General features: G+C 47.4%; 8 protein-coding genes and 1 pseudogene across 15 annotated transcripts; 5 read left to right on the top strand and 4 right to left on the bottom strand.

Moving 5' to 3' along the window:
- Positions 1-8014: 8014 nt before the first annotated feature.
- On the bottom strand, positions 8015-17030 carry LOC112884514 (protein RRC1-like). 8 transcript variants are annotated; one of them, XR_003227133.1, is made up of 19 exons: positions 16877-17026; positions 16319-16442; positions 16075-16207; positions 15878-15923; positions 14426-14477; positions 14194-14343; positions 13782-13901; positions 13530-13695; positions 13292-13404; positions 13063-13134; positions 12109-12330; positions 11633-11691; positions 11439-11523; positions 11166-11303; positions 10266-10490; positions 9392-10173; positions 9128-9303; positions 8472-8933; positions 8015-8339 (listed from the first exon to the last, which is right to left on the bottom strand). XR_003227133.1 is itself a non-coding variant. In XM_025950066.1 (18 exons), the coding sequence occupies exons 2-18, from the start codon at positions 16376-16378 to the stop codon at positions 8674-8676; spliced, it is 2859 nt and encodes a 952-aa protein (XP_025805851.1). In that variant the 5' UTR covers positions 16379-16388; positions 16877-17030; the 3' UTR covers positions 8357-8673. The 8 variants fall into 8 exon arrangements, 6 of the variants coding, with proteins under 6 accessions (XP_025805851.1, XP_025805737.1, XP_025805928.1 ...); XR_003227163.1 differs by having other exon boundaries at positions 8613-8933; XM_025950066.1 differs by lacking the exon at positions 8015-8339 and having other exon boundaries at positions 8357-8933; positions 16319-16388; positions 16877-17030.
- A 2846-nt stretch (positions 17031-19876) lies between these two features.
- LOC112885741 (autophagy-related protein 11) lies at positions 19877-25266 on the top strand. The gene is made up of 5 exons (XM_025951381.1): positions 19877-21555; positions 22030-23674; positions 23775-23992; positions 24119-24332; positions 24608-25266. Exons 1-5 carry the CDS (start codon positions 20585-20587, stop codon positions 24962-24964), a joined length of 3405 nt encoding a protein of 1134 aa, XP_025807166.1. The 5' UTR covers positions 19877-20584; the 3' UTR covers positions 24965-25266.
- Positions 25267-25980: 714 nt separating this feature from the next.
- LOC112902550 lies at positions 25981-28297 on the top strand. Its single transcript, XM_025971675.1, has one exon. It carries the CDS (start codon positions 26144-26146, stop codon positions 28121-28123), a length of 1980 nt encoding a protein of 659 aa, XP_025827460.1. The 5' UTR covers positions 25981-26143; the 3' UTR covers positions 28124-28297.
- A 1274-nt stretch (positions 28298-29571) lies between these two features.
- LOC112879862 (heptahelical transmembrane protein ADIPOR2-like) lies at positions 29572-33921 on the bottom strand. Its single transcript, XM_025944281.1, has 4 exons — positions 33416-33921; positions 33175-33264; positions 31882-31927; positions 29572-30474 (listed from the first exon to the last, which is right to left on the bottom strand). The coding sequence occupies exons 1-4, from the start codon at positions 33664-33666 to the stop codon at positions 29812-29814; spliced, it is 1050 nt and encodes a 349-aa protein (XP_025800066.1). The 5' UTR covers positions 33667-33921; the 3' UTR covers positions 29572-29811.
- An 8372-nt stretch (positions 33922-42293) lies between these two features.
- Positions 42294-44654, top strand: LOC112878851 (tubby-like protein 4). Its single transcript, XM_025943085.1, has 9 exons — positions 42294-42917; positions 43026-43137; positions 43232-43411; positions 43521-43576; positions 43666-43768; positions 43854-43943; positions 44023-44118; positions 44236-44303; positions 44395-44654. Exons 1-9 carry the CDS (start codon positions 42487-42489, stop codon positions 44468-44470), a joined length of 1212 nt encoding a protein of 403 aa, XP_025798870.1. The 5' UTR covers positions 42294-42486; the 3' UTR covers positions 44471-44654.
- Positions 44655-44839: 185 nt separating this feature from the next.
- LOC112878852 (ubiquitin receptor RAD23b-like) lies at positions 44840-49612 on the bottom strand. Its single transcript, XM_025943086.1, has 13 exons — positions 49377-49612; positions 48243-48404; positions 47674-47712; positions 47532-47599; positions 47381-47425; positions 46632-46809; positions 46409-46540; positions 46269-46334; positions 45834-45881; positions 45642-45751; positions 45370-45451; positions 45142-45275; positions 44840-45043 (listed from the first exon to the last, which is right to left on the bottom strand). The coding sequence occupies exons 1-12, from the start codon at positions 49440-49442 to the stop codon at positions 45162-45164; spliced, it is 1110 nt and encodes a 369-aa protein (XP_025798871.1). The 5' UTR covers positions 49443-49612; the 3' UTR covers positions 44840-45043; positions 45142-45161.
- A 2776-nt stretch (positions 49613-52388) lies between these two features.
- Positions 52389-53618, top strand: LOC112902340 (gamma-glutamyl peptidase 3-like). The gene has a single exon (XM_025971368.1). It carries the CDS (start codon positions 52543-52545, stop codon positions 53482-53484), a length of 942 nt encoding a protein of 313 aa, XP_025827153.1. The 5' UTR covers positions 52389-52542; the 3' UTR covers positions 53485-53618.
- A 1709-nt stretch (positions 53619-55327) lies between these two features.
- Positions 55328-56692, top strand: LOC112872898 (gamma-glutamyl peptidase 3-like). The gene is made up of 2 exons (XM_025935934.1): positions 55328-55787; positions 55900-56692. Exons 1-2 carry the CDS (start codon positions 55425-55427, stop codon positions 56497-56499), a joined length of 963 nt encoding a protein of 320 aa, XP_025791719.1. The 5' UTR covers positions 55328-55424; the 3' UTR covers positions 56500-56692.
- Positions 56693-63218: 6526 nt separating this feature from the next.
- On the bottom strand, positions 63219-64914 carry LOC112878752 (annotated as a pseudogene).
- Positions 64915-68493: the final 3579 nt, after the last annotated feature.

Below are 68493 nucleotides of genomic sequence, written 5' to 3'. Positions count from 1 at the left end.
AAAATCTTCAAATCTAAACTCATAATATAATATAATTTCTTTTAAGATAACCATCTTGAATTATCTTAAGCAAAAATTTGCTAAGTATACCTTTTAAACTTTAATCAATTAAATCTCTTAATCATGAATTATAAAGTAATCTATTTGTTTTAAATATTCAAAATCTTATAACATTCTTTACTCAAAAAGTTTAAATTCAAATCTAAATTTGAATTTAATTCTAATTGATGTTTTAATAATTATCTTGGATTAATTCAATTTATTTATAATACAATCAACTAAATCTTCCCAGTAAAGCTTATCTAATTAAATCTTTTGGTCAAAATCTTTAAATATGTAATTGATCTATATTTAATTTTCAAAACTTTATGACCCTAATTATCTAGAGTTCACATTCAATTTGAATAAAATTTAAACTTGAATGCTTAATTTTTATCTTCAATTAAACTAATGTTTTAATCATGAGTCAATGCTTATGATTCAAAACTTAGGTTTCTTATACCATAAGTGCTTGAGTGTTAGCGTTTGGATTGCAACTTTACCATGAATTAAGATGAAAGCGTGTGCATCCATTGAACTTCATCTTGCATATCATGTAGACTCATCTCTCCCGCCGACGGAAATTATCAACTAATCCCGGAACCAGAAGGAGGTTATTCTGAAGATCCCGAGAACTTCGTCAGGGAATTCTCTGAAGGCCCGAACCAAAGTTCGGACGTTATTAACTTGACTAACCCCAGCCTCACCAGTAAAGGCAAGCCCCGGACATATCCCACTATTTAATTTACACTGCAATCTATATCTATCCATATTATATCTTGCATTAAGTCTAGGAATTGGAGTGAAACCCTAGATGCATGAATTCTAGGAACCCAATGTAATGCTCCCGAGTCCTTAACGGATAGATGCTCCGCTAATAGGGCCGGTAAAAGTCGGGTGATTTCCTGTCACTCGCGCGATATAGGAGTTGTAATGTTTACATTCCTGTTACCACTATAAGGATGCCGGACGGGAGTTTTGTGCGGTATCATGGTTGAGATGATACCCCGTCTGTGTTGATGAATCTGATAAGGTCGCAGTGTGTGGAAGTGCGGGTTAAGTGTTTGAAAGTACTAGCCACATACCGTGAGTTATGGGTAAGCGGTAAGCCTAGTAGCCAATCGGCCCGAGGAGTGGACATACCTCCCACCACATGTATTTGGTTCTTTTGGTTACTTGGTTCGACTGGGGAAATACGTGTTGCAAGGGCAACCAGGAATACGGGTTTTGTAGTCGCGCTACAGACGTATGTCCTGCACACATTGGGTGTGCGTATGTTCCTGCAGTCGCTTGTGGTGGATCTGATCCATGAGTCGGAATGAAAGGCAAACGGTTGCTTCGGAACTGTTGTTGGATGTTCCAAGCGTGTGAGTTAGGTTTACCTTGCAAGGTTAAATTCGATTCGAATCGTCCGCTTCTCACGAAGATTGAGACTGCTTGATCCCTTTTCCACATAGAGTAACAAGAGCAATATTATGGTTATCAAAGATGATGTTTGACCAAGGATTATACCATGCTTGCTTAGTTATAGGTGCTTACCTAGAATGGATAATTAACTAGAATCTGAAAGCTAAAACTTGAAGTTAAGGATCTACTCTTTGTTGCTTTTCAGCTGAAACTAAACCCAGAACCATTATAAGCTCTCATAAGTCTAGTTATGGGCTAAGTATACCCAATCCCGGGTAAGCCTTGCTGAGTATTAGTATACTCAGCCTTGCTAGTTATATGTTTTGCAGATGATGTCTTGAAGACCCTACTCTTCCCTTGCCTTGGCCCTGTGCTCTCGCAGAAGGTTGGTCCGTGGAATGGGACCCGTCCCCGGCCAGCACTGGTGATATCGAGCGATGTCGTGCTCGGGCTTAGCATGACATTCGTCTTAACATCGTATGGTAATCATCACGTATGTTTTCCGCTGCTAACAACCATAGTTTTTAACAATTTGTAATCTTTTCTCTGAAATTAAATTATCGTACCTCTTTTGTAAACCCTTGTAATGTAATTCCCTGTGATGTAAAATGTGATGGTGAATGTATCTCTGGACTCACCTTCGTGTGAGGTAGCCTTATTTGATCCTGTGTATCGGTGGTTTATCGGGACGTTACCCGACAGGCCAAGGGATTATACCGTTTGAAGCACGTTGGAGCCCTTAGGATTGGACTCGCGTACTTGAGCCGGTATAATTCAGGTTGGTTCTGCCACAGCTGGTATCAGAGCTATAAGGTTACCCTGGAGATGCATTTTACCTTAAAAATGCTTTCAGTATAAAAATTTGACCAACAAAATGTTTGGCAAAGTCGCGTTGGATTCGTTAAGGATCGTGCTTAGTACGTAAAGCCCTAGGGTAATGCTTATGAGGGATTTAGAGGTGGCTATATATGTATATATGTATAATTCTAACTACCAGCATTACTTTTCTGTCAAAACTTAAATTCATGCACAACCCAACCTTAATTTCTGTAACGACACCTTCGATCGTGAGGTAAGAAGGTAAGGATCCTCAGCCAACTGAGGGAGCTTGGCCTTCCCGTCGGTGATGCGAACCGAACGCTGTTTCTCAAGCAGTGGCCTACTTGAGATGCTGCCAATGTACCAACTTCGGTTGACTACATTGGGAGTATATAGTTAGGTAAGGGGGTATGGACAGCAACATCCCCGCATTTTGCGGTACCCTCGTGAATACGTTATCTCGATAACGTATGCTAACGTTGTCTGTACGGCGGTAATTGTACAGATGCTGTTTCTATAGTGAACAGTAATGAATGGGAACGCTTTCATGACATGCTGGCATGAAAGGTTCATTGGTTATATATTGTGGTTTTCTGCAGGTACACTAACCACGAATACGAAACTAGGACGGATAGGGTTTATCGACTAGTTAATAGTGAGAGACGTATGTATTATGCCACCGAAACTAACCACGTAAGTCCGAAGATATTCGGCAGTTGTTTTTGGTTTGTGAGGACGTGTAGAACGTGCATGCATCATAACATCTTGAATTGACCTGATTGCCTTGTTTGTTACATTGATGTACTGAAACATATGCTTGTATCTGAATGCTTGTTTGACTTTGTGTTGTAGGAGTAAATGTAATCTGCTGGGTTATTTTAGAGTTAAGAAAATCTTTTGTAAATCAGGTGAATTGGATTATGTCCGAACCCTATCACCGATCTTAGCTGGACAGTCAAATCAAATCTTTGATCTTGCTTTGAATCTGTTTCGGCAGAATCATTAAACTTCTCCTTTGATGGTTAAACCTTGATGAATACCATCAAACCCCTCAATCCATCATCTAGTGATCTATCTATCCTCTCTTGGTGTTGTACCTTATATCGTTGGCTATTCTGGTTACAACATCTGAGAACTGCATCTTCAATTTTTGCTCAGATGATTTTGAGTAAAATAAAAAGAATTATATGCATCATAACATATACCATTTTGATCAATGCATGGTGTTACACCATCATCACAATCATACATCCCAACAGTGCATTCCAATCATGGTTACATATCGAGCATTGCACTTTAAATTGGAGCATTTATTCACTATTTCTTGATTGCATCAATATAAATAGGCATGTTTTACAATCAACATCCCCTAAATCATTTAAGTAATAAACTCTGAGCAAGAATACTTCAAACATCACTTTGTCAAACCCTTGTACCATCCTTATTTGTTATCCAGGAATTTTGTGATGAATGTCACCGACATCTGTCGTCCTCATGTACAATCTCTTATCTTGTCAAAATCACCTATGTACAATCTCTTCATACTCTCGTTATACTCATCTCGCCATGCTCTCGTCATCAACTTCAATTTTCTCTAGTGCGATTGCTACTTGCCATTTTTTTAATGGGTAATTTGCTTCTCTTCCCTTCAGAGCCTTACGACCGAATCTCGGGACGAGATTCTTTTTAGGGGGGAAGGCTGTGACAGTTCATGTATCTGTAAGCTAGGCTTATAATTTGATAGTGTGAAGTGTACGCTTGTTAGTATAAAACTTTTGTGTGTTTGTGTGAAACTGTTGAAAATTTAAACACAAGTAAAAAGGGTATTTTTGTAATTACAGAAAAACATAGGGTTGTTTTTGCAAAATGTATTTGGATTAGGGTAATTTCAAAATAAGTGAAAGTGGTTTTGTAAACATGTTTTCCTTGTTTTAACCCTTGTAAAGATATATTTATCCAAAAGTTTCATTGGAAATGTGTTTGTTGAAGTGTGTAAAAATTTTAGGTAAAGTGGTAAAAACAAGGATATTTATGTAATTTTATAAAAGTATAAGTCCTTATGCGCAAATATTTGAGTTACAAAAGTAATTTTCAAAAAGTTACTAGGGGCCAAATTATAAGAATGCAAGTCATCATGACTTATTTGAAAACTTGCATTTAGGCCCAAGTTGTGTGTAAAATATGTAACAAGGACAAATCTTTATAAAACTTAAAATTTGTCCAAAGTTTCAAAATAAAGATGCATACTTTGAGTTTTTGAATTCAAACCCTAAAGTAAAGTTATAGAGCTTGAAAAGTTGTACAACTTTCATTTTGGTCATTTCTCCATTAGAGCCCTGTATCAGTGGGAAATCTAGTTTTACTTTCAGGCCCTTGAAGTTTTTGCAAATTGCAAACAAGTCCCTGGCGCTCTCCTATTCCTCTTCCTCCTCTGGCTGTTCCCCTCTGCTTCCTCTGTTTTTACTGCTCCTGCGCCGCTGCCGCAATTCTGCGAAATCAGGCCGCAGCAGTGCGCCCCCCCTTGCCTTCTCATCCTCATGCGTCTCCCCTACCCCTGCTCGCCACTCTAGCCTGCCATCGTGGCCCCTTTCCTGCTCCGCCACGTGCGTACGCCGGCCGCCTGAGCGCCGCCCGCACTGCCTCTTCACGCCGCCGTGGACCATCGGCCTAGCGCCCCTCCCTTATCTTCTCCTCCCTATAAGTAGCTGCCCTGAGGTCTCCTGATGCTAATCCCCCACTCCATTGCGCCTCTCCCTCGCCGGAGCGCTGCTCCCAGCACCACCACACCGCCGCCCCTACTGCTCACGCCGGCGACCCCCTTCCCGGCCTCCCCGAGCCCGGCTAAGTCCTCAAACGAGTATGTCTCGGTATCCTCTCACTCCCCACCCCCTTCCCCGTGCCATCCAAGCTCTCCCTTCGCCGGATTTGGCCCTAGACCGAGCTTGCCCCGGCCGGCAATGGCAGAGGGACCAATCTGCGAAAAGTCAGTTCCTTCCGAGGGCCTGTATGAGAGTTTTTAATCCTTTCTCCCTTTTCAATGTACTGAACTTTGAAAATCCCTAGAAAATCGTATAAAATTCACAAAATTATGAAACCAGTTGCATGTGACTCTTCATTTCAAATCCTATCACTTTTGTTTTATGACCATGCTGTAAAAATGGATGGTTTGTACTGTATTTAGAATAGAAGTGAATGGATGCTCGTTATTTCATGTGAGTGATATTTTCGGCTTGTAAATTCAATAGAAAATTGTAGGAAATTCCAAAAATTTCAAAACCAGTTTTGTTGGAAACTAGGTTTTGAACTCTATAATTTCTATTAAGTGAGTTTGATTTGAAACAAAATATTTTTGAATCTATATTGAATTTAAGACATGAAAATGTAATGTCTTACCCGTAATTCCAATCTTTACCCTATAAGGTTAACTTTGTGATCATAATTTTTGATATACAAATTTCTATAGGACATATAAAGGGATATAAAATCTTCAAATCTAAACTCATAATATAATATAATTTCTTTTAAGATAACCATCTTGAATTATCTTAAGCAAAAATTTGCTAAGTATACCTTTTAAACTTTAATCAATTAAATCTCTTAATCATGAATTATAAAGTAATCTATTTGTTTTAAATATTCAAAATCTTATAACATTCTTTACTCAAAAAGTTTAAATTCAAATCTAAATTTGAATTTAATTCTAATTGATGTTTTAATAATTATCTTGGATTAATTCAATTTATTTATAATACAATCAACTAAATCTTCCCAGTAAAGCTTATCTAATTAAATCTTTTGGTCAAAATCTTTAAATATGTAATTGATCTATATTTAATTTTCAAAACTTTATGACCCTAATTATCTAGAGTTCACATTCAATTTGAATAAAATTTAAACTTGAATGCTTAATTTTTATCTTCAATTAAACTAATGTTTTAATCATGAGTCAATGCTTATGATTCAAAACTTAGGTTTCTTATACCATAAGTGCTTGAGTGTTAGCGTTTGGATTGCAACTTTACCATGAATTAAGATGAAAGCGTGTGCATCCATTGAACTTCATCTTGCATATCATGTAGACTCATCTCTCCCGCCGACGGAAATTATCAACTAATCCCGGAACCAGAAGGAGGTTATTCTGAAGATCCCGAGAACTTCGTCAGGGAATTCTCTGAAGGCCCGAACCAAAGTTCGGACGTTATTAACTTGACTAACCCCAGCCTCACCAGTAAAGGCAAGCCCCGGACATATCCCACTATTTAATTTACACTGCAATCTATATCTATCCATATTATATCTTGCATTAAGTCTAGGAATTGGAGTGAAACCCTAGATGCATGAATTCTAGGAACCCAATGTAATGCTCCCGAGTCCTTAACGGATAGATGCTCCGCTAATAGGGCCGGTAAAAGTCGGGTGATTTCCTGTCACTCGCGCGATATAGGAGTTGTAATGTTTACATTCCTGTTACCACTATAAGGATGCCGGACGGGAGTTTTGTGCGGTATCATGGTTGAGATGATACCCCGTCTGTGTTGATGAATCTGATAAGGTCGCAGTGTGTGGAAGTGCGGGTTAAGTGTTTGAAAGTACTAGCCACATACCGTGAGTTATGGGTAAGCGGTAAGCCTAGTAGCCAATCGGCCCGAGGAGTGGACATACCTCCCACCACATGTATTTGGTTCTTTTGGTTACTTGGTTCGACTGGGGAAATACGTGTTGCAAGGGCAACCAGGAATACGGGTTTTGTAGTCGCGCTACAGACGTATGTCCTGCACACATTGGGTGTGCGTATGTTCCTGCAGTCGCTTGTGGTGGATCTGATCCATGAGTCGGAATGAAAGGCAAACGGTTGCTTCGGAACTGTTGTTGGATGTTCCAAGCGTGTGAGTTAGGTTTACCTTGCAAGGTTAAATTCGATTCGAATCGTCCGCTTCTCACGAAGATTGAGACTGCTTGATCCCTTTTCCACATAGAGTAACAAGAGCAATATTATGGTTATCAAAGATGATGTTTGACCAAGGATTATACCATGCTTGCTTAGTTATAGGTGCTTACCTAGAATGGATAATTAACTAGAATCTGAAAGCTAAAACTTGAAGTTAAGGATCTACTCTTTGTTGCTTTTCAGCTGAAACTAAACCCAGAACCATTATAAGCTCTCATAAGTCTAGTTATGGGCTAAGTATACCCAATCCCGGGTAAGCCTTGCTGAGTATTAGTATACTCAGCCTTGCTAGTTATATGTTTTGCAGATGATGTCTTGAAGACCCTACTCTTCCCTTGCCTTGGCCCTGTGCTCTCGCAGAAGGTTGGTCCGTGGAATGGGACCCGTCCCCGGCCAGCACTGGTGATATCGAGCGATGTCGTGCTCGGGCTTAGCATGACATTCGTCTTAACATCGTATGGTAATCATCACGTATGTTTTCCGCTGCTAACAACCATAGTTTTTAACAATTTGTAATCTTTTCTCTGAAATTAAATTATCGTACCTCTTTTGTAAACCCTTGTAATGTAATTCCCTGTGATGTAAAATGTGATGGTGAATGTATCTCTGGACTCACCTTCGTGTGAGGTAGCCTTATTTGATCCTGTGTATCGGTGGTTTATCGGGACGTTACCCGACAGGCCAAGGGATTATACCGTTTGAAGCACGTTGGAGCCCTTAGGATTGGACTCGCGTACTTGAGCCGGTATAATTCAGGTTGGTTCTGCCACAGAATTCTCCCTAGCTCCGTGCAACAAGATGTTCAAAAATTTATGTTGCAATATTGCCCAACTTTGTTGAATTATTACTCTCTGTTTTAAAATATACGACAACAAAGTTTCGTGCTTTACTAATGTTCCGACAGTAGAGTCACCGTTTAAGCATGTGTCAAAAGCGTGCGTAGACAGGTAGCATACCTGCACAACACATTAGTAAAGCACATGCTCACATGCTCGGGCATAATGGGCAACACATTCTCCTTCAGCGACGTGCAGGAATTCGAGTGCGCACGTGAGCACCTTGGCCTCCATTGTCAGTGAACGGGCCGACATTCACCAATGGTGCCGTGCAAGATCTACGTATCAGCCTACATATAAATGTAGGTTAGAAAAATATCAATCTATGTCAAGGATGTCCAGTGGTGATAATTCTTGGTGTACTAAACATTGGCTTTTGGGATAAAACTACACATCGACTTCATCTTAATCCGCAAAATTACCTGTTACAAACAGATCATCTCTACAAAAACATGACCTTAGTCCTCAGAACTCCGATTACAGACAGATTCTCAAGGGCTCGGAGCAGGCCAGGAAACCTGCCGTGGTGCAGCAGATGTTAACTGATGTAGCTCGAATATTACCTTGCTCCAGGGACCTTGCACGCATGCAAATGATGAATTGTGACAGGGATTTTGGGTATCGTCACCTTCCCTTTCTCCTGTCCTTCTCCCTGTCTCGGCTTCTGTCATAGTGGTCATCACGCCCACGGCTCGTGCTTTTATCACGTACCCTGTCCCTCCCAACATCATTGCCATGAGATCGGTCTCTGCTGCGGTTGTGGTCTCGGTCCCTCTCCTGTGACTTCCTTGGAGGGCTGCGGCTTCTACTCTGGCTCCGGCGCCGTTTCCTAGCATAATCATGTGCATTGTCGTGTTTCTCTTTCCGCTCCAGTGATGTTCTTTCTGCAAAATTAGATATCATTCATATAAGATACGTAACAAAGGAGACGGGGGAGGACAAACACTGAAAGAAAGGTACAACATGGATCATTGTTACCACATGAACTAATAATTACAGTGTAAAACTCTCAGTAAGACAAAATATATGTGCCGATGCAACATAAATGCCATAGTTAAAAAAGCAGGATGAATCATACCAGAAGACCGCCTGCTGTTTGCACCATCAGTTGAAGTGGATAAACCATATTCAGACTGAAGGTGTCTCCGATGGCTGGCAACCTTCCTCTCGATCTCATCCATGTTGCGGATACCCTGCTCCTCAAGAGATTCACGGTACTGCATGACAGAAATTTCAATCTGCCTCAACTTCTGCCTGCATATCAGGTAAAAAATCGTGCTTGAATAACACTCATATAAGAAATAACAAGGAAATGGTAAGAAGACTGAACATGAAGTGGTACCTATGTTCTTCATCAACAATCGTATCTTGATGATGACTTGTGTGATCAGTACTAACTTCTGATGTATCGGCCTTTCCCAGATCACCAGCATCGCTTCCAGATGAATAGCTTAATCCCAAGCCTCTACCACCTTTTCTATCTTCATCATCGCTGATGTCATCCTCTCGACTCCATTTAGAAGCTGGTAAAACAGGATCATATTTCGGCTTCTTGCTTGGAAATGATTCAAGTTCAGCAGAAGCAGACTCTCTAGTGCGTCCTTTGGCAGTTCCCATATTATTCCTAGAGACATCTAGTCCATCACCATTAGGAGTTTCTCCAAATCGTGATGCACTAGGAGCATTCAAACCACTGTCCTCTCTTCCAGTTTTATGCTGTTCCCCTTGCGCATATTTCACTTCAACATCTTTCTCATATACGCGTTCCTTCTCAGCCTCTTCCAAGTTAAGCAACCTGGCAACCATCATCTCTTTACCACCACATAGTGAGAGGCCATTATGTCTACAACGGCGCTCAAGTTCAGCTAGTGGAAGCCCTAATAGCTCCTTTGTTGCTGCTGCCTTTCCTGTAGCCAAGGCACCATCTTCATTAAGCTTAAATCCACCATTGCCATCCTCAGAGCTACCTTTCTTTTCAATTTCAGGTGCATCACCACATAGCGAGTGAAATGGAACAACACCAGAGTTGCCTGATCTAAGAAAAGTAGCCCTCAGCCCATTCAGAAATGCATCAGAAAACAAGAACCAGTCTGCCCAAACTTGTAGAACTTTCATAACCCTCTCCTGCAGAACGGTAATAAATTCAAGCAATCATGTAAGAACATCAAGGACAAATGCAAACTCAAGTATTCAAGAAATGGCACAATATAAATCACCTTCAGAGCTTCAGCAGTAATCCTTCCAGTGATACTGCGGTACAAGTCATTGAAGCTCTCCATGACATCTGGCAAAGAAGCTTCAAACTTCGTTCGGAATGCAGAGGCGTTCTTCACAGGAGCACTACTGTTATGAAGGATGTCGGACACTAGCATAAGCCGAGCAACCTTGGTTGGAATAGAGGTCTCCTTGAGTGTCAAGGATTCTGTGAGAACCTCAACAATCTGAAAATGCAACAATGACTAATGAGTATTCATGCAATTAGAACTACACAAGAGACATCATTTGGATAAAAGAAGTCTAGAAGACCATAATACAGTAGATTTGCTGAATTATAAGATTATAACAACTGAGCAATACCCAATCCACAACAATTAAACTGAACAATACAAAGATTTTTTTTTTGAAGGAATTAAACAATACAACGATAAAAATCTACAATGGAAACCAGGTCCCAATAGTTAACATGATCCCCTAAACCATGCCCATGTAACAAAACAGTGTCCAAAATAAATAGCAGATACATTAGTGAAGGACAAAGATAGCATTTCATCAATCACTGAACATTTTACATGTTGCCATTTGATACCATTTCAGCCATCAGTGTATAAGTATACTATACATGCCACCAATTTTTACCCATTTCTGTTCTTACAAAGATAAATCAGATATTATCAGTCATCAAAAGGGCTGTCCATCAAATAGACAGTCAAAGTGACCGCATAAATCTGTTAAATACATAAACTCATCAGGGTGTTGACACATTCACACATAACTAGCTACTAACTGATCTTTCTGTGGGTGCACAGATAAAAAAGTGGTGGTACTACTTAAGCAATGAAAAAAAAAAAGAGAAAAGAAAATATGCTTATCAGATCAAATTAGAAGGTAGGCTGTACCTCCCCAGCTGCATCAGCATTATCCAAGGCAAATCCCATGGCCTCTTTTATTTGACTCCTCTCTAATGTCAACGCTCGTAGCATGTCCTCAAACTCATCACGCTGCGAGTCAGTCAATGTCCGCTCCACTTCAACACGCTGAAGAAGGGAACGGCAAATTAGCCTTGTAACAGAACTATTTATTTTTATTTTATTGATTATTGGCATCAATAGAACAACTATTTATGCTATATCAAAAGGTGCAAAGAAAAAAAAATGTTCTGACTAACGAACATTTACCCTGCTTCTACCAGCAGCAAATGTAGATTCCTTTTCACGTTCAGGGCTTCTGTTGGATGACAAGGGAGGTGGAACCCATCTAAAATAGCACATTGCATATTACAATTTGTCAGAAGAAAGTCAGTAAGCACAGATTCCATACATATTGGTCCTATTAAAATACCATTATTACTGCAAAAAGATATTACCTTCCACTTCCTGTGATCATAATGTATGGTTCTGTTCTCCATCGTTGTAAAGTATCACCCTATGTTACAACTCACAAGCTGTTAGCATTCTATCAGGACAATCATCTGTTCCTAGTTACTTGAATTTTTTGGATGTAACAAATTGTGATTTGATTCTCAAAAATGTGTTCCAGCCATGATATGGTGATAGATGAAAAGTTCTGGGGAGCAAGGAAAAACATATACTCAAACATTCAAAGAAACTAAATAACTAATGTTTATTTGACAATTTAACAAGTTCTTGTGCAACATATACAATGGGCGACATAGCCATGCTTTGCTATTATATTTGGTAGAAAAACTCAAGCTTATGTTTTGATTGTCTGACTTCCAACTATGAACAGCAAATACGAATGAATAAAACGGACAGCACTATTCTATCATCAGAGCATTGAGATGTCAATTTAGAATTTTGAACTATAGACAGCAACCAGTACCTGAGCAAAGGAGTATAACCTCCAAACATAGTATGTGTGCTCTTTAGATTTAAGATCAAATAAGAAATCAAACAAAGGATTCCCTCGCCCTCTCTCCATTACAGCTTGTTCAAAAGCACATCCACCATCAAGTACGTGCAGAGCCATTGTGTCAATCACATGCCGAAGACGTCCATCATCCGGTGGCGCCACCACAATATCAGGAACATTTGGTGTAAGGACCTATCAAGTCAGATGAATCCACAATGTGAATTGAAGCTACCAAATCTTTCGCTCATATAAAGATAATCATGATTTTAATATAATGCAAGATCACAGAATATGCAAATGCCAAATGGTCAACTGCCAATATCCCTTCTAGAAAATCAAGTACTGGATCTGCCTACATGAGAAGTAACCAACATCATGGCCAGAAATTATATCTGCACTTGTAAGACATTAGAACAGCATGTAAGCCCACCTTACATTGAAGGCAGTTGGGTACAATAAGGACATTGGAACTGCGTGCGGAATGAGGACACTTAAAAATTGATATTAAGTTGTTCACAACAATATAAGTATTGAAATTTCTCTGGCCTACACAATTCAAGCAACCAAGTATTTTCTAAGAGCCACATTCCACATTATGAAGTATGAAATATCCATCCTTCACATTCTAACTCAAAGCAAAACAAAAGAGAGCTTTCAACGGTAATTCTTTTACAGTGACAGGATGACCTAGATAGCAAGATCACTGCACACGCAAAAACTAAAGGAAAAAGAAGAAAGACAATACAAAATCGCTAGAAAGAACAAGTGCATATAGTACTACTGCAGGATTAAAAAAATGGCAGAAAGATAACACAAAATCACTAGGAAGACAACGTGCATATAGTACTACTGCAGGATAAAAATAATGCATCCTAGAATCAATAACAGATGAATTAATAAGGTATTATGCACAACTTCCCCTACCAGCTCTGAGGTTTGTGGTGTAACAGATGCAACAGCAGGGCCGCCAGGACCAGAAAGTATGACTGTACCACCCTGTATACAGCAAAGAAAAAAGATCAACAATGGCAATTCATGTGTGCAATACCAAAAAGATCCCATTCTATTAAAACTTGCAGACGTATCATGAGAAAAAAAAGTCAGATGAATACAGAATTTAATACGGCATGGAAGGACAAAAAAAAAAGGCAACCTCTTTATTTCTGATTGCCATGTGTCCTGGAGGAGGAGCAGGTAATGCCTGTGATGGTAGAGCAACAGATTTTCCCCATCCAATCTTCAGTTCATAGTCATATACAATAACACCTGAAATAAACATTAAAATAAGCTGAAATTAAGAATAGCAGCCAAAAAATAGCATTTCAAGTTCCCATAAACAACAAACAAACATGATCCCTATGGACTACCACCACATGAATGTGCACACTAACCTTGCATTTCATCCTTTGCTGCCTGCCCGTCTGCTCTATTCATAAAGGCAACAAAACCGCAATTTCTTTGCCTCCTGCGTTCCTCTTCTGTTCTAGGCCACATAATCTTGACACTAGCAATAGGTCCAAACCGACCAAAGGTCCTTAAAAGAAAATTCTCATCAACCTGAAATCATAGCATGTAATGCACCAGGGTAGCTAACTAGTTAATGCATATAAGTTTGCCAGAAAATGTGAAGTGGAGAAATCAACCTTTGGAGATAGATTGCCAACATATAAGTTTGTGGTTTGAGGATCGCCATCATCAAATGATCCTGGAAATCTTCCAGTCGGATCAAATTCATCTGGTAGTTCATCAAACCGGCTAGAGGGCTGCACGAAACAATTTCAAGAATCAATGCAACAAACATAAGGACAAACTAATAATATTTATAGAGAAGCTGCAAATTAATCACATAAATTTCTCATAAGCTGGAAAACAGATTAAGAACATTCCGAATAAGCGGCAAAGGAGTAGAATATATTGATATTCTACACCCTAGTAATTTGACAAATAATATTCAACAAACCAAACAAAATATGGATTACTCCATACAGTCCTCTAGTGGAAGTGTGGAATGAAACAAAAGGACCATTTTACAAATATAACTATATAAGCACCTACCATGGAGCTATCACTGTGACGATCACGCCGGTGGTCTCGATCCTGACTACGCTTTTCTCGTTGCTCTTGCTCAAACTTAAGTTCCTCCATGAACTTATCTATTACGCGTGGCTTTCCTTTTTCCTTTTCCTTTGGCCTTTCTTCTTCCTTCTGCAAGTCAAGATAAATCTTCAACAAAGAAACTACACAGATTGACTGAAGTAAATCATAAGAATAGTGGAAGTGTCCTAACCTTCTTCTCAGGCTCTTTTGCAAATGATGGTGGCAAGAAGGACGGAACATACCTGGAGAAAAGTACGCTATGTATAAGGTATCTATGAGGCTCACAAGTTAGATCGTTGTGCTATGTATAAGGTATTTATGACTAACATGCTCACAAGTTAGACCATATGCATATCATACATAAATAGAAGTGATATGGGGTTACGAGAAAAACAGAGGCAAGGAGTTGCGGCATTGCAGGTATGATAGTATTTCAGGTATTCTCACTTCAACTAATGAAATTTCAACCTCCACTGCTAAGTTATCAAAAAAAAAACTCCATTCCTTTGGTCTATTATATATTCAAAATTCTATTAATGCAATGATGCACACAATTGAATTTTGGATTCCCAGCAAGCTTGAAGAAATCATACTTTGTATTGAAAAGTATAATTGATCCTAAAGCTTATGCTATCAGGCCACGAGAATTTAATCTCGAGCACATAAAATTTTCAATGCAATCTAGCCTGGCACTGTGAAGGCCTGAAGGGTGCAAAAAGGTACATGAGTAGACATGTAAATTAGAAGGTTCTAAGTGGCTGAAAACTCTGGAACTAAAATTGGCATTGTTGACGTGTGGGACTAGCTACTACTATAAAGGTACAAGAAATTTCAAAGTTCTCTAAAGAACACCTCCAAATATACAGAAACCATCATTACCTATCCAAAGATAATGCCGCGTAGCTAATTACACTTGCCTTGATCTAACATGGGTATTCTCACCATACTCAACCCAATATCCTAATACCATCCAAAAGGACATTTGTACATAGATATGGTAACCGAAACAATTATCGAGCCCAAAGAGAGCAATGGACAACCACCAAACACACACAAATGCAGATCTGTAGTATCCCCAGTTTGGATAACTCATTGAGTTAGGTTACAAGTATATATTCATCGCTAGACATTATAGTCCACTGTTCCATGAGCCATAAGGCACCTAGTCTGCAGACCTAGAACCCCTCGAAGGATGATGCATTGTGATCGCTAGACATGCTAATATCATAAACAAACATGACTGTAGAACAAAGACAAGACATGAGCTAGTATGATGTCATCACAAACTTAAGTAGCAAGAATAAATTGCTCCATCAGGTAACTATAGTTGAAACTACAGTGTAAATGCAAACACAGCCATGAAATAAGTTGGTGTGGCCAAGTAAGGCTAGCCAAACTATTTTCTTCTTCACACTACCCTTATCATTGTTTTCAACTCCGTTCAGTACTTGGTAAAAATTTTGAAGTTATTACAAGAAGCATAATTGTAAAAAAGAGAAAGCTATGTGCCAGAGCATCATAAGGCAATCAGAACTAGGTCGTGTCTCTGAAGTCTGGTTATATTGGTTGCATGCCATCTAAAGATGTAGCAGTGGTACCACAGGATACCATCTTCTAGAAATCAAGTATTTTTGCCGTTTACCTACTGCCCTTCTTTGGAACAGACCCCCCATCTTTGGATTTTCCACCTGCCATTGCCGAATGCATAAAAAGGCTGATCTCTTGATCAATTGGAGCAATAAAGAAACAATGCATATATCCATCTTGGAAGGTAGTGAAACTACAAACCGGAAAGGTACCAATAAGAAAATAAACTAAATTGGAACCGATATCACTAACCTTCAGGGCCAATCTTCAGCTTTGCATTGGGGTCGATCACACCACCTCGGACAAACTTAGCCCCAGATGAGCTATCACCCTTGAATGACTCGACAAATTCCGCATATACACGTGCTGCTTCATCTTCCTCCCTCTTCACATACCAATGCAGTCAAAATAAAACATGAATGAACACACTTACAAGGGCAAAAAGGTAAAACTGTAGTGTCACATGAAAAGGTTAAAAAAGGATTTGAACCCTGACCTTCTTCCTCGCCTCCTCAGCCTCCCGATGCTTGTGGTAAGGAACCTTCTTCGAACTCATCTGGACGCTACTACACAATCATCACAAAGTGTCAAAACCCGCACTCCTCAAACGTTTCTACCACCTACATATCATCAAAACAGAACACATCTTACGACAACACATAATAAATGATAACCACGCGAAACATGAGCACATAGGGCATCGCCAGCACTCAAACGCTAAGAACCACACACATCAGAAGTTGCTACCTACACCATAACCCCGTCGCAAAACCCTAAGAGCGCCCCAAGCAACCCTATCCCTACTCCCCTCGAATATTTCGAAATCGCAGTGCACCAGCACCTGGGAAGGTTGATCGGGCGCGCTAATCAGACCACGGGGAGGGGCGGACCCAGCATAGGACATGGGTGTACAAGTGTACACCCGGTAATTTTCGCGAGCGAAATCGAAGTTAGTAGGCATACTGTAACTGGGTCAGATCCGCATACACCTTACATTAGGGTTTGGGGAGCTCCGTTTAGCACAGCAGGAGGGGAAGAGAAGGGGCGGGCATACCTGGTGGGTGCTCGTCGCCGGCAACAGGGCCCGGCGAAGAAGTGGTGGATGACGCCGCCGCTCGTCCAGTCGGCGCCGCCAGGAAAGTGAGTCCCGACCAAGAGAGGAGACAGGCAGAGAGAAGGGAACGGGGGAAAAAAAAGATGACGGGGAAAGGCCGGTTCATCGGGTGACCGACTCGAGCTCGATCAGCCCAGGAGTCCAAAACAAGTGGACCGAAATGAGTGCGCACAAGCCCAAAATCAAAGAAAAATTGACCTAGAACATTGTAGATTGTTTCCGAACATTCTACGCTGAGATTGTACTCCCTCCGTCCCATGATAAATATATTTTTAGACTTCAAAAGTTGTCTAAAAATAGAACCACCTAACTTTAATTGTTGTTTTCTACTTTCTCTCCTCCCAAAGTGCAATAGTTACATTTTGCAAAGATACATATATAATTTCTCACTCACATTAATCTCTTCATCCAAACTCTAGAAGTGCACTTATTTTGGGACTGAGAGTACATAATTTTGATTAAAAAAAGAGAGATTGTACATAACTAGGTTGAAAATAATTAGGCTGAAAGACCACCTAAGCAACCATCATCAGCAGCAAAGTCAGGAAAATCTCATCCCTTATACATAGAAGTGGTAAAATCCTATAAAAATATTGCATAACTTTTATCATGACACCATAAGTTTCGATCTTTAATTTCCACATCCGTCGTAACCACAATCTTGATCTCTTATGAAAAAACGAACAAAACACAGATGCAAAATTCTCGATAGCAACCTCTCTCTCTTTCACACACGCGCTCTGAAGCGTCACATACGCATTGAAAACTTCCATGGCCGTGTCCTGTGCGGCTACGTGGCTACTGCAACTCACGAGCAGTGCAGGGGGTGGTCGTCCATTGCAGCCCGCCCGGTTTGGGCGAGTGGGTGGATTGGATTCGGAGAGCTGGACAGGGACCAGAGCTAGCTAGGCGATAGATCCATGTGAAGGCTGCCGCTTCCGTGTTCGGTGAAGTGTGACATGGTGTTGATGGTAACAACGGTAAGCACCTGCACTTCACTGTCAGCTGCTAGCTCCATCCATTCATTGGCTTGCTTGCTCTTGTAGCAGCAGAGAGAGACTCACCCCACCGCCCGACTGGTCCTCCATAGAAGATCCATCTATCTATCCTTGCTCTTGCTTGCTGAACTGGTGAAAGGGAGGAGCTGCTGGTTTTAACGTGGACGCTGTCTAGAAATGGAATGATTCCCTCGGCATGCTGATCTGCACGTCGTTGTTTATCCTAGCTAGGAGTCAATTAGGGATTATTTAGTTTTAAGAACTAAAGTTTAGTCCTTCTCATATTGAATCTTTGTATTCTAATTAGGAGGATTAAACATAAGATACTTATAAAACTAATTATATAGATGGAGGCTAATTCGCAAGACGAATCTATTAAACCTAATTAATCCATCATCAGCATATGTTTACTTTAGTACCATATTATCAAATCATGAACTAATTAGATTTAATAGATTTATCTCGCAAATTAGTCTTCATCTGGACAATCAGTTTTGTAATTAGTCTATATTTAATAAATCAAATATTCTATCATACGACAGGGACTAAAATTTACTTGGTGGAACCAAACACCCCCTAGATTAGCAAACAAGCGTCAATGATCACAGCTAATTTATTACTTGCTTTGGCAACAACTTCTATATTCACCATGGTTGTCCACTGAAAAGTTGTGCTTTTGATGTGATTCAATTTTAACCAATTTTTTTTATGTTAATGTGTGCCGTAAACCAATCAAAATTGCAGAAATACGGCGTAGTTTGTATACAATTCGGAGCAAGGTCCCTAAGATTAGAACAAACAGACAAACTAAACTCGACCTACAAACAAAAAAATTCATTTTCATAAGCTCTCTGGAGAGAGCAGCAGGTTCACGAATGCTCTTCTTCTCCTTGAGATGCCCCAATGTCCCTTTATGGGGACTTCTGATCTTCTTTCTGATGATACCTGTGCTTTCTTTAGGACCCCTCTAGTGCAGCGGTTGCGTGTCATGCACATGGACCTAGTGTGACTGCTTCTTGAGCAGTTGTACTAGCACCGTCGGATCAGGTTTCAACGGTCAGGATCTGCACAGGCAGTAGCAGCCGTACCGCAGCAGTAATATTTTCCCCGTGCAGAGTGCAGACCATCTTCATCTACTGCTCGTACTAGGTAAAACTTGTGCATCCATCGGTGAGATGGACTTCTACGTGGTACGCGTTCATTAATTGTTGATGATTAGATTCATTATTCCAATTTTGGTTACTCGCTTGACTATTCCAAACATTGTGGGTTTGATGTTTGACCCAGAAATTGGAAAGATGCAAGCAGTTGGGGTAACTTTTGTCCAACTTCAAGTATGCACGGGGCAAACGTTTTCGGTTTCCCCCGAATGCTTACCAATGTCCGTTTTTCCTCGTAGAAAGCAACCTGCTATGTATGTGAAAAAATATTGTAAAGTCATGCACTTCTTGACGATAGTTGACATGGACACTGTAGTGCAAATGAAATTAAAAACATTGTTCGTAATGAGCATCACCTATTTGGCAATTGACAGGAATTTATAAATGTTTAAGGTCGCTATATGTGATATCATTTTGGATTAGAAGGTGGAGTATTCTCTATTACAATTATTCGAACTTACCAAGTGATTTAAATTAGTCAAACTTAACTACCATATATCAATTTGTATCATACGACAAATCATTTTATACTCCTGAGAATTCGTGTTTCACGCACCAACCTCGTCCAAAAAAAAGATAATCCTGCGGATGAACAAAGCCATGGTTGTGCAGCTTGGTACATCCTACAGGCCTACACGGCTACACCGCCACTCTTCCGGAGGAAGCAAACCCAACCCTTCTCCAATAATTCACGCACACGTCAATTCCGGAATCTAGAAGGACCATTATGAAAAATTCTCGCAATAATAGTATTATTATACTCCATCTCCGGAGTCCAGAGTCCAGACGGTGGCTTGGTCCACTTTTCTATTCGCCCCCTTTATTTTCCTTTTTGTTCTTTCTCCCCTCGCCGTCCTCGTCTTCCTCTCCCTCATCTTCCCGTCTCCCTGATGCTAACGCTACTGCTCGTCAATCTCCCCTCCCACACGGAGTAGTAGATAAATCCCATCCCGGTTCCTTGATTTCCGCTCCATCCTCTCCGCGATCGAATCAAACCCAGACGCGATCGGAGGAGAGTTCGGTTGCTCCCCGAAGGTCGCTTCCGTCTGTTAATCAAGAAATCCCAAACTTCTCCTCGCCCGAATCCGTGCGGGCGCGGTGAACCGGGGTGAATTGGGCCAGGAGGCGTCGGTCCCGTCCTCGGAGTCCCCGTCCCTCGCCGGAATCCCAAGAAATCCGCCGCCTTCCGGCCGCTGCTGTTGGGGAGATAAGGATTGGGCGCGTCTGATCGGAGGCGTGGGAGGAAAGGCCGCAGCTTCCTGCGATTGGGCGGGCGGGCGGGCGTTGGCTCGTGTTCTTCTTGGACGGGCGGAGGCTGTCCTGCCGGAGAGGTTAAAGAGTTTGGTGTTTCGTGTTGAACTGTGCGCGTCCGGTTGTTGCTTCGTTTGGTGGTATATACGGTGGGACTGTAGATTTAATCTGAACTGCGTGAAGCAAAACAAGGAAGGGAACAAGAAAGGTCAAATTGTTGGAGTTGAATTGCGGGGAAGATGAGCTCCGGGTCGGCGGTGACGGGCGGCGGCGCGGAGGAGGCGGCAGCGGCGGTGCCGCTGGGGCAGAAGCTGCTGGTGCACGTGGCGGAGAACGGCCACACCTTGGAGATCGAGTGCTTCGGCGACACGCTCGTCGAGACCATCCAGAAGTGCATCGAGAAATACTGCGGCATCCCGTTCGGTGACCAACGCCTCGTCTGCGGCAACAGCTCCCTCGACAGCGCCCACCCTCTCGCCTACTACAGGCTCCCGCGCGACGACCGCGAGGTCTTCCTCTACAACAAGGTTCGCCTCCTGGCCGACTCCCGGCCTCCGCCTCCCGAGTCCGTTGACATCCCGGAGCCGAAAATTCCGCCGCCGCCTCGGCCACAGGACTCCCCGCCGGTGGAGGTGTCTGCGGACCCTGCGCTGAAGGCGCTGGTGTCTTACGAAATCAGGTTCAGGTACCACTTTCAGGTTGCCAATGCGGTGTACCGATGTAGTGATGAGAAGTTTGAGCGCTGCAAGCGGCTGCTGCGGGAGCAGCAGGTCCAGGAGCGAGCACTGGACACAGCCCGGAGCAGCCTGGAGCACACATTCAGGAAGGTCTCACAGCGGTATTCAGAGTTTGTGCGGTGCTTCTCGCAGCAGCACCGTGCACATATGGAGTTGCTCACCAATTTTGAGAGAGATTTGCAGAGGCTGCACGCTGTTAGGCTGCACCCAGCTCTGCAATGCGAGGGGAGGCAGTGCTTGCTGGACCTTCTCAAGGAGAATGACATGAGGAAATTGGCGGATGGGTGCTTCAGCTCACAGAAGCATTTTGAGATGAAGGTGTCACAGCTGAAGGCAAACTTCTTGGAGCTAAAGAAGAGGGTGGATAACTTATTCAATGTTATGAGCTCAAGTGGATGCAAGGATCTTGAGAAGCTGATAAAAGAGCATCAGGGAGTCATTGGTGAGCAGAAGAGCATCATGCAATCTCTAAGGTTAGGCTTAGCCTTTGTTTATGTTGCTGTTATCTGAGAACCACTAGGAACTGTTCATTTCTACTGTGAGAGATTTGGCCTGAATCATCCAAATGACTTCTTACCATTTTTTAAAAAAATGGGGAATGGGTTAGATTGGATGAATGATTAGTCATTATCATTGAGATAACAGGTTGGCTTATAACTATCAGCACCATCCTGATTTTTTTTATACTTTGGTTTAGTGATAGCAATTTAACAAATTCATATGAACTTAATGTTCTGTGTTACAAGATGGTTACAAATTATGAGGATATGCTAGCGATTCTTTATGGCTTACTGCTGTTGCTACAAATAGCTTATCAAAGGGCTTGCTTCTTTCTTAATTACCCATTTGGAATTGAAATGTGCATGTTGGTACCAACCATTTCTTCAGCCATTCCCCATGATTATGGTTAGATCACACTGTATGCTGAAAACTCTTTTGTCTTGCAGCAAAGATGTTGATACTTCAAAGAAGCTTGTTGATGATTGTTCAAGCTGCCAGCTATCTGCTTCTCTCCGTCCTCATGACGCAGTCTCAGCAGTTGGTCGCATCTATGAAGTACATGAAAAGGATAACTTGCCCAGAATACGGAATTTTGATCACATGCTTACAAAATTACTTGAGAAATGCATAGACAAAAAGAATGAAATGATTACATTGGTCCATGTTTCCATGCAAAGAGTAAAATCTACTCAGGTGAATATCAGAGATATTATGAATGAGCTCATTGCATTTCAGGAGGGGATGAGTCATCAAGATGATTTCGCTAACCTGAAAATAGTCAGTGGCTTGGGTCATGCATATAGAGCTTGCCTTGCTGAGGTAGCACGTAGGAAATCTTATTTTAAGCTGTATACTGGATTGGCTGGAACATATGCCGAAAAGTTGGCAACAGAGTGTGAGACTGAGAAAGCAAGACGCGAGGATTTCTATAGGACATGGGTCAAGTACATTCCAGATGATATCATGGGTTCCATGGGACTCTTTGATTCTCCAAGCCAGTGTGACATAAAAGTCACTCCTTTTGATCGTGGTCTACTTCCCATTGATGTTGATGATGTCGAAAAGCTTGCTCCCCAGTCTCTAGTGGGGTCTTTTCTGAAATCTGAGAGATCACAGTTACCCAAGTCCTCACCGAGCAATTCTAGTACTAGTGGAAATTTGAATAAATCTGAGCAAAATCCTCTGAGTGCTGATGATAAGATGGATTTCCAAGATTTTCTGGGGGACTATGACACTATCGATATTGCAGGAACTAGTAAGTTAGAAGTGGAGAATGCCAGGTTAAAAGCAGAGCTTGCTTCTGCAATTGCAACTCTCTGCAATCTTGGTGTTGAATATGGGTATGAATCCGTTGATGAAGGGCAGATTGATTCTGTACTGAAAAAAGCAAGGGAAAAAACCGCTGAGGCACTTGCTGCAAAGGATGAGTTTGCTAACCAGCTTAAGTCATTGCTCACTGCAAATAAGGAAAAATGCTTGTCATATGAGAAGCGAATCCAGGATCTTGAGGAACGGCTAGCTAACCAGTACATGCAAGGCCACATGGTTTCAGGAAGCAAAGACACGTCTGATTCCCTTCTTTCTGCATTTAAAAGTAATGACTGCAACCTGGATGTGTCTGGAGGTAGGCAAACCCAGATACGGGATGAATCAAGTGTGGCCATGGATGAGGCCTCTTCAACATCTGAACAGCCATCAAAACAAACAGAAGGTGGCGATGAGAATATGACCGACATTTCTGGTGCACTGAACTTGCAGTTGCTTGATTCAGTAGCATGTACTAATCTGGATGCTTTCATGACAGAATTGCCGCGTGACACTGACAATGAACATAAGATTGTAAGCATCGATAAGGAAGGACGAATGTTGACACAACTTACTATGGCTGATACTTCTGATGTTCCTGTAGAAGATCGTCATGCCTTAGAGTTGAGGAATAAGGAGCTCCTTGTGTCAGAGCTGCAAAATGCCCTGGATGAAAAATCAAAACAGTTGGGTGAAACTGAAAGTAAACTTAGTGCTATGACAGATGAGGTTAACTCTCTGAAGAAAGAACTTGAACACGCTCGGGTTCTTCTTGATGAATCTCAGGTTCGTCATACAAAATCTAAGATAATTTTACTACTCTGTGCAAGTTAGTTTCTTTTGTATTCTTATTTTTCTGTTCCACCTTCTACATATTTTTGCGTAGATGAATTGTGCACACCTTGAAAACTGCTTACATGAGGCAAGAGAAGAGGCCCGTACCAACAAATGTTCAGCTGACAGAAGGGCTGTTGAGTATGATGCTCTGCGGTCATCTGCTCTGAGGATACATGGTCTGTTTGAAAGACTAAATAGCTGTGTCACTGCACCAGGTGTGACTAGCTTTGCAGACTCACTGCGTTCTTTGGCTGTCTCCTTAGCGAGGTATTGCGTTGCTGTTATCTGCATATTTATTGTTCATCATAGTAAATCGTGATTTTTTCCGAGGGAATAACTATGCTAAACTATTGCAGTTCTTATGTTTAAATTGTCTTATTTCTTTTGTTCCAGCTCTGTAAAGAAGGATGAAGCTGATACCACTGTTCAGTTTCAACAATGCATCAAGATCCTGGCGGAAAAAGTTGCTTTGCTGACTCGACAGAGTGCTGAGATGCTAGAGCGCTACTCAGCTGTGCAGGCAGCACACGGAGCTATCGCAAAAGACTTGGATGAGAAGAAAGAGCTGATTAAGAATCTCTACAATAAACTTCAACTTGAAAAACAGGTTTGCCTTGTAGCTTGTGCAGTTACAAATTTCGTGTCTTTTACTGTTTTACACATGATGAATACTCATGCACAAAGCAAAATTCATCTTGAATATGATAGAAGAATGAATTCATCAAATCATGATCCTATCTGACTTCATGAGATACTTTTTTTTTACTTAAGTCCTGCATCCAGCAATGAATTCCCATGGCTGATGGATTGAACCTCTTACATTTTTGCTAATTGCGCTAACAAGCAATTTGCTGTGGTGTTTCCTGGAAAACTGTTTAACAGGCCAGCAAGGAGAAGATATCCTTTGGCCGTTTCGAAGTCCATGAGCTCGCCATCTTCTTCCGGAATCCTGCTGGGCACTATGAGGCGATCAACCGGAACGGCTCAAACTACTACCTTTCCGAGGAATCCGTCGCCCTCTTCACCCAGCAGCACCCGCGGCACCCAGCCTACATAATTGGGCAGATTGTTCACATCGAGCGGCGCATAGCGCACCCGGACCAGATGGGAGGAGCTCCACGCCCTGATAGCAGCGGCGGCCGCCGGTCGCCCGCCTCTGCGCTGAACCCTTACAACCTGTCCCCGGGCTGCGAGTACTTCGTGGTGACCGTTGCCATGCTGCCCGACCCCGTCTGTTAGAAACGAAACAGCTTCCTGATCCCGCCTGACGATTGGCTGCAGAAATGAAGGGAGAGAAACTGTCAAGTGTACATATACTGGAATTTAGTGCTATAGACTCTCTTGTTTCGCAGTTGCTTGTTCACGCTATGCCTGTATATATGATCAGCTTCACTGGTGTAAATAGACTCGGCTACTGATGCTAGGCATCATCCTCGCTCAAGCAGACTGAATATTCTTTCAGCTAGCATTGCCTTATTGTCCGTTTGCTGTTTCAGTTTGAGTTAACTTTTAATAATAAAAAATTTCAATTACTAGTGATATCAGTGGGGTATGCTAGTATTTAGTTCAGTTAATAAGGCTGTTGATGCTACAGTGCTACACTGGAACTGGTAGTTCTGATTGCCACTTGCTCGCTGTCATTAACCAGAATGTGCTGAAAGAAAAATGAAGAACTGCTTATGGTCGCCACAGGAAGATAATGCTGAAGTAGAAATCCTAGAAGTGGCAACCACTCAAGGAAGCTCAACAAAAATCGACAGTACAGGGAAGAAACTGATGCCACAATGTTACATCCGGAGATCAGTAGGAGATGTAACTTCAATCTGGCAGGTCGTTCCGAACTCCCTCTGTGTTAGGTAGCTGTACCAAATAGCCTGCAATTATGTTCAAACCATGTGTGCACTGACATGTTCGAATCACCAACGAGGCTGCAAAACCCCATCCCAGGCAGCATGATCTCACGAAAGGTTTAAAAAATTTCTACAGATGTCCACGAGCGAATGGCCGAGGCTGGCTTCCGTGGGGAGGCGAGGGCCCCCCTGCTCGACGGGCAAATGTCAACGCCGCCATCCTTGGATCGCACGACGTGGAGGGCAGTCTGAACGAGCCGGACAAAAACAATGCAGCCTACGATGGACACGATACCCAGCCACCCAGGTCTTTCAAGTCGGTTCATCGATCTCACCGACCCAAACATCCTTGCCTGCCACGAAACCTCGCCCCATATATTTCCCTCGCCGCCGGGTTCCCATCCATCTCCATCACGAGCCCTCAAGCCTAGAACCCTCATCAAGCCCAAGCCCAAAGCCCTCAAGCCCAGAAGTCATACACCTCGCTCACTCGCAGTCAGTCAAAGCGTCAGTCGTCGTGAGCCCAGGTCCAAGTGAGGCTCCGAGGCTCAGATCCTCCGTTCCGCAGATGGCAGCCGCGGCCACCGCCGCCGACGCCGCCTGCATCCTCGTGGGCCCACCCGAGGCCCGCCACGCAGCGGCGCGGGCCACGGATGATGCCGCGCCGGCGCCGGCTGCTGCTGCGGCAGCGGCTCCGACGGGGGAGGCGTTCCTGGACCTGATGGACGCCGGCTTCAACAAGCCCGCGGCGGGGCCGGGCGGGAAGGCGCTCACGGAGAACCTCTCCCCGACTTTCGCGTCCTCGGGGGACCCCTGCCTCGACTTCTTCTTCCACGTGGTGCCCGGCACGCCGGGGCCCTCCGTGGCGTCGCTCCTGGCGGCCGCCTGGGCGGCCGACCCGGCCACCGCGCTCCGCCTCGTGGCCAACCTCCGCGGCGTGCGCGGGAGCGGCAAGTCCGACCGCGAGGGCTTCTACGCCGCCGCGCTCTGGCTCCACGCGCGCCACCCGCGCACGCTGGCGCTCAACGCCGCCCCCGTCGCGGCGTTCGGGTACCTCAAGGACCTCCCCGAGCTGCTCCACCGCATCGTGCACGGCGGGGCGTCCACCAGGACACCCGGCAGGAAGGCGCGCCTCGCCGCCCGGGGTGGGTACGTCGGCCGCCGCGGCCGGGGCAGCGTCGGCAGCCGCAGGCCGCGCCGCGGGGCCAACCCCACCCCGCGCGCCGGCTCAACCGAGGAACGCGTCGCGGCCAGCCTGGAGCGCGACCGGGGGCTCGCGGCCGCGGCCGCGGCGGCGCGGCGGGCCAGGAGAGCGGCGACCGCGGCGAGGGCGGTGGAGATGTACAGCAACGATCCCACCTACCGGTTCCTGCACGACCGCACGGCAGACCTCTTCGCCGGCCTACTCGCGGAGGACATGCGCAAGCTCGCCGACGGCAAGGTCCGGGAGTTCTCGCTCGCCGCCAAGTGGTGCCCGTCTCTGGATTCGTCCTACGACCGCTCCACCCTGCTCTGCGAGGCCGTCGCGCGGCGCCTCTTCCCCAAGGGCTCTTCGCCCGAGCTCGCCGCCGACCTCCCGGACGAGCACTACGCGTACCGCGCGCGCGAGCGGCTCCGAAAGGCGGCGCTCGTGCCGCTCCGCCGCGCGCTCAAGCTCCCCGAGGTCTTCATCTCGGCGCGCGCGTGGGACTCGGTGGTGTACACGCGCGTGGCGTCCGTGGCCATGAAGAACTACAAGGACCTCTTCCTCAAGCACGACGCCGACCGCTTCAACGCCTACCTCGCCGACGTCAAGTCCGGCAAGCAGCGGATCGCCGCGGGCGCGCTGCTCCCGCACGAGATCATCGCCTCGCTCGGCGACGACGGCGAGAACGACGGCGGCGTGGCCGACCTGCAGTGGCAGCGCATGGTCGACGACATGCGCGCGCTCGGCATGCTTACCAACTGCGTCGCCGTGTGCGACGTGTCCGGCAGCATGTCCGGCATCCCCATGGACGTGTGCATGGCGCTCGGCCTCCTCGTGTCCGAGCTCAGCGACGACCCCTGGCGCGGCCGCGTGATCACCTTCAGCGAGCGGCCCCAGCTCCACCGGATCACCGGCGACACCCTCTCCGAGAAGATAAGCTTCATCCGCACCATGGACTGGGGCATGAACACCAACTTCCAGGCGGTGTTCGACAAGATCCTCGAGGTGGCCGTGGGCGCCCGGCTGGCGCCGGAGCGGATGGTGCGGCGCGTGTTCGTGTTCAGCGACATGGAGTTCGACCAGGCGTCGGCGCAGCCGTGGGAGACGGACTACGAGGCGATCGTGCGCAAGTTCACGGAGGCCGGGTACGGCGCGGCCGTGCCGGAGGTGGTGTTCTGGAACCTGAGGGACTCCAAGGCCGTGCCGGTGGAGGCCGGGCAGAAGGGCGTGGCGCTCGTCAGCGGCTTCTCCAAGAACCTGCTCAAGCTGTTCCTCGATGGCGGTGGCGTCGTCAGCCCCCGGGCCGTCATGGAGAAGTCCATCGCCGGGCCGGAGTACGACAAGCTCGCCGTCTTTGACTGAAGCCGAAGAAGCACATCAAGAGACGGCAACACGTTGCTCATGAAGAGCTGAGCGAGAGACATGTAGAAATCCAGCATTTCCCACAATGAGTTTTTTTTTTCAACTTTTGTTGGCTTGATCCACAACTCAAGTGTGGGGCAAGTTTGTAAAGAAATAAGCATAGTTTGTTGAATTTGCTCTGAGTTTGCACTGCATTGCTGAGTTAAACCTGCAGCGCATGTCAGCTTCTCTGTCAATGCAGATAGTTAACCAAGAAGTCGAGACCAAGTCAGATGAAATGAAAGGAGACAGCTTAATCTCATCAATCAATCTCCATTGACCATCGCCATCCCATCACTTGGATTTAAACTTGGTGATCCAGTTCAAAAGTTAACCCAACACATTAAAACTAAGCTCTAGAGCTTTTGTTTGCTGCCTGCAACAGTTTGTCCATCTGTGGAGGTTGATTGAATCAACCCAATTAGGCGTATAGCCAAAGCCACCTCCATCTCTCTAATCCCAGGGCGCGGCCGGAGGCGTCGACGCAGGTCGTGACGAGCTGACAGCTGGTGAGTCCCGCCGCGCGCACGGAGCGGGGCTCGGGGAATCAACGGTGAGTTCGAGACGGAGGAGGAGAAGACACGGCGAGGCAATACTATTTGATGGCGTGTCGCAGCGGCGTGGCCGGGCTGCGGCGGCGGACGCTGGCGGCGGAAGCAGAACTTTCAAATAGCCCCGTGAAGGCGATCCCTTATTTACATATAGCCCCCTAAAATGGATCGCGATTAATAACCGCGATCCGATTATTTACAAAGTAGCCCCCGTAATTTACACATACACCCCTAAATTGGATCTCGATTAATAGTCGCGATCCGAATATTTACAAATACCCCCTTCATATTTCCATATAGGCCCCTCGTTTCGGTTCTCGTTTTCGGCGGCGGATCGAAGCAGATAGAGGCCGGCGGATGAACGGCGGCGACGAGAGGCGCCGTGTGTATCCCTGTAGATGTCTGATTGTGGATGGACGGGGGGTGAGGATGGCTGCGGTGGCGGCGGGGGTGTTGCAGTCTTGCAGAAGGTTGCCGCCCGTCCGTCCTCGGAGGTTCCGCCGGCGGTTCATCGGCGGGACACTATGCTAGGCAATGCGACCTGAATGTTTCAGAGACGTATGAGACGCTAACTTTGACCACTAGTCCCAAATTGAGGGAATCGGAGTTCACGTTCACGCTGCCAGCCTCACAGCGACGCCTGCAGGACGGCACGCGGTGGTCGGGAGCGTGCCTTCTGTGTAGCGGAGGTGATTGCCGGTTGCCATGGTGCCGGCGGCGAAGGGGATGCTAGTCTTGTCCATCTGATCGCGCTGACGAGGCCAAACTTCCTCTTGCGCGGGCGCCATTTTTAGTTGAACCAGAGGCCAAACAGCAAATCTTAGACCAGCAAATCCATGGCCTCTAGACAGAGCAATCTCATAAACCAACCTCCATAATCATCCATCAATCAAATTAAAAACCATCGAATCAGTTCACAGGATCGCACTCAAACTCTAGAGCTTGACCTATGCTGCTGCAACTACTCCATTCGTCCATTCGAACGGTTGTTGAATCTCGAATCAACCCCAATGGTTCAGGGAAGCTCTGGTTGTCTATGGTGGATAGCATCAACCACCCCTCAAGCTTCGTTGCAGGCCCTGCAACAGGCAGGCACGCCTACGACGCGGCGCCGCAGGCGACGGCCTCCTTCTCCCGCCAGTGGATCAGCACGGCGACGGCCACATAGTGCGTGGCGGCGCCGAAGAGCACGAGCACGTGGAAGATCTGGTGGCTGTGGCCGACGACGTCGAACACCCCGGGGCGCCACTTCTCCGGCACGCGGCTGACGTAGATCCAGGCGCCCGTGGCGTAGGCGAGCCCCATGGCGACCTCGAGCCCCAGCGCGAGGTAGCACGCGGCGTGGCCCCAGTTGACCCACAGCGCGTGCAGCGCTGGGAACACGCCCGACAGGCCCATGGCGAGGAATAGCGTGGCGCGGAGGCGGCGGTAGCGCGGGGACGAGCACGACGGCGAGAGCAGCGCGCCGACCACGAGCGTCCCCAGCGCCGTGATGCCGGAGAGGTAGAGGACCCGCGCCCGCGGGTGGCAGAGGAAGGCGTAGTAGACGGGGGGCACGAAGGAGGCGACGATCATCACGGAGATGCCCGCGTAGTCGAGCTGCCAGAACACCACGCTGGCGCGGCGGGAGTGGCACGCCAGCAGGTGCGCCGTCGCGCTGATGGCGAGGCACGACATGGCGCCCACCAGGAACACCATCCGCGGCCACTGCGGCACGCCGGACAGCGCCGCCGCCGCCCCGGCGCCATGTCTCAGCAGGCCCTGCAGGCAAATCAGTCAGAACAAGCAGCGTCAGCTCATGATCACACCAAAGCTAAACTGCTAATGATGCTCAAAGCAAGAATTTCTTTTCTTTTCTAGATTTGTCCTGGGATTAAACTGTTTCGCGTGAAATCCTACAAAATTGCTACAGATTTTCCGTGTGTGAACAGATCAGAAAATTCAGATTGGTTAGACTGTCAAAGGTACACATTCTTTGTTGATTAATCCCACAAGATCAAGAATAAAATGACTTTTATCCACTAGGATGTCAACAGTCACATGGTTTTGTCTGCTCATCACAAGTGAGTAGTGACCATCCAAGTGGAGCGAACATTGGCCAAGAAAAGCCTCTGCTTTGTCGCCGGTATCACTGTCATTCGGGAGTATCGTATCATGGCATCGCCGGGAGAAAACATAAACATGGTGCAAAAGGATCTACACTTTAACCCCTACTCTCTGGTTTGCAATGTGAAGCGAACAATGACAAAAGATCAAAAAGACGAGGTCAAGCAGGATGAGTGCAGGTACAGTACTAAACATGGTTGCTTGTTTTTCACCGTTCGGTTGATCCGCTGGTCGGTTGCAATCGACCAAGAATTTGGATTGGATTGGATTGCATTGCAGTTCAGAGCTTCCTAAGTTATGGTGGGCGTTTGGATCATGGAGCTTCCATTGAGGATAGGGATTCGAACCAAAATGCCAGCATCCAGACAAGAGCTTAGGTTTTTCGAGAAAGGACGGTGCTTTCTTTTTTCTTCTGGCCATTATTTGTTACTGACCAAGAAGAAACAGGACAATTCTGAATTCTGATACCCAATGAGAGTACAAATCGTGAATCGCAGGGCATCTCCATCTGTGTTTCTGTCCGTGTGCTCGTGCAGAAACGCAGGATTCAGAGGGCACGGGCAAGGATGGCCATGTGGGCGTGCCCCCTGCAAAGTCCTTGGCTTACTGCTAATGAACAGCTCGACGGCTGTCCATGTCTCTTTCCTGCCGTTATGGCAATATGGCACAGGTCCCAACTAAAGTACTTACTACAAGTGTAATCTAGTTCTGAATCAGGATTCTGCTGATGCAACCACAATCCATTGAAAATGCAACAAGAACCATTCATTAGAAACTATAATCCGAGTCAACCAAGCTTTCCTGGCATCTTTGCATAATTGCACACGTACATAACAGTTCCTTAACCTACCTTGTCTGCTCAGCTAGTGCTATCTGCAACCGGTGTCGCATACTTTTGCACAAGGAACCTAAACTTCACTTCCTAAAAGTTTTTAAACCAATTCGGTGATGACGGAGCAGAATCAACAGCAATTTGCCAAGCGAACGGGGAACTAAAAAAGATGAAGCACCCAGAGTAATCCAAAGAAATAGAGCGATTAGGGTTGTTGATGAGTTGCTTACCGAGTGGTCGCTGTCCCATGAAGCATTAGTCGATCTCACCACGAACCTGCGAGACAGATGGACGGTGCAGAATTAGTGTGGGCCTTGCGTAAAGAAAAGAGCAGAGTACTAGGGCGGCGCTTTGGTGGAGAAGAATCGTAGCATATTTCTTGTTCTCACAAGCGCCCCTGACAAATTGTAAATTTGCATCCAGAGCTGTTGGATTTGCAGATTGCGACGCCTACTCTATCAAATTTCCCAAAGTGAATAACTGAATATAGTAAGCAAATGGAGGAGGTGGACCTAGCCACTTAATAAGTCTCGAACAAGTGCAATACTCTTACCAATATCTTGTCACATGTCCAATAGTTCGCAACCCTAGCACTATATGTGGGACTCTAATATCTCAAGTGTGATCATAGAAACACGTGGATGGTGGAAGGCACAAGCTAAGTCTGAACAAACTTTCATGCTATATTCTCCTTTCCATAAACTATGACATTAGTTCAAACTTGTAATAGTAAAAAGGTTTGATTGCAACATTCTAAACATGATAAAATGGACCATTTCATATTTCAAGCACGTAATAATCTCCCCAAAGCTTTTGATCTACACCTAGTTCCCGCTATATCTGGACCAATTTGTGTCCACCCTCATTGCATAAGTAGGACCGATAATAAAATCATTTCGATGTTTAAGCATATGATGCTCGGAGAGAGATCCTCTGACATAACTGCACCGTCACTTGATCAGTACCATGCAACCGGTGCTCATCCGTCAGTAACCACATTACGGTGTGCAATTGCATCAGAGGAATTACTTCCATGGTGCTCATGCAAAAGAAAGACAACAACTACATTGATCTTTGACAACTATTACACGTCAAATGTCAACATAGTAATGATCAATGCTACATTTACTACGATGCTAAAGCATGTTGTGCGCGCACATAATGTGTTTGTATACTGTTCACCTTTATAGCTCTAGTGACATCATAAAAAGCCTCCGGAGCGGCATTTGCCAGCTAAGCGTGAACAAATTTGTCGTAAAGTGGAGGCTTTTTGTGTAAGATACGGTGATTGTAAATACAAACAATTCAAGGGGGCACCCCAGCAAATTCGTCACATGACATTGGAGGATCAGAGAGAGTGGCAGACCCTTTCAAAGGTTCTAGCTAGCGCCCGCTAACCACGCAGGAATGGATTGAAAACTCGCGACTTTCTTTTTCTAAGGATCGAATAAGAACATGGTTGCAGTTCATTTAAGAAGTGCAGAAAAGGAAACGAGTCATGTGCCGCGTGTTCGCGCACGTACCTCATGATCCCCGGCGCGGCCTCGTCGGCGGCCCCCCTCGCCCCTCCGGCGACGGCGAGCGCCAGGAACAGCAGGAACCCTCCCAGATGGCTGCAAAGGAAAAGAACCCGGCACGAGGGAATCAATCGGTCGGCCACCATTGACCACGACGGGCAGGCATGGGGGAGGAGGAGAGGAAGGGGATCGGGCGCGAGGAATCGAATCGGTCGGGGGTGGGAGAGGGAGAGGGAGAGGGACGCACGTCCAGACGTTGAGGGTCTCGTTGTGCCAGGCGAAGGCGCTGAGGAGCGCGTCGCGGATGGGCCACTCGGCGCGGTAGTGGCCGCGGATGAACTCGTTGTCCTTGAGGAACTCCGGCAGCTCCTCGTACCCGACCAGCCGCGGCCGCCGCCGCGCCGCCTCCGCCGCGCCCGGGCGCGCCATGGCCGCCGCCTCCTGCCTCGCGCTGCTGCCCGGGCCGCGGTTCCGCTTCGTCGCGGTTGCGGCTCCCATCCGACCTCTGCGCGCGCGAGCGCGGTGTGGGCGGGCGGGTGTATCTGGGGCGCGCGCTGCGCCCGGCGTTCGCGCTGGGAGTGGGAGAGGAGGAGGAAGGCCGGAGCGCGCGGCGAGGGGAGGGCGAGGACGCGGGAGGTTACTGGTGGTGGTGGCAAATCTTGGCGGAGGGCGCGCGCGCGCGGGTGGGTGGGGTTGCGGGGGCGTGGCAGCAGCGCCGGGCCGGGCACATGGATTTCCTCTGTCGCGCGCACACTTTTCCCGCTGCGTTTTGCTTCGTGACCCGTCCGTCTTATAAAGGGGACGTGCTCGCTTTTCTTGGATGCGCTGCGCCCACTGGGGCACCGCCGGCGGTTGATCTCAGCCGTTGGATGAGATCGATCGGCCTAGGTTCCCTGTGTTTTATCAATTTTTCTTCTTATGTTTCCAATGTTTTTTAATTTTTTTGCACGGAGGTGGGTGAGTGGTGCGAGCGTTTTTTCCCCTAACAATGTAAGCATTTTGTTTGGTTTCGAGAGTGGGTTTGTCGTGATGCTTTTCTTAACATGTAGCGGTGTACCTGTGTAAGAATGGTCTGGGTGTAACAGGTAGATCCAATGTAGAACATTCTATTCATGAGGAACCAGCCCAAATTGATTCCACTTAATCGAGTCATCGTTCATTGATCAACTCAATTAAAGGGAACCAATCCTGATAGTCCTTGGAATATGTCACGAGCAATGCTCACGATTTAATACTCCACAAGCACAACAAGTTGAACATCATCATTATACACAAGTATATCCATACATAGAATTCACATTACACAAAAAGATTTAAGGTACATAACACAAGTCTTAGAGTTTTTGCAGTGGAATTGTCTATCATCACGCTCATACGACATAACATAAAATACGAAGAATAATACTATATGCTGATAGTGCCCTTCTCATAGCCACCAGCCATCTACTCCTCACCCGCACCTCCGTCCGCGAGGTAGAAGTACCCAAAGACAGCCTCCGGCTGCGGATCACCTGCATCAACTTAAGGATAGCGTCATGAGTAAAAAAGTACTCGCAGGATTTATCCAATATGGGGGTATACTTGCTCGACCTCAAGAAGAATGCATTTGGTTAGGTAGCAAGGAAAAGTCATGGTAATTAATTTTGCATTAAAAAACATTCTACATTTAATCAAGTTATGATAAGCAAAAGATATAGCATCTATAATCTCTATTTCATACATCAAACAATTGCATAAGTAAATTGATCATAAATCATGAGCTCAATCTTCCATGAACCCTTCTTACGATAACGTACAAGAGCATGCTCAATGACCGAGAGCGCGGCTATTGCAATAGATCAAAATTCTTGCGGGGGTCTACAACTTTTCCCACACAAGAACAAAACCAACGACCATACTCACGGTCAAGGATAAGTGTTGATTTATACCTCAACCCTTCGCATAGCCATACCCGGCTATGAGCGAACGGTCGCTATGAGCGAACGGTCGGGAGGGACAAATGCACCGGAACCGTCGATCACAATCCATCACAACCCGCACCTAATCTGCTCAAGGCAAGGTGTGACTTATACTACTGAGCTTATTGTTCCATTATTAAATATATGGTTACGGAAAAGTGCTCAAGTATCACAGCGATAATGGCCGGTCCTTAACCAACCCAAGCAAGACTATACCATTTGGATTCCACTCACAACATGGTCCTACTATGCTTGCCCAAGTTCGATTCATCATCCTTAATTGCTCATCTTTTATTCATCATGGACTAAGCATGTATAATTAATCAAACACCCTAGAGATCGTGAGTAGTGGTGACCTTACCACCTCTCGACTTCTACCGAAGCTAAGCATGACTAAGCAATTAGTTCGTGACACCTATTCAAGCGTACTCGCTAGAAAGTAATATTCTAAACAAGGATAATAATGCATCTACATATAGTAACTCATGCACAAGCAAGACTCATATACTTCATTGATCCAAAATATAGATGAAAAGATGCATAGGTGCCTCCCTTGATTTTCAGCGGGGGTGTCGTCTCCCACGGTCTCCGGCTCACCCTCCTCTTGTTCTGGTGTCACGGCCTCGACACAAATGCAATGATGCTTGATAAATAAATATGCTATGAATGATTGCAATGATATGCAAATGATATGAGAAAGTATGCCTAAATATTGCAAAACCATGATAAAATAAACTAGAAATATAGTACATATGTGGATTTTTTTTATATGTGGATTTTTTATGGTTAAGTGCAAGGGTATTAAACGAGTAAACGCGGACTGTCCGATTCTAAACGGTGGACCATTTCGCGGACCGTTTTGGCTGAGAAATAAGGTTCCTTTATGTTTCTGTGTAGTGCTGAAAAATAACCCGTGGACCATCCGCCACTAGGGGGAGATCGTCCACCATACAAATTTTTGGGAGGCAGAGAAATGTCCAGAAGCTCTGTTATTTAGGTCGGGTGACTAGCGGACTGTCCGCCCATGATGGGGGACTATCCGCACCACGGTCGAGACTGACCGGCCGGCAGCGATTCGAACCATGGTTTGAAGTGGGGTTTGTTTCTAAAGGTCCGTGGGAGTGTATAGACTCTATTTTGCAAGTTAAAACACACATGCATTAGGACTACAAAGTTCTAGGTCATCAATGGTGATTAGACTCTAGATGGGCTTCATGGCTTCCAAATCTAGAGCAATGGGATGGATCGGGGAGGGGATGAGCTCACCGGCGATGAGTGGTGCACCGTGAAAGCATCTAGGCCCCTAATTCAAGTTTTGGTAATTAATGACAACGGCTTGTGGATTAACAATTTCTTTTGAGATAATGAGTATAGGTTGATCCACGGATGAATGAGAGTTAATAGTGAACGTGTGGATTTTTGGAGACGATAATCAAAGCTTGGGCTCAAGGCAAAGGTATTAAATAGGGTCTTTTGAATTTTACCGGTCACAAGGCGTTTAGTGGATGAAAAGTGACCGGATTTGTTGGATAGATAGCCGTACTATCAAGAGGGGTCATGTACTCGTGCTTAACGGGTCTTTAGTGCCATTTTGCTCAAAATGTCTAGGTGCATGCATGAGGGCTAACAACGCTTTGTCGGGTTTTGAAAAAGAACAAGTTAGAGAGCTGACTGCTCTAGCGCGGACGGCCCGCCCCATGCGGGCGGACGGTCCGCTACCGTTACAGAAGATCTGGTGGAATTCACATGTGACTGGCGGACGGTCCGGCCCACGTGGGCGGACGGTCCGCCACTCTATCTCTTTTTGTCCCAGAAAGGGTGTTCTCTGGACAGGCTTGTGTTCTGCTCTGCGGACGGTCCGCCGCTGAGGCGCGGACAGTCCGCAGGCCTTTCGATAATTTGATCCAGAAACATTGCTGTCTCTGCTTGTTTTTCTAGGATGAACTGCGGACGGTCCGCTATTTGGGAGCGGACGGTCCGCTGGCTAATTTCAGTGTTGTTCCAGAGACTGTTTCGTCTCTGGAGTTGTGGAACTCTTAACTGCGGACGGTCCGCCGATTATGCGCGGACTGTCCGTCAGGGCTGTAACGGCTAGTTCTGACACGCATTTAATGCACTCTGTCTCTCTGGCTTATAACGGCGGACGGTCCGGTTTTTGAAATCGGACGGTCTGCGATCTCGCAGAAAAGAGTGTAACGGCTAGTTTTTGATGGGATGTCTATATATACCCAATGCCCGGCCATTGGGTCACTCTCTTGGCCATTTGAACTGCATTCTTGACACTATAGAGCTAAGACATCCCTCTCTCACACACACTTGCTAAGGATTTGCATTTTTGAGAGTGAGAGTGATTCCTAGTGCATTGCATTAAGAGTTTGAGCTTTGTGGCACTAGGGAATCTTCAAGCATGGGTCATTGACTTGTTACTCTTGGGAGTTGCTGCTCCCTGGACGGCTTGGAGAAGGTGATTTCGTGGAGCTTCTTGAAGGAGATTGTTGAGAAGCCCCGATTTCAGTTCTGAGAGGTTTTGTGCTCACCTTACCGGAGTGGTGAAGAGCAACTCTAGTGGAATCGAGGTGTGGAGTGGTTCCTTGGTTCAAGCCGGCTCAAGATCAAGAGGTTCTTGATAGAGGAGCGGTTGATTCTTGAAATCCACCTCAACGTGGATTAGGGGTGACTGGCAAGTCATCGACACTACGGGATAAATTTGTGTGTCAAGGTTGGTTATCTCTCTTGCTCATTTTAATTGTTATTTTATTTTGAGTAATTTACTCTACTAGAGCTTGAGTTGTATCTTGTCACCCTAGGTTGCAAACCTTTCTATAGATAGTAGTAGCTTGACATAAGACTTTCTTTTGTTACTAATTAAATTTCTCTAGTGTTGTTGATTTTAGTTTTAAACCGCCTATTCACCCCCCTCTAGTCGGTGTTCTTGATCCTACACACCGACAAGGGCTGCAAGATGGTGTAGGAGGCTTGGTGAAGCTGGAGCTCTTCCTTCTTGTTTGAAGCTTGAGGAAGAGGAAGAAGATGGAGGGAGAAGCTTGGGGGAACTCGTAACTCCAAGGAAGAAGATGATGTCTAGGGGTGCAGCTCGTCGGCGTCGATCTCAGATATCCTCCGGCGAGCTCCAGCGAGGTGGAGGGGCTTCAATGGTGGGGGAGAAGATGAAGCTCCTCCATGGCTTGGGGTTAGAGAGAGAGTGGAGTTTGAGTGAGCGAGGAGGGAGGAGCAGGAGGTGCTCTAGATAAAGAGGAGCTCGGGCTGACGCGTGGGGCCCGTGAGGGTACGTGGCGTTAAAGTTCTGTGCACTTAACATGCATCGGGGAGGTACTAGTGGACCGTCCGCGAGTGGGGCGCGGACCGTCAGGGGTTGTTGTCGTAGCAAAGACTTAACTTGGTCGCTGTTGTCCGAAGTCAGTCCTGCTGATGAACTGAGGGCAGTCCGCTCCAGGGGCGGACGGTCCGCCTCTATAAATTTGAAAGGGCTGAGCCCTAATGTTTTATCACCCCAAGTGCAATCTAATCACGGTTAATATTTGATGATGCATATGATGACCTGATTATTCTTTTAATTAGCGTAGGGCTGTTACACTATCAATAGATTTGTCGTCGCTTATAAAGCACAACAACTAAGTTAGCTTTTGTTCGCAAGTCATGGAGAGATACGTTATTTGCACGAGCATAAGAAAAATACATACATTCTTGGTTGTTGTCACGTGTACGCCATATCGCTCCTTTGCTATTGTTAACACAGCATGCACGAAGTTTATCTTTAGCTGGTTCAGCACTAACTACATTTATTTAGTAACAATTCTTTTCTTGTATCTATAGTGAGTGCTCACACGGTAGTCTCGTTCCAGATCAAAGCCAGGCAATCCAATGGTAAATGTAGAAGTTAATAGGGACGGTTTACGTTCTACATATTCTCATGAGATGGTTTGGGTAGATCAAGGGCAGGCATGAACTTTTGTATATGCTCTCGATGTCACATGATTCAAGTGCTTAAACAATCAACATTGACCACCTGTGCTTGACAATGCAGGATATGTACAGCATGTATGGGTGCCGTTTTTTTCTTTTTGTGAGAAACGTACGCGTGCCGTATTTGTTGATTACGTGGGATGTTGCATTGTTCCTGTAGCAGGAACAGTTCGGATTCGGAGCTAGACAAGTTTCATTAAGGAGCAAAATAGCAACAACCAAATATTTGCAAGAGGCAATTAGAACCTTTTGCTATTTTACATGAAGAATTTCATTGCATACACATTAAACATGCGAAAGAGCCTGTAGCCTAGTGGTTACAAGGACCTCAGTAGCATATTAGGTCTTAGGTTCGACTCCTCATGGGAGCTATTTTTCTAGGATTTAACAGTTTTGTGCTTTCAGTGGGTAGATCCTGGGTTTGACTCCCGATTTAACAACTTTGTGATTTCAGTGGTAGGCGATGTTCCCGTTGACAGCGAGACACCTGCGGTGACTTTATTAATAAAAAAATATACTGTGTAATTAAAAAAAAAAGCCATGAGCTTGCCAGGGCCCTCCCATACCCGGGATGATTCATTCCTTGAGGTGATGGGTGGATCCCATAAAAAGTGGGATATTTGTTACTCTCTTGAGAGTCGAATATTTTTTCTCCAAAATAAAGAATGGAAAAATCTTTAGCATAGTATTTTGGAAGAAAAATAAAAAAAATACAACTAGGGGTGTAACACACTCCACGAACAAACATCATAAAAACCCATTCAGAATTGCAGCTTCGAGCACAACTTAAAACAATCCACACATAATAACTACAAGGCACGACTATTCGACAATTACGACTACATGACATTAGTACTAAAACAAGTCAAAAAACAACTAGCCCACCGTCATAACAACTATGAAAAATTTGATTTGGTGCCCCACATCAAAATAAAACACATGACCAATCAAGTTCACCGTCCGCGAAGCAGCTCTGACTTTGGCCCTATTTGAATGCATAGACTAAACTTTAGACTTAAATTTTAGTTTACTGGACTAAAGTTTAGTTTCATCCTAACTAAAGTTTAGTCCATTAGCCTATAGAACCCATCTAATTCGGTTTTCACCTATTTATATGCTTCAAATGGTTTCCTACCTAAACTTTAGTCTATAGATCCAGACAGAATGTACTAAAATTTAGTTAATATTTAGTCATCTAAATTTTAGTCCGGATTACACTTTATTCTAGGTGATCCAAACGGTGCCGACAGAGATGAATCACAAGTGAGAATCTAACGGGAGAAACATGCTACACAAGATGGTTTACACTTAAAAAGTACCATTAAAAGTAACAAGAAAACATGCACGTCTCGGTGTCTAGCACAAGACCACTACATCCATTTTTCTGCTATTTAGCGCCACTCATTTCGTGCGTGCGATAAGCTCAGCAACGATGAGCATTTTGGCCAGACTTGCTAGTTTTTAGGTGTTGTAGTGGTAGGTGTAGCTGTAGGTAATATAGTTGTGGTGTATGATTTTCGAGTCTGATTTATATATAAATTGAATTAAGTCTCTTCTTCTTATTAATATACGGCGAACCTGCTTAGGATCTTTCGTAAAAAAAACAAGTAGGCGTGAGTTGAGTACAACATGGAACTCAACCAAACAGTCGTCTTCCAGACTTCAATAGATTGCCAAATCACCAAACTGCCCAACGCAAGGGATGTGATGTGCCGGGTGAGCGAAGACGAAACCTGAGACATGGTTGGAGTGCCACGTGTGTCGGAACGCACGGTGGCTTTGTGGATTGGGCAGATACAGCAGGAGACGTCACTCCACTGCTTACTTGGCGGTAGGACAATTCTAGGTCCACCTGAGACGAATCCTGCTGCATCTTATTTTAACGCATTTCCTGCTGAGTGGGCCGCCTATCTAGGCCCATATACTCAGCGGCCCAATGTGGCCCATAAATTTACCCGGCGAAAGAAGGCCAAATGGAATTTGAAGCCCATGTAGCTTCGGCCCAGCTACTGTACTTGTAACCGGCCCAAGTACAATAGCATCCCTCTCATTCTCTCGCAGCTGGAAGTTTGCCAGACGCGTTCAAATTTTGAGCTTAAACAAGTCGTGGTTCAGAGCTTCAGAAGCATTAAGCACGGGGTTTTCCTTCTATTGCTTCCAAAGCCGGCGGGCCCGTACTTGCACATTAAAAGAAAGGCGACCTGCGACCTGCGACCTGCCACTGCAGCAGCTCGAGACAAAAGCTGGGGGTCAGCGATGTCAAACACGGAAGCGTCAGCGTCACGGCCCCGCTGCCTGTCCATCCCAGTATCCCAGCCCACCTCGTATCGTACACCTCCACTTCATTTATTTACTGTTCGCTTTTCAGCCACTGTGCAGTTATTACTAGTAGTAATTGAAGCACCCCGGCAGACGGCAGAGCGTTTTTGTAGTTTCAGCAGAGATCAATTCAACACATCGTTTGGGTTTCGGAGTTCAAACGACATTTGAAGTTTCTGCGCTCCGAACGATGCTAATGTTCCTTGCCCGTTTTCTGCCTTAAAAGATCGAATAGCTCATATTAAGAGAGCATTAAGAGAGCAGATGGTAGATTAACCTCCTGCCACCCCGAGAAACGTAGCATGGGGATCCAGATTTAAATCCCAACCGATCCATCCCACACTGTACCAAAGACGCGATCCACAGGATTCGAATTCTAGTTGGTTTCAAATTCTTGTTGCCAGCCCCAAAGATCGATTAGCTCATGTTTAGAGGAGCAGTAACGAGTCAGCAACCTGCAGGTCCAAGAAGCTCATATACAAAAATAGGGCAAGTGTCGGCATACTAATTTGTATGGAAGGTTCCGTTGAAATAAAAACGATAGCATCGCCTACACTGCTTTAGCTGAAATAAAATTGCTAGCACCACATTGAGAGTTCAGAAGCTTACCTAGGACAACTCCTTCGAATTTGCGAAACCGTTCGGGCATCTTATCGCTCTTGAAGCTTGTGGGAGCTGCAGAAGCCACGAACGGTGGTGCCAATACTCAAAGTGTGTGTTGATTTCAAACATCCGACGACCGCACCATTCAAATCATCGGCATCAGTAGCAAGCCGTCAAAAATCCACGAAAAGGCCTAAAAGATAACCGGCGGAGCCCGGCTCCCGAGGCGGCGACCGTTACCAGCCCAAAGCCAGCAAAGGAGTCTACTACTCCAGCCGGCCGTCGCCCACCCACTCGCTCTCCCCGGTTTCAAATTTAAACTCTCCCTCCAAATCACCACCAAATAAACAAACAAATCCCCCACTAGTGACTCCACTGCCCAGTGTGAGTGTCCACCGCTTCGTTCCAACTCGCCAACGCCAACAGAGCCTGCTGCAGCCTCGTCAGGCCACGGATGGCGACCACGCCCAACCCCAAGAGGGAGCCGCTGCGTCCCCGGAGCAGCAACGCCCCCGCGGCTCCGGCCCCGGCGAGGCGCGGGCCGACCTCCGCGGAGAAGGAGAACCTCGGTCCGAAGAACCTCGGGAACGGGGAAGAGGAGAAGGGGAAGGGGAAGGCTAAGACTGCGGCTGCTACTGAGATGTCGAAGCCCGCGAGGACGACACCGGCGGTAGCGCCTCCGCCACCGCCGCCGCTGAAGCCGTCGTCGCTGCAGCTCCGCATGAAGGACGACTCGGCGGAGGCGGGTGCGGGTGCGGGGGCGCCCGTGCTCGTGGGGCCGAGGGGCAGGGAGCTGCTCCCGCCGTCGTCCTCGTCCTACGAGGCGTGGGACCTCTCCGACAGCGAGTCCGCGCCGGCCTCCTCCTGGGCCACGCTCCCCAACAGGTACGCCGTGCCGTTCTCTCCGCCGCCGCCGCCGCTGCGGAGCACGGAACAGCTAATAAGTAACGCCACCCCCCCCCCCCCCCCCCTCCCTCCACCCTGTTCTTGCAGGGCGCTCCTGTGCCGGCCGCTGCCGCAGGACGTCGGGCGGTGCACCTGCGTCATCGCCAGGGAGGCGGCCGCCGGAGCCAGAGGAGTCGCGCTCTACTCCCTCTACACCAATGTGAGATGGCGTCCAAGTCCAAGCCGCGTTTCCAACCCTGCAAGGCGATAGCAGAGCGATTCCGGGCTTATTTTTTGTTTGTGGGATGGCGCAGGAGGGGCAGGGGCGGCAGGACCGGAAGCTGGCGGTGGCGCGGCACCGGAGGAGGAGGGGGAGGTCGGAGTTCATCGTGGCGCAGAACCAGGACGACATCTTCTGCACCTCCGACGACAAGAACTTCCTCGGCACGGTCGCCGCCAACCTCGTCGGATCCAAGTATCAAATCCTGGGCCAGGTACTGCTGCAAAGCACAGCTCAAGCTTCTTGTTCTCGATGGCAATGTATGGCAGATTGATTGGATCGTGTAGCTTGAGCCATTGATGACTGTGGTTGATTGGTCGCAGGGGAACCGGGTGGATGAGATGAAGAGCCACTCGAAGCGGCTTCTTGGCGTTGTCGCGTAAGATCCGATCTCCATTGGCAGCCAATTGAGGAATCAAAAGATTTTCTCTGTGATGGGTTTTCACCCGTTTTTTTATGTTTCTACAGGTTTGCCCCCACCATCACCACGCTTACAGGGAGTTACAGAAGCATGAGAGCTTGGATACCGAAGAACCAGTCCATGCAGCTCAAGACCAACAATTCTGCTCAGGTAAGTTCAGTCCAGCTGATAAGATTGCAAGATACTGTCGGGTTAATTTGGAGTGACGCTGATTCTTGCCCTCGAAATATTTCAGATTCAGCACATCAGTGGGCTCCCAAAGGACTGGCAGGAGAAGAAGAGCAGAGCTGACCAGCTATGCTCAAGAGCCCCTTTCTACAACCATGTAAGCGATTGATTTCCAGCAGCTTGTTTGATGCATAGTCTTGAGAAAGAGAGAAGCTGAAGTTTCGTGTTCATAGCAGATGACAAAGCGCTACGAACTGGACTTCAGGGAGAGGGCAGGAAGGATGGGGTACAAGGTGCAGACCTCAGTGAAGAACTTCCAGATGACCCTGGAGGTAGTAGCATTTCATTCCCGGTTGGCTATCTGAAGAACACATCACTGTCACACCAAAACAAACACACACATTGCCAGGATCACTGCATTGACGAGATAAACAACTTTGATTGGGCAGGAAAACGGGAGGCAGACGGTCTTGCAGCTTGGTAGGGTTGGGAAATCCAAGTACATAATGGACTTCAGGTAACGAACTCCAACGTCGGCCTCATTGGTCACTCGCTACTAATCTTATCATTTACAGCAAAATTTCACCATAGCAAGATGCGTTTTTCAGATACCCGTTGACTGGCTACCAAGCGTTCTGCATTTGCCTGGCATCGATCGACTTCAAGCTGTGCTGCACCCTGTGAAAGAGGCGTGCGTGGAAGAAGTCTTTCGTTTTTGCAGCTTATGTTTAGTTTTTTAGTGATTGTGTACTTCCAGCCTTCTCATCTTGAGAAGGGGGTTAATATTTTGAGCTTATGTTTGTTGCTTAATATTTCATCATATATGTCATAAAAATAAGTAAAAATGAGTCCTTGACCATCATGCAAATTGCCAGTTGCCAGCAAGTGGAGTGTTTTGCAATTTGCAAAAATGCTACGCTGCGTTGTCCTCCCACTTATCCTTCGCACTTTGCAAAGCAGCATCCTCCTACCGAGGCGTAGTGTTCTTCTCCCCAACCGAAACTTGCGTTGTACTCGAAACCATGGACCGTATGCATACAGGACCTGAACAGGTTGACGGAAGGCAACGATGGAAATACACTACAGAAGCATTCTATTAAACGTTACATGTATTTAAATGTATAAAGTGACATGTAATATGGGTCTCGCACAAGGGATCAATTCAAAGTGTCAGCTCCTTCTCGAACTTGCTGTCATTCGGAACTTCCAGCGCAGTGTGGCAGTCTCCATCAATTTGGGTCAGATGTCCAGAAAAGGCTGTCCAGGTTAAGGAAAAAAAAATCCTTTCAGATGTGAACTACTAGCCATATCAGTTTGCAGAAAGAAAATCAGCCTGAGGATGGCAGAGTTCTCACCGAGTGCAAACAATTCCCGCTTAATCTTCCTCACCAGCATGCTCAAGAAGATAGTTTGCAGCTAGCTCCTCATTCCTATCGCAGGCAAAGAATGCCTCTATGACACGTGCTCTCTCAAACCCCATGGATTCAAGCTGAAATATATGAAAACGAAGCCAGAGTGTGATGATATGCAATTTCAGATATCTATGCAGTAAGCAGATAGTAAGTTGACTATGTCGTATGTACCCGTCCAATGGCCTCCTGCTCCTCTGGTGTAACATGGATAGCATGAGGCATTTCATCCTGCTCAGGTTGTTCTAAGAAGTCCCTAGAGATTTTGAGGAAGTGGCATAGATGAAATGAGACATTACTATATCTATTCATAGAAATTCAATGAATAGGAATTTACAACAACAAAATACAAGGAATCTACACCAGTTGGCAAGTGGTGATGAGGCAGACAAAGAACTCAAGCGAATGGAATGGAAAAATAATCAAGCAAATAAGAGGATGCTTACCCCTCGCCATCTTCAAAGGGCTCATTTATTAACTGAAGGAACTCAGCATGATTCTCCTGAATCAACCTTAGAATTTGAGGATTCTTCTTGCTCAATTCCTGGAGCATAGGCTATAAAATAATACCAGCACAGCGTTTAGGCAGGTGCTACACAAGAAATCATGGAATGCAATTCAATGTAAGAGTGCAAAACCTGCAAGATTTGTGGATTTGTTTGGACCATTTCCCTAAGTGCTTGAAACTGCAAAAAATTGAGATGCTATTAATTCCTAACTAGAACAATGAGGTTTTTGATTTACTTACAAGGAAACAGGTACTAGTCTTTCCACAACAGAAGGTTTAATGAGAAGTTCTACAAAGCTCATGCTCGCACCATATTTGGATGAGGTCTGTCCTAGCACAAGATGGCATAGTAACACTACTGGGGAAATAAGTTTTGACGCACAAGGGACGGGATGACGCTGTTACAAGTTACAACTTACCAATATGTTAGATCATCACCTACATTGATAGGCATGAGCCCAAGAGGACGTGCCCATGGGTGCATTGTATTTCTAATATATTACCTTTTTTAGCTAGGGAAAATAATAGCTAAAACCATAAATGACAAAACTTAAACTATGAGAACCTGTTGGTTGTTTCTAAGAAACTCAAGTGGTCCACCTCCAGCACCACCTCCAGCATTGGAACCCCCCTGTTGAATTGTGCAATTGGTCAACACATGCTTCAATACGCAGTGATAATAAATGAACCAAGAAAGTAGTAAACCTGCGGGAAAATATTTAATGGAGAACTGTTTGGAATTCCAGAGAGATCAGCTTCCCCTGTAGGAGGTTGATCAGTTGTGTTTCCTCCTTGAACACCAACTGGAACAGCAACTTCAGCTGTTACTGGAATACCCTAATGTTTGAGATAAACAAAATTTTCATCCCTTAGAAGCAGTAAATTGGATTCAATCCAAAAAACATGAAGGGGCAAAACAAATACATACAGAGTACAGGTATTCAACAGCACGTTCCGGGTTGTTGTAAGCAGCACGAAGAGCCCTTTGGACTTTATCTCTGTCCCAACTGCCTCCACCCATCTCCATTAGCTGGTTAATCATTGTGTCAAGATTGCTTCCTGATAGTATATTTGATGCTGCATTGTCATGTGTGTTTGAAGGGGCCCTAACAAAAAGAAACAAGTAAAACAAGCACACATTAGCATAATCACTAAATGCAATAAATGGACATGAATTGTCCAGAATCATAAGAGCACTTCATATCTGTCTTCCAAGTTTCAGGGGGGTTTGGGGCTTAGCTTCCTACTGGAGACCTAAGCTTTCTGTTTTGAGTGGCTTTCAGTTTTTTCCCAGTCCAAAATTTCAATCAATTATGTTCTACAGCTGTAACATTGCACGTCCTTATTATGTGTTTTGATAATTAGGTTTTTGCAGCTTCCACTGGGCCATATTTACATTTCCATGGAGAAGTTGGGAGAGTTTATTTTGCGTTATCCCTTTACACACACGATAATATTAGCTGATTTCACCGCTTACGTGTTGCTGCCACTATGGAGGGTTTTTCTCCAAGGTTGCACGATTCAATGCTGCAAATAATTTCAGAAAAGCTTCTCTCTGAAGGTCACTGTAGCTTTTTCCCTCGAGTGGCAAAATATCTGTGCTGCCACTATGGAGGGAGGGAGGGAGATTTTTAAGCCAAAAGCACAGATATATGAGTGGCAGACAGGATTACATACTGTGCAGGAGGTCCTTCAGGCTGAGAAGTTGTAGTTGCTGCCAACCTGCAAAACGAATAGAAGATTCATCCCATTAGTTGAAGCAACACTCCATGTAAATGAATGAAGAGGTAAAAATAAAAAGAAAAGAAAACGCCAGCAAGAGACTCACGGGGGTTGTGGAGCTTGTCGTGGAGGATCTACAGGAGGTGGCTGCCTGGTTGCAGGAGTGCTTGAGGGCTAGCAAAGGTTCATGCAGTCAGTACGTAAGCTGGTAGTTTGTGCTTCCACCCCCCTAAAGGGAATAACTTTACCTGGGCAGATGAGGCTCCACTTGAACCAGATGTTTTGCTCTGCAGAGATAGCATATAATCATGCGTTTATAAGAAACAGACTAAGTGTACAAGCATCACAGAAAAATGATGAATCATATAACCAATAGATATTCTCCATTACACATATTATTCAAGGAACAGCCAGCATCAGAATGCTATTGCCATATATCATGTACTCTTTTACAGTGATATACAAGGAGTAATGTGCAGTATAGCTGCAACATAGGACGTAATAATAGTATTAAACTATGCCAAATGAAAGACAGTAAGCGGAACTACAAAGCATCAATACAGACCAAAAAAAATATTACAGGCAGATTTGTTATTGGAGAACTACTGTTATATTTTGAATCTAACTTTGCCTTTTCTTCACATGTTACATACTAAGCCAATACTAGGGTAGGGTCAATGTGGAAATGGAAAACTTTGCATGAGTAAACTGTGAAGAAAGTTTTCCTTACTATAATTATCACACTAAAATTTTAGTCAAATACGTGATATCTAACTGAAAAGGTGATACATAGCACATAATAATAATAGAAGACAACCTTGCTGAGCATGACAACTAGAAAGCCATCTTCGCTGACTTTGTTCTCATCCAATGTACTTTCATCTTTCAAAACCTGCCCGTTGAAAATCAGCAGTTGTTGACCCCACGGGTAGCTATCCTTTCCTTGTTTCTCTTCGATGTTTTTCTTCACAGCCATAATCTGATAAAAAAAGTAACAGTTAGCAGAACTTGACACAATTACAAATGCCAATTAAACACATTCAACTAGGAGTCTATGATCACAAACACAGCAAGCAGGCAATCATGATACATCTAAGACCTTGCTGCGCCTGCATTCCAGACGACAGAGGGCAGCAGAATAAACCCAAATGGGCCCAAGAGCGTATGTCTTCCCTCCATGTCCCAAATTTCGGTTCTTCTCATCTTAAGCCCAACTTCCTTATTTTAGTGAAATGTTGGGCCCGATCCCCTTTAACTCCATTGTGGGTGGTTAACGGTTATCATAATCTTTGCATTTAATTTTTGCTCTGGCAACCACTCCTACAGCACTGCCAAAACCATTTACCAACAATAAATCCAGCACAGTAATCCAGCACTAGCCAAATATATGCTATGGTCCGCACACGCATCAGAGACCAGTCCCATAAATGGATAATCACGTGCTCCTGCCTCTGAACCAGTTGCAAGCAACACAATACAAGGAGAAACTGCCAGCTCCAAGCTAAACACCTACACCATCCCATGGACAGCATTAACACCCCGTAACGGCAGCGATTGCGACAATAAGCCTCAAATCCTAAACCACAAGGAACACCAGCTGCGGACCTTATTCTCCGTTACCAATCCTTCTCCATCATCACAGAAATCACATTCCCTGCCACATTTTGTCAAAGGCACCTAACAGAAGAGCGCACAGAAACAGGAACACGCATCTGCGGCGAAACGGCCAGCTCCTCTAGGAATCCTTCCCGTTCAGAGCGCCCGCAGAAATCACTCGCCCTGCCCACAACAATGCCCTGACGCTAGCACCGTAGACCCCTCAAAACGCCATACAGCCCAACGCGAATCGTTCATCTGAGGATCCACAACCACTCGAAACAACAAGGCGCCCCCATCCAAAGCACGAGAAAAGAAAAAAAATCAAAACGGAATGGGGATCGGGACGGCTCACCGTGTCGTTGGGCTGCACCCGGATCTCGAAGTGCGTGCCCTTGAGGGTCTTCACCGTCAGCTTCATGGCGGCGGATGTGGCCACGCCGGTGCCGGGCGGAATCCGAGACGGGCGAGGCTCCCCCTCCGCTCCGCTCCCGCGGGTGGTCTAGGGTTTTAGGTGTGGTGGAGCCCTGGGGAGCGTCTCGCGGAAGGCTACTCCGGATTTTTCTTTTTTGATAATATAAAGGCTACTCCGAATTTTGGGGCGAAGAGAAACTGAAACGCGGAGATGCGGGGGGTATTGGGGTTGAGGGGTGGGGTGCGGGCGTCATGGGCCGTGCGTTTGGGCAACAGCAATGCCCCCGAGATTTAGGCCTGTTTCGCCCAGCTCTGGATCATGGGCTCTCCAAATTGTTGGGCGTGAACGTGATGTGATTAAGATCTAAAATGGGCTGAAGCCTTTGCCTCTGAACAGGCCAAAAGTAGCCCGTGGCTCATTTCGATATTTTTTTCGTTTTTTCTTTCTTTTTCATAGACCCAGCTAAGAGCTAGTGGAATTTGGCCCCAGACTCCCAGAGATAAGTTGCCTAGTTCCTGTTTTTATCTCTCTTCTTCCTTTTTCATTTTATTTATTTTTTCTTTCTTCTTTCTCGTCGGAGGAAATCTCCAGCCGGATGGCGGTAGGCACCCGCCTAATCCTAGTTAAGGATGGGTTTGGAGGAAACTTAGGAGCGCTAGATCGGTGGACCGATGAACACAGGAAAGACGCAAGGATTTAGAGTGGTTCGGGCCGCCGGAGCGCAATACCCTACGTCTACTTTGGTGCTGTATTGACTATGCAAGCCTGAACGGAGAGCAGCGTGAGCTTGTGTGTGTAAGAACTTGTCCTCTAACGAGTGCACACTCCCTTTTATAGTTTAAGGGAGGTGCTTACACTGTGCGGGACCCCGACAGGTGGGCCCGGCCAACAGTGGCCTACTCTATGTGATATGGATATCTCCTTCTCCAGCCCCTTGTCGCTGCCTTCATGGTTGGGAAGATAACGTGCGTATCTACAATCCGGATGCGGTCGTGTGCTGTCTTGCAGGCACAGTGACCGCTGTCAGTGTTACCCAACAGTGGTGCTGTGCTGCCACTGTTGGGTGTGATTCTGACAGGCGCGGGGGCAGAGCTGACCTGCCGCGTCGTTGCCTCCGTGCGCACTGTAGTAGCGCACGCCTGGGCTCTCTTGTTACAGCCCATCATTACGCCGCGCGTGGCGCCGTGACGGGACTGCACGCTGCTGGCGCACAGTACACGGTGACACGACGCGCCGCCTTGGAAACAGGTGGGCTTACCGTGGTGTCAGCCTACCTGCCCCGTGTGTCAGTGGCAGACCACTCTTTTTGACTTGGGGGCGCCCGGCTCAGCTACCGCATTAAATGCTGGTTGGTGGGCTGGAGACCCGCGAAGGACCTCTTGCCACACGCACGTAGCAGGGCCAGCCCCGCTCCCTCCGCAGGGGCAGCATGTGGCAGCACCGGACCCCTCCCCAGGGGGAGGGGGTCCGGGCCCCCGAGGCCGGTTGGAGCGGTCAAGCCCGTAATGGTCCGGCCATCACACGCGGCGGCCCCGGACCTCCCTGGGAAGTCCGGGTCCGCGGAAGCTACCCGAGAGCTCCCTTGCCTTCCGTGGCATGCGGAGGTCCCGGACCTCAGGGAGCTCGGGGAGGGTCCGGAGACCCCGGTCCCAGCTGTCAGGCCCGGGCCGTACGCTACGTCACCCAGAAGGCAAGAGGGAGATCACGCATGGTGATACGCTAGGGGTCTGGACACCCTAGCAGGAGGTACCCCTGTCCGTATGTACCGACATTTTTTTTCTAGTCTTGGTTAATTAAATATGCTACAGATATTTTGTTTTTTCTGGAACTAACATATTTGTTTATTTTCAATGGAGTTTTAATTGTTCCTATAGTATATCATAAATGTTTCAACAGTGTATTTCACAATTGTTCACACACTACATCTTACTTGTCTAATGTTGTATTTCAATTATTCGATTGTGTATCTCGGCGTTCTGATAGTGTATTGCCAGTTTGCAGCTGTTCCATTTATATCCCTTTAAAAGTTGGCCACGGTAGCTGCATATGTGCACACGTTATTAGCTTATTTGGAACTCTCCGCGCTTAAATAATAATTGAAGATATTATAATGCTACTAGTGGTGGGAGTACTATATTATAGGAACGACATCTATGTGGGTAATTGTCTATTTTCTCCTCACAGTTCATGCTCGACAGATGACAGGTGCCCCCATTGACAGTTAACCGAACTCATACAAAACTTCTACTAGATCTCTTCACCTCCCGTTAAAATGCCGCCAAGTCCTCCTGTCTACAGGGATCTTTCCTAAATCAGTAAAGCTGACGATATGCGAGTCTATGTAGATGTAAGAGTTAGTGTCTTGCTCTAACCGGTGGAAGATGTATCTCTCACACATCTTTTGCAAGCTAGTAGCTAGCCGACTTTAATTATCGGAGGAGATATAAGTCAAGAGATGGTAACATATTACGGTTCCAGTAGTCTTTTCGTAATCCCGTTTAGCTCTTATATATTTTTAGCTTAATTATATAAGATTAGAGCCCGATCCTTTTAGAGTCCGGTATTTAGATTATATAGGCTAAATTTTAAGACCATTTACTACCCCGGCTACGTCACACCACACCTCCCCCGAGACGACGACACAAATTTTGCAAGTACGATATATATGCTAGCTCCCCTAGCTCCTTTATGCTGGAGAGATAGTACAGATGCCGGCCGGCCGCGTCGACGACCGTGTCCGCTTCCGGTTCCTGTTCGCCGCAATTTGCACGCGCGCGCGCCCCGGTGATCTATCCCCCACCCACGCTTTGCCGGGGAAAGTCTGATTATTTTTTTGGAAAAAAATAAAACTCCACGTGCTTCACAAGCGACCGTGACTGGAGAAGCCCAGCTCCGCGGCCACGCGCATCGCGGCTCGTTAAATAGGAGCCCCGGATCCGACGGCTTCGCACCATCACAATTCACCAGCTCGAAGTCGAAGTACACAGCTCAGCGAGTGAATCGAAGCTTCTATAGCTAGCTACTACTAGCTGATCGAGTAGCTGGTCGGCTGCTCCCTCTCCGTTGTGCGTAGCTTCTGTGTTCGGTCTGCACTCTGCAAACAACGATGGCGGTGGCGGCGACGAAGCCGGCAGCCGTTGGGAGGCGGTACGCGCTGCTGCTGGCGCTGTGGGACTCGGAGTACGCCAAGAAGGTGTACGGCGGGTACCGCAACGTCTTCGTCGCCGCGTTCGGCGGCGGCGATGCCGGGGAAGAGGGTGCCGAGAGGTGGGACTGCTTCCGCGTGATCGCCGGCGAGTTCCCGGCGCCGGAGGACCTGGCGTCGTACGACGGCTTCGTGGTCAGCGGCAGCCCGCACGACGCGTACGGCGACGAGCCCTGGGTCCGCCGCCTCTGCGAGCTCATCCGGGCGCTCCACGCCATGGAGAAGCGGGTCCTCGGCGTCTGCTTCGGCCACCAGGTCCTGTGCCGGGCGCTGGGCGGGAGGGTCGGCAAGGCGCGGAACGGATGGGACGTCGGGGTGAAGAAGGTGACCTTCGCGCGAGACCTGAAGGGCTTCGCGTTCCTTGGGGATCTCAAGGAGCTCCCCTCGAGCGCCTCCCTCGTCGAGGTCCACCAGGACGAGGTGTGGGAGCTCCCGCCGGGGGCGACGGTGCTGGCCTTCTCGGAGAAGACGCGCGTGGAGGCGTTCGCGGTGGGGGAGCACGCGCTGGGCATCCAGGGCCACCCTGAGTACACCGCCGACATCCTCCACAACCTCGTCGACCGCCTCACCGGCCAGAGCGCCATCCCGGCGAGCGTGGGCGAGGACGCGCGGCGGACGGTGGCGGAGACCGGCGGCCCTGACCGCGCGTTCTGGACGGGCCTCTGCAAGAGGTTTCTCGGAGGCGGAGGGATCACGAACACCCCGCGGCCCGCGCCGGTGCGGGACGCGGCGCCGGAGGTGATGATGACCAGCCGCGCCGCCGTCGCCGGCTGCTTCACTAGCGTCGCTCCAATGGTCCAGTTGGCTCGCAGCACTAGTCTTGCTGGAGTAGCACGCACGTAGCAGCCTTTTCGCCGCATGATATTGCATATATAGCTAGGCGAGGCCTTGACTTCAAGATAATTCTTCTGTGTAATGCAATCTTTCTTCTATGCATTTGTTGAGTACAAGTTTTGGGCATCGGACCTTTCAGTCTATGCATTTGTCTTTGACTTGATCCTGACTTCCTCAGACCATCCGGTGTGTGCAGCTACCTGCACACTTGCTCCGCCATACTGAATTCATCGTTCTTCCTGATTTTATTATGGTTTTGAATTTATCTCCGTTAACAATCATCGTGGCCGGATCTTGCCCAACTGAATGCAATCTTTCTGGATTTCATTATAGTTTTGAATTTATCTTTGTTAACAATCATCATGGCCGGGTCTTGGCCAACTGAATGCAATCTTATGCTGTATCTATGAGGCCTACGTACGAGCACCTATATTTGGGAAACGTGTTACGATACCTAGGAGTAAATATATTTGAGAAATGTGTTAGCAGTCCCATTAACTATATCGTCGCTCAATCACCAGAATCACGATGTGCCGTAGTTAAGAAGGGTGGTGTTGGCTAAAAAAATCCTCCACTTCGCTTGAATCATTGGATGGAGATGTTTTGTTCCACTACTGGTAGGAGTATATTACATGTAGGAGCATCTCTGTGTCCGCTCATTGTCGACATTCGTGACAGGGCTTTAGGCAAATTAATTAAAGCAGGGTGAGTGTACACTGATGATCTGTTTGTTAGTTTAATTGTATTTGCTGACACCATTACGTGATTCAGAAACCTAATCGAGACCCTACTCTCGATCGAGCTGACATGTCCTGAACTCCTAATTGTATAAGCTAATCACTTAATATCAATCAACAGCTGCACCGTTGACACAGTTATTAATTAGCCAAACACTGCTTTTTTCCCCTGTCTACTCCATGATTTATCTCCACTGCAAGATGCATCATCTTCTTCCTCTACTTCTCGATCTTGCCGTTTTATCAAGCTACCAACACACTAGTGCCAATAGAACATTTTTCGATAAAGGTTTTCCCTGATTTTCGGAAGCATATAACGTTCACTGACATGTATAGTTACAGTCATAGTTGATATACCTAACAAAAATAACCACAAACGGAATGCCTAATCACGCTTGAATCATTGAATGATATCGTGCTAATAGTATTTAATAGGAGTGCCGTGCCTACATGTCTCCTGGCTTTTGACATTTGACGCGGCCGTAGGCAAAAGCAGGCCAAAAAGGTTTCACTTTCACTGATCTGACCTCTTTGTTGTTTATTCCGGCGACACCATCATGTGATGTGGCAACTGATTGTGACCCTACTGTGAAGCCGACATGCCCTCAACAATGTCAAGTTGCCAACCATGTCGCTTAATTGTGACGGTCTCGTGTTACTCAGCTGACAATGTAACTGCACCTACCGGTCGCCAGCATAGCTTGGCGATTCCAAGCGTACTGAATGATGAACGAACCAGCTCCTGATTTCCTTCCCGTAATTAACTCCCTGAATCTCCGGCCGCCAAAGGCACAGAGAAATGCTCGGCTAGCTCCTCTGGCTACGTTGGTGGTGAGAACTTTCATGCCCGGCCGCGCGTCGTCCCCCATGCCATGGATTCCATTCCATCTCCATCCCGGCGCGCGTCGTGCCCGGCCGCGCGGCGGGTCCCCGTGCGCCGCGGCGCGACGCAATTCGCACGCGGCCCACTTCGCCCGATTAGTTAAACAAAAGCCACGTGCTTCGCAAGCGATCGTGACCGGAGCGGAGCCCCAGCTCCACGGCTACGACGCGCACTCGCGCGGCATAAATTGGAGCACCACATCAGCCGGTCGAATTGGTCTCTGGCTCTCTGCAGATCGGAGCAATTGCGGGATCGAAACACACAGCTCAGTTAACTAGCTAGCTGGTGCTGGAACGATCAGCTGCCGTGCGGCTTCCTCTCGACCGGCAATGACGGCTGCGACGACGATGGCGAAGCCGGCAGCGGGGACTACTGGCGGCGGGAGGCGGTACGCGCTGCTGCTGGCGCTGTGGGACTCGGAGTACTCCAGCAAGGTGTACGGCGGCTACTACAACGTCTTCGTGGCGGCGTTCGGCGGCGCCGGCGGGGACGGGGAGAGGTGGGACTGCTTCCGCGTGATCGCCGGCGAGTTCCCAGCGCCGGAGGACCTGGCCTCGTACGACGGCTTCGTGGTCAGCGGCAGCCCGCACGACGCGTACGGCGAGGAGCCCTGGATCGCCGACCTCTGCGCGCTCATCCAGACGCTCCACGCCATGGGCAAGCGGGTCCTCGGCATCTGCTTCGGACACCAAGTGAGCCAGCAGCATGCCAGCATCAGCATGCATGCGGAGTAATTAACGGCACCGCCGTGCTGATTGAATTCTTGCTAATATAATATCTATTTCTTTTCTGGATCATTATTAGGTCTTGTGCCGGGCGTTAGGGGGAAGGATCGGCAAGGCGCGGAACGGATGGGACGTCGGGGTGAAGATGGTGACCTTCGTGCGAGACCTAGAGGGCTTCGGCTTCCTTGGAGATCTCGAGGAGCTCCCCTCCAGCGCCTCCCTCATCGAGGTCCACCAGGACGAGGTGTGGGAGCTCCCGCCGGGGGCGACGGTGCTGGCCTTCTCGGAGAAGACGCGCGTGGAGGCGTTCGCGGTGGGGGAGCACGCGCTGGGCATCCAGGGCCACCCGGAGTACACCGCCGACATCCTCCACAACCTCATCGACCGCCTCACCAGCCAGAGCGCCATCCCGGCGAGCGTCGGCGAGGACGCGCGGCGGACGGTTTCGGAGACCGGCGGGCCGGACCGCGCGTTCTGGATGGCGCTTTGCAAGGGGTTCCTAAACGGAGGTCGGCGGAGCTGCAGCCTCCCCACGCCGGTGCGGGAGCCCGCGCCGGAGGTGAGCAGCCGCGCCATCGTCGCCGGCTGCTTCACCGCCGGCACCGCTCCGGTGGTCCAGTTGGCTTGTCGCGCTAGTACCGGTCAATTGGCACGTGCCTTTTCGCTGCATGATTGGTGACGTGGCCCAGCTACGGCATTGCATGCATGCATGCGCTACGCGACACTGTACTCGCAGCTCTCGGCTGCAGGAAGCTGGGGGTTCCACGTGTACTTCTTTTCCTGAAGTTCTGAATTCGAACGTGACAGGGTAACAGGAGTGCAAGACTGAATGCGCTGAAACTTATGGCAGATCATTTGTGATGATGATGGTACTGAACAAAATCTACACAATGTAAAACCATAGCCTGATGCACGGGGTAAACACGTACGGCTAGTTTTAAATCCGATCGGGGGGATGTGGGTGTCGCCTTCAACCGACGTGGCGATTGACAACACGGCTCTGCATTTAAAATCAACTAGATAGGCATGCCGCGCCCATGCGGGCTAACTAATAAACTTATTATCATCCGGATCTTCCGGTCTTGCGTCGTCTTGTTCTGAGCTGGCACGATCTGATGGGTTTATTAGCATTTAGCCCAAGCGTGCCGGGTCATGTCATGTGTGAATTGTCATGTGCACGCGTAGCCTACCGTTGCAAACAAACGCAGAATGCATTCCAGCAGGTGATTTTGGAGAAGAACGCACCGCCGTGTAGCTATCTAGCTAGGTGGAAATAAACCTGACACCCGTTTACCTCGTGCGTGGAATGGAGGAGATGGTATACAGAAAGGCAATCATGATTGGAGCTTCAGCTCTTTGTTGGGTCATATGGCTTAGGCCCCGTTTAGATCACTTCAAAGTTCTAAATTTTTACGCTCTCTCTCCATCACATCAATTTTGGGACACATGCATAGAGCAGTAAATGTATGTAAAAAAATAACTAATTGCACAGTTTAATTGTACATCACGAGACGAATCTTTTAAGCCTAGTTAGACTATGATTAGATAAAATTTGTCAAATACAAACGAAAACGCTACAGTAGCAAAAAGTTCCAAATGTTATAAACATTTGCGATCTAAACACCCCTTTAGTACAAATGATGTGATTTTTCAAAAATTCGATCACTAACTCCTTTTTGCAGGTCATCTTCAGGGGGATTTACGGGACTAGGAGCTGGTCTCTGCTATCTAAAGAGGGAGAGAGGATCCTCTTGAAAGAAAAGTGCAAATAGCTGAGGTGTACTGTGATGGAGATCTTCAGCAAATTTGGTTGGAAGTTCAAAAACAGAATCGAGTGCTAGTGCTATGACCTTAGTTTTCTTTTGTTTGCTGAACTATGTAAACGTTTGAGTCGTCTGGGCAGACTCAGTACTGCATTTTGTGTAAACCATTGGCTGCAAGCTCCCCCGGGACAGCTGAGGCCGGACTTCTATCCATAATCTAAAAATATGCATCTATAACTGCATGCCGTCAACGAATCATTTAAACAACGCGCACACTACTAATGACCTTTGTTCTGGCTAGTTTATCAATGAAATAGCGGTCATAACCTTGTGCCTGTATATTAAAAAAAAATACTACTACTGAATCCCAGGATGAAGAGTTTAATCATCAGTTTGTTTCTCTTTCTTTAATTTCCTCTGTTATTAGTCTTGTGACGACGTTTCACTTTGTTTCTGACTTTCAATAGGATACTAGCTAGCTAGGACCTGAATCCAGCTGACTTTCAATAGGATACTAGGACCTGACTTGTTCATCCTTTTCCATGACAGCAAGCAAGTCAGCGCTCACAAGTTCCTTCTGTTGCCAGCAGCGATATACTACAGTGTAAAATGTACGTGTATATATGTGCACACATGATTATTATCTAGCTTATTAGAAACCCTCGATCGTTCTTGAATATTAATCTTTTTTTTTCGAGGACGTGATCCTGCTCGAATCATTGATATCTCTATAAGATTATTACTATACCACCTATACAGTATACACGGGAGCCGTACACCACCGCTATCTCTATCAGCTGTTGAGTGTCGACACTCGACAACCGGGCAAAGCACAGCACAAGCTTCCGGCTGATGTCTCTGCTTGCACTGCTGTGCTTTGTTGTTTAATCTGCCGACACCGTTACGTGACTTGCCAATCTGATTTCGACCCTACTGCCAATTAATCTAGCTGATAGGGCGCCTGAACTCCACCTAATCATATAGTACGTGTACACATGCCAGCTATAGCTCGCCGGAGCTCCGCGCAGCGAATCGTGGCGGGGAGCCCGGCGGCGCGGTAGAGCGTCCGACGACCCCCCGAGCTCGAGCTGCCCGATCGACCACGCCGTCGTGACCTCAACGTACAGCGAGCTCTCGCAGCCGTCCGCGTCGTGCTCATGCACAGTCCGTCGGTCCTGCGAGCGTCCATGGCCGGAGAACCGCCGGTGTGCCTAGTGTGCGGCGCCGTCGATCATCTTCCCCGACGAGATTGGCCATCTCGCTGGAGCGGCCGAGCGCGAGCCAGCAGGAGGACCTCGCTACCTTGAGGCCGATCCTGGCCGTACGAGACCGATCCAACGGTTCCGAGAGGCCCAGGGGCCAGGGTGGACGGTATTTCATTTACCGTCCACCCCGGACGGTAGACGGAATACCGACCGCCTCAGAGTCGGACGTCGGCGCCGGGGATCGTCGAAGCGAACCATGCGCGTCCATCCATGGCACTTCCGGCCGCGAATTCCTGGAGACCTTGCCGGAAGGGCGAGCAGCACGGCGTTCTGCGTGCTCAGCGACCGGGCAGACGAGCGCGGGCAAGCCAAGTGCCGGCCACGCCGGCCGGCGTGCCAGGCGAGCAGCGCCAGCGCCAGCGACTGCGTGGCGCGGCGGTGGAGATGGATGGATTGAAGGGCGGAACGAACGGGACGTGCGGAGCTCTGAGACGCCATCGATAGACAGTGCCGAGCCCCCTATCGTCCTTAGCTGCAGACGTCTCCATCCTCCTTTGGAATGGATCTCTGGCCAGAGTGCCAGACAATACAGGACAGCCCGTGGCTGCCCATCTGCCAGCAGCCCAACATGACCATCTATCCCAGCAGCAGCATCGATCGCAAGCTTCTTTCTCCTCCTGAGAAGCATAAGCAATCCTGACCCCCGATTTCCTTTTCCTCGATACTCCGCCGAAACATCTCATTGCCGTATCCCAGCCGTATCCGTGTCCGATAACGTATCGGACACGTGATACGTTGCTTCCCAGCCGTGTCCGGGTAACAGAGCTGATCGGTCTCTTTGGAGGTATCTTGCAATATGTAATTAATGAGCATCATATATGAAAGCAGCAAAATAAATTGGTCTAGAAAAGGATAATTAAATGGAAGATAACTATAGCTGACATACACGGGTTAAAACCACCAGGCATGCTAATATACCACATTTACGGCTCAAAGTAATCACTTATTTGCAGAAACATTTGTATCCCTACTTAACTACTATTCTGAAATACCAAATCGACAGTTAAATTTCACAGTAAAATCAGATCAAGTTAACTCCTATATGCATATAACACAGGCGATGGCAAGTAAAATATAGGCGACAAAAACACAAATTAAAAATAAAAACAGCAAGCATACTTAGTATGTCGGATTAGAGCTTGAGCATACTGTTACAACATTACCCGCATATTATATGCGTACATTTCCTTTCTACTAAATGATTGTGTTGGAGTACCTGACTGACAGTGATAATTCACTGTGCAGACAATTCAGATTAACTGTCTCTGAGCCTAAGTGTATATAACATAGTGAATTGGGGTGGAAATGTAGATCAGAGCAGGCTGCAGGTACTACCAAATCCAGTCAGCAATCAAAAATAAAACTGCTAAACAGAGTATTTGTAACCCTGAATACGCCAAAATCTGACATGCTGCTTGCTATCCCTCTCAACGTGCACCCCATTGTTTGGCTTCAGAAAGCTCTGACGTAGGCAGATCATATGGCCATATGATACATTCAGTCGCTGACCAGTGACTAGCTAGCTTCCCCTCCAAAATACTGAGAACACTGTTTCCCAGCAAACTCCCGCATAAATCCCCTAGCTAGCAAGCAATTGCAAACCGTACTGTCAAAATTTCAGCAAACTTGCAAACGAGATCAGATTGGGAAAGCGAAGGCTACCACATATCACTCACACAAAAATCCCCTGAAACCGACTCGCAGGTACAGATCGCTCCCCCAAAAAAAGTCAAGCAAAGATCTACATCTACCGAACCGAACAACGAGGAGCCGAGGACAAGGACGAACCCTAGGATAGATTGAAAATCAATGAAGAAAGCATAGACTGAGAACGGGAGGAATGGACGACGACGAACCCTAGCATATATAGCCTATTAGCCTTGCCCCCCTTCGCCTCTTCGCTCTGAGCGTCAGGGCGAGGAAAATGAAGAGCTGACTTCGGGAACGAGCTAGATGCGGGAACATAACAGAACATCGGTGGATCGGACGGGCACAGACGACAGATGCAGACGATCGGATGGATACAAATTCGGGTGCGGAGGACAGGCGAAAGACCTTGGGTGTCCTTTAGCTATTTCCCTTGAAATCAAAACCGACATTGGAGGGTGCGACTCGCAGGGCAGAGAGCAGGAAGTCCGCGCGCAAGCCGTTCGCTGGCTCGCGTCGTCTTGGAGACGCCCGGCGTCGTGCTGCTACCAGCGAGGCCTGCCCCTGCCGCAGCCGGGCACTAGCATGCAAGACCATGTTCTGGAGTCTCCATGTCAGTCGCTTATCACGGCACGGCTAGACGGCGATCATCCGCACCAACGCCTCACTGCCGGCAGCCGGCGGTGCACCAGAGCACCGACCCAGCGAATCGTAGTCGTAGCAGGGAACCGGTAGAGCGACCGGAGGAGCGTGGGACGAAATTAAAGGGACTTGCTGCCTTGAAACCGCGCTTCATGGTGGCCCTGAAGGTCCGACCACGCCGTCGTGACCTCAACAGAGCCCTCGCAGCCGTCCGCCCGTCCGCGTCGTGCTCATGCACAGTACGGTTAGGCGCCTCGGCGGCGTCCGTCGGCTCCACGAGCGTCCACGGCCGGAGAACCTCCCATGTGCCTATTGTGCGGCGCCGTCGATCATCTTCCCCGACGAGGTTGGCCAGCGTTGGAGCGGCCGAGCGCGTGAGCCAGCGGGAGGCCCGAGCTACCTTGAAGCCAATCTTGACCGTACAAGACCGATCCGACGGTTCCGAGAGGCCCAGGGGTGGACGGTATTTCATTTACCGTCCACCCCGGAGACACCGTCCACCCTCGTGCCCGGCGCCACGACGGCAACCACGCCGCGCTGACCTCCGCCGTTGGTCCAGCCGAAGCTGGCCGGTGTCCAGTGAGGCGGTACGCGCGGGCAACACCGGAGGGGAACAGGGGATGGCCGGCGCGTGGCGGGACCTCTTCCGCGCCGCGGCGCGGTTCTCGGCCCGCCGCATCGTACCTGGAAGAGCACCTGGAACCAGAGCTTCGACTACGCCGTCCGGCTGCTCGGTTGCTCGCCAGGTCGCTGTCCACCGAGGCGTTCGTCTGCTCGGCAGGCCGCCGCTTCGGATGCCCACCGTGGGGCAAGCCAAGCGTGAGTACGAGAGAGCCTCCTGCCGCTGCATCTTCTCCGATCCTACTCGCCGCCGGCCATCCCGGCGAGCGTGAGTGGGAGGAGCGGAGCGTCCAAGTTTCCATTTTTCTCGTCGTCGGCCACGCGCGAGCTCTCGCTCGCCCTCGAGTCGGATCGTCAGGATTCTGTTTGGTTGGGAGTCGGTGAGGCACAGGTTTGAATTCAGGTTGCACACGGGAACACATCTGCCGCGTGACCGCGCCGGTCGATTCCAATCCACCCACACTTCGGCGAGAGATTTGTTGCTAAATAAAAAAAAGCCATGTGTTTCACAAGTGATCGCGACACGATCCATCAATGGCGCTAGTAAGCACCTAGACTAGACGACCAGTCACCATCCGGCGATCGATGACGGCGGCGGCGAAGCCAGTGTTGCAGCGGTACGGCGGTACTACAACGTCTTCGGCGACGCGTTCGGCGCCGGGGACGGAGAGAGGTAGGACTGCTTCCGAGTGATCGCCGGCGAGTTCCCAGCGCCGGAGGTATTACTACTGTCTGAACTCCGATGCATGGAAAGATTGAGTGGTTTTTTTTTAAAAAAATTTGCTTATACTATCCAGTGCAAGTATGAAGCGATCAGATGAATAGACATGTATACATGATACAGGCTAGTTACTACACATAAATATTAAGGATCAGAGAAATGTGGAGCACAGGTCAGGGCAAAATTGGTCGCCATACAATACAAGTGAACATTTATTTCAAAAAAAAATACAAGCGAACAAATCCAATGTTCTTATGAGGAATGTCGTGAACACACTTCATATTTACGAAAAAAGGGCATTGCATCTAGAGAAATATAAGACACACTGGCCGGCGCGGTCGTTTTTTGTTCACAAACTAACAATGGAACAAACCCAGTACTCCCGTGGCCCTAGCGAATATTTCATCACAAATTTTTAAAAAAATTGTGATACATATTTCGACCAAAATAAATCATTTTTTCACTGTATCACTAGTTACTATACACATATTACTACTCTCTGAAGCTTGAATAAACTGAGTGAAAAATGGAAAAGGTGGCTATTCAGCATAAGTATAAAGCATCCACCAGAAATATGAAAAGACATAAATGATACATGCGTGCAAGTTGATGCCAGAAAACATCAGGATCAGAGAAATATGAAGCACATGCCGGTGCAAATATTGGTCTCCACTGAAATGAACAAATCCACTGTTCTTTTTATGAGACAATAATTCCACAGGAAATGAACACGGTGCACACTGTACAATACAAGTTACTACACTGCAACAGCATCATATCAGATGCTACTACTGTTGAAGCAGGAAAACGGTTGAGAGAAAAATGAAAACAATGGGCACACAAATCACACGAAGTTACAGGGAACGTTGATAGCAATGAAGATTGCAAGCTTCTTTTGTTCTTTCAACGCACTCCATGCCCAGTTTCCAGCTTAGCCTTCTTTGCCAGCACATTGCCTGAAGCTTTCAATGAGCTGCGTCAGGTTGTCGTTCGACGACCCTCCTTTCTCCATGGCCCTGCGAGCTTTCTCCCCGTACTTCTTGGCCTTCCTCCTCCTCTCGTCGGCCTCCGCCCCTCCGCCCATCAGCGCCGACACGGCCCGCACGACGTCCTCGCGACCCACCGGCATGTTCTCGTCGTCGAATATCATCACCGGCGCCGTCACGCCGATCGGCACGCCCACGCCGAGCACGTCGACCACCAGCCGCTCGTTCAGGAACTGGTCGGAGAAGTGCGGCCACGTCACCACCGGCACGCCGTGCGCGATGGACTCCAGCAGCGAGTTCCAGCCGCAGTGGGTGACGAATCCGCCGACGGCGCGGTGCGACCGTGCGACAGGATGGCGAGCTGCGGCACCCAGCCGCGCACAACGAGGCCGCGCCCCGCCGTGCGCGCCTCCAGGGCCTCCAGCCACTCTCGCACCTCCGGTGCGGCCACCTCGGGCTCCTTCACCACCCAGAGGAACGGCTTTCCGGAGTCCTCGAGGCCGTGCCCGACCTCGAACAGCAGCCTCGGGGGCTTCCTCACGAGGCTGCCGAAGTTGACGTAGACGACGGAGTCGGTGTCCTTCGTGTCGAGCCACGCGGTGACCGCGCTCTGCTGGACGACGTCGGACTTGTTCCCGCGCGACGCCATGGCCTCGCCGTCCTTGTTGACGAGGCAGAACGTCCCGAGCGTCCACACGGGCTTGCCGAGCGCCGCCTCGTAGCACGTCACGAACTGGTCCTCGAGGTCCAAGAACGTGTTCACCACCGCGCCGTCGGCCGTGCGCATGGCCTCGACGCACTCGATCCAGACCGCCTCCAACCCGGGAAAGTTCAAGAAGCCCGGCGCCGTGGCCTTGGTCACCTCCATGCGCACGGGCATGCCCGGCACGACGAACTTCTCCTGGTCGCCAGCCGCCGCGGTCTGCTTGTGCAGGCCGTGATCAACGGCGTTGAGATCGCAGAGCGAGTAGAAGCAGGGCGGCCCGTGGAAGAAGAGACGAGGGATGCCGAGGCTTCTGACCACGCCGGCCGTCCACCCGTTGCACCAGTCGGAGATGATGCAGCTCGGGCGCGCCGCCAGCCCTCGCATGTAGGCCTCGAGGGGCCCGGCGAGCTTCTGCAGGGGTGCAACAAGGGGGCGTAGTGGTTGTTGTCCGTGACCTGGTCCACGTTCTCGATGCCCGGGGGCAGGCCGTCGATGCCCGTCGGGAACGGGAGCTCCACGACCTCCAGCGCGAGCTTGGCGCGCGCGGCCTGGTCAGCGACGCCGGGCAGCCGGGCGCCGTTCGTCGGCGTCGTGACGAGGCTCACGCACGCGCCGCGTTCGGCGAGCAGGCGGGCGAGGTCGACCATGGGGATGGTGTGACCCTGCGCCACGAGCGGGACGATAACGAAGTGAGGCGGCGGCGGCGCTAGCGTGGCAGCAGTGGGCTCCTCCAGGGGCGCCATGGACGCACCAACTGCCGAGGTCTTTGGGGCCGGCACGAATGGTGCAAGAGACAGACTAGCCTCTGGCGAGAAGAGGATCGAGGAGCTGATTTATATAGCCAGGGAATGCTATTTTGGATTGAGTACAAGCTAATCATGTCCTACTTTTCATTCAAATTGTAAGTTTTTTGGCATAAGGTTCTAATATCGAAAAGAGAAATCTCGTACACTGATGAACAGAGGAAGTCGTACCATTCAACCCAAGAATAGGTAGAAGCCTATACCCTAGCGACATCATCTTTAGGAAACACTCCCTACGACCTTCCAGCAGATCGTTGTGGTGATAATGCATGGTATTGAACAACATTATATAATTTAAATAATTTTTTAGATTAAGGAAAGTGTTCCAGCCTTGAAATGTTGAACATAGCTCCATCTCGGAATATAATAACTTTTTGACTTGGTTAAAGTCAAATATTTTATCTTTGACCATTAGTATTTTAAAAAATAATTACTTTTAAATAGCAAAATTACATATTACGATAGTTGGTTTCATTATGAATAAACTGATATCATTTTTACGTTGTCAATCTTTATAATTTTTTACCATCTACGGTCAAAGTTTAAAAGGTTTGACTCAGAGAAAATCTAAAAATAGCTATATTGTGGGATGGACGTAGTACAATTTAAATAATAGCCTATGCGTGGGGTAAACATGGCTAGTTTTAAATCTGATCGAGGATGCGAGTGTCGACTTCGACCGACATGGTGATATTGACAATGGATTTGTAATTAACATCAACTAGGCATGCTTCGCGCGGATGATTAAATTTATCATCCGTATCTCCTGGTTTCCCATCTTCTTGTTCTGAGACCTGGCACGATGTGAGCGATGCCTAGCTAATAAGTTTAGCATTTTGCCCAAGCGTACGGGGCCATGTGATGTGTACGCGTAGCCTAGCTATACCGTTGCGAACAAACGCACGGTGCATTCCGGCAGTGAATTTGGAGAAGTAACTTGCGCGCACTGCCCGTCAATGAACCATTTAGACAACGCACATACTACTAATAATGACCTTTGTTCTGGTTAGTTTATCAATAAAATAGCACAACCTTGTGCCCGTTCGTTCAAAAAAATATATATAATACTACTAGTGAATCCCAGGATGAAGAGTTTAATCAGTTTGTTTCTCTTTCTTTAACTTCTTCTAATAGTTTTGTGACGACGTTTCACTTTGTTTCTGTCTTTCAATAGGATACTACTTACTAGGACCTGAACAATAATCTAGTCAGTATTAGGGATTTGGACTCCTTTAGTATCCTGGAAACTTTCAGAACAAAGGCAGCATGCTCCTTTTTTTATGGAGATATAATCTTGATGAGTTGGAGTATATGGATGTCTAGGAATGGGTTTATTTTTGAAGACAGAGCGCGCCAACAGTTCAGAATGCCATAGAATTATTCAAGATCAATTTTGCAATGGTTATCCGACTACTAGAAAATTTCTCTCCTTAGCTAGTACCCCTTGTACTTCTTGTAAACTTCTTTTTATTTAATATGTATATATATATATATATATATATATATATATCCAGCAGGGGATCCCCTCCTATTTCACTAAAAAAAAGATCTGAATAGTCCAGGCTTTCAATAGGTTCTTCCTTTTCCATGGCAACAAATCAGCGCTCACAAGGTCCTTTCGGTTGCAATTAATGTAAAATAATGTACTTGTATGTGCACACATGATTATCTAGCTTATTAGCAACCCTCGATCCTTGTTGAATAATTTTTTTTGGAGGATGTGATCCTGCTCGAACCATCGATATCTCTTATAAGATTATTATTATAACAGCTATACATTATTATGTACGGGCGCCGTACACCACCGATGTGTCTATCACACTGTTGGGTGTTGACCCTACCGTCTCCATGGCTGCACGTACGCGAGCGTCGTCTCGGCCGTTTCCCACGCGCGTATTCTCTCTCCCAATTCTCCCCGAAGTTCTATCTTGCCTCTCTCTGAACAAAGTAAGCAACTTTGTTGGAAGATACCGTATACCGTTGAACTCGCCACTCCCTCCCTCTCTCGCCCCTCCTTTATGTTGGAATTGGAGAGGAACGTATCTGCCGCGTCGGGCGATTCCAATCCACTCCACTCCCTTTGCGAATTCTTCAGCGAGACCGCGAGAGATTATCTTTCAAAAAAAAGACTACCAGAGATTCATTGCTAAATAAAAAAACGCCATGTGTTTCACAAGTGACCGTGACACGGTCGATCAATGAAGCCCGTGCCTATAGAGGGTCAAGCGGGCCGCTCGGCACGGCCCAGCACGAGCCTATTAAGACGTGCCCACTAACTAAACAGGCTATGCTGTGCCATCTCATGGATTGAGCAGTCTGTCCAGGTACCAAAGGAACCAATCTTAGGTCCCGTTTGGATTGGATTTTGGATTTTGAGAATCTATGATTTGGTATGGATTATGATAATATGAATTTTGGATAAAATCCGAAGGTGTTGTTTGGATGTATAGATTCTATTAGCTGATTTTAAGAATACTTGTTACGTTCATTCCATCTATGCCCAGCTTCCACTGTCTCCGCGCTGCTCCTGTTGATTCCATTCGCGAGCAGATCCAGCAACAGCGCGGCCCAAGCGGGAGCTCGCTCGGAGTGGCAATCACGGCGCAGGTCGCGGCGAAGACTACCTGCCTGGGCTACCGCGGCCACAGGTGTGACGGGGGACGCCCGGCACCGCGCGAGCGCGGGCCCCCGGTCGTGACGTGCAAAGCGAAGACGTAGCGCCGCGCGAGCGCGGCCGTTGCCGGAAACGGGCGGTGACGGCGTGTCCGCCAGCTCAGCTCGTCCCTCAGCCGGGGGATGGAGGTCCACGACGGGAATGAGTGGACGTGGACGGGTGAAAGGACCGTGACGTCGTTTAGAGGGGAGGTGAATATATATATCTATAAATTTTTACTCAGAAGCAGCGGATAAAATTCGCTGCCCGCTAAATCCGAAACTTCCGGGTTTGCAAATCCGGAACATCCGAATCTGAGCGGGGCAGCAGGTGAACTCGGAACTTCCGGATTCACACAGAGCAGAGTGAATACAATAAACGTAGTTCGAGTAAATGATACAAATTCAAACCCAAAATACAGACTAGTCTTAATGAAGTTTTTGGAGCGGGCCCCACAGTTCCTGCACACAGAAACTCTACCAACCGAGTAGATCAACCAATTTTATAAATATCACAATTAGTGCAATGAGAAGCAAAATAGTGAGAAACATAGAGATTTATTTTACCGAAGTTTGGATTTGCTGCTTGCTACAAAGCTGCTACTAAAGCACAATGAATTCTACTCTCCATTGAGGAACTCTTTAGGATGTGAGTCTATTACACCTTACTTCCACCAAGTCGGGTCTTCTTCCAACCACTTCCCCACTTCACTAAACTTGCTTCTTCCTTTACAGAGACGAAGCGCAATCTGCACAAGCTTCCCATAGCTCACCACACGATTGCAAGACCTTCAAGAGTAACAAATGTGAAACATACGATTTCGGCCAAACTCAAGTGCTCAAGGTTTGTTGTGCTCTCTAGTGCTC

This window comes from Panicum hallii, chromosome 1 (assembly GCF_002211085.1).
Source record: "Panicum hallii strain FIL2 chromosome 1, PHallii_v3.1, whole genome shotgun sequence".
Classification (NCBI taxonomy): Eukaryota; Viridiplantae; Streptophyta; class Magnoliopsida; order Poales; family Poaceae; genus Panicum; species Panicum hallii.
The sequence above is the reverse complement of the archived record's forward strand: the minus strand, read 5'-3'. Positions and strand labels throughout refer to the sequence as shown.

Bases quoted from the DNA above. Each gene is read 5' to 3' on its own strand.
- LOC112884514 (XM_025950066.1), bottom strand. From the start codon at position 16,378: ATGAGTTCGAAGAAGGTTCCTTACCACAAGCATCGGGAGGCTGAGGAG. The intron at 11,524-11,632 runs GTAATATCTTTT...GTGCTATTTTAG, and splicing joins ATGATCACAGGAAGTGGAAG to ATGGGTTCCACCTCCCTTGT. The intron at 8,934-9,127 runs GTATGATTCATC...CTAATTTTGCAG, and splicing joins AAACAGCAGGCGGTCTTCTG to AAAGAACATCACTGGAGCGG.
- LOC112872898 (XM_025935934.1), top strand. From the start codon at position 55,425: ATGACGGCTGCGACGACGATGGCGAAGCCGGCAGCGGGGACTACTGGC. The intron at 55,788-55,899 runs GTGAGCCAGCAG...GATCATTATTAG, and splicing joins GCATCTGCTTCGGACACCAA to GTCTTGTGCCGGGCGTTAGG.
- LOC112885741 (XM_025951381.1), top strand. From the start codon at position 20,585: ATGAGCTCCGGGTCGGCGGTGACGGGCGGCGGCGCGGAGGAGGCGGCA. The intron at 23,675-23,774 runs GTTCGTCATACA...ATTTTTGCGTAG, and splicing joins TTCTTCTTGATGAATCTCAG to ATGAATTGTGCACACCTTGA. The intron at 23,993-24,118 runs GTATTGCGTTGC...CTTTTGTTCCAG, and splicing joins TTGGCTGTCTCCTTAGCGAG to CTCTGTAAAGAAGGATGAAG.
- LOC112879862 (XM_025944281.1), bottom strand. From the start codon at position 33,666: ATGGGAGCCGCAACCGCGACGAAGCGGAACCGCGGCCCGGGCAGCAGC. The intron at 33,265-33,415 runs GTGCGTCCCTCT...TTTCCTTTGCAG, and splicing joins GAGACCCTCAACGTCTGGAC to CCATCTGGGAGGGTTCCTGC. The intron at 31,928-33,174 runs GTACGTGCGCGA...TCTGTCTCGCAG, and splicing joins GCCGCGCCGGGGATCATGAG to GTTCGTGGTGAGATCGACTA.
- LOC112902550 (XM_025971675.1), top strand. From the start codon at position 26,144: ATGGCAGCCGCGGCCACCGCCGCCGACGCCGCCTGCATCCTCGTGGGC.
- LOC112902340 (XM_025971368.1), top strand. From the start codon at position 52,543: ATGGCGGTGGCGGCGACGAAGCCGGCAGCCGTTGGGAGGCGGTACGCG.
- LOC112878852 (XM_025943086.1), bottom strand. From the start codon at position 49,442: ATGAAGCTGACGGTGAAGACCCTCAAGGGCACGCACTTCGAGATCCGG. The intron at 45,882-46,268 runs GTTCTCATAGTT...AATTTTTTGCAG, and splicing joins TTCTTAGAAACAACCAACAG to TTTCAAGCACTTAGGGAAAT. The intron at 45,452-45,641 runs GTAAGCATCCTC...CAAAATCTCTAG, and splicing joins CCCTTTGAAGATGGCGAGGG to GGACTTCTTAGAACAACCTG.
- LOC112878851 (XM_025943085.1), top strand. From the start codon at position 42,487: ATGGCGACCACGCCCAACCCCAAGAGGGAGCCGCTGCGTCCCCGGAGC. The intron at 43,769-43,853 runs GTAAGTTCAGTC...GAAATATTTCAG, and splicing joins AGACCAACAATTCTGCTCAG to ATTCAGCACATCAGTGGGCT. The intron at 44,304-44,394 runs GTAACGAACTCC...TGCGTTTTTCAG, and splicing joins AAGTACATAATGGACTTCAG to ATACCCGTTGACTGGCTACC.